The sequence below is a fragment of the Nycticebus coucang genome, chromosome 3 (assembly GCF_027406575.1).
Source record: "Nycticebus coucang isolate mNycCou1 chromosome 3, mNycCou1.pri, whole genome shotgun sequence".
NCBI lineage: Eukaryota > Metazoa > Chordata > Mammalia > Primates > Lorisidae > Nycticebus > Nycticebus coucang.
In genome coordinates, this window is record NC_069782.1 from 33,274,510 (window position 1) to 33,346,598 (window position 72,089).

General features: G+C 37.1%; 1 non-coding gene across 1 annotated transcript; it reads right to left on the bottom strand.

Moving 5' to 3' along the window:
* Nucleotides 1–791: 791 nt before the first annotated feature.
* On the bottom strand, nt 792–926 carry LOC128582907 (small nucleolar RNA SNORA48). The gene has a single exon (XR_008379324.1). It is a non-coding gene; the product is annotated as a small nucleolar RNA SNORA48 (small nucleolar RNA).
* Nucleotides 927–72,089: the final 71,163 nt, after the last annotated feature.

Consider the following 72,089-nt stretch of genomic DNA (forward strand, 5'->3'; position numbering starts at 1 on the left):
AAAGCACACTTTGCTTACTTTTTGAGTGTATAATAGTCACCGTCCAAACCCAGAAAACTGCCTTTTTTTTCTCCTGAATTGCACGTAAAGAGTCATAATCACCTTTGCTTAATAGGGGGGTGAGGGAAGAGTTAAATCTACTTACCATTTCAGATTTAATTTGGTATTTTAGTTATACTCAGCATATTGTTATTTTTATTTGAGCAAACCTATTTAATCTGCAATCATTTCTTATATTTTCTATGTATCTTTTTGAATGTTTAGAATTGGCTTCTCAGTTTAATTTCAGCATTTGAAAATTTCTCATGGTGCTGTTTTTTAAAATAGCCTATGGATCTTTGGCTCTTTATTAATAAAATAACATTCTGTCTAGCTTATTCTCTGGAAGAACTCATCATCCAATCGGGAACTGGGGTGGATGGTAGATACCCATTGCATTTTGTGAAATTTTTGATGACCGAATACCCTCCATGGTTGAGCGCCTCCCTATGTTGATCACCTCCTTAAGTTGACTAATTTTCATAGACCATAAAGTGCGCTATGAGTATTCAATGGAGGTCCCTTAGGTTGACTGCCTCTGGATGTTGACCAGTTTGTTATGGTCTCGTGGGTGGCCAATTAACAGAGGTTGTACTGTAAAAGTAAGTGATTGGAAAAGATGAATTTCTTTCTTCTTGTTAAGTCTAACCAACCACTTAGCACTCATCCTCATATGAAAAGAAAATCCCTGATACCCCAGAACTAACCATCTGCTAAATCAGAGAAGTATCCAGCTCTAATATCACATTTTCCCATGTGTCCACAGCCTGAAGCAGGCCTGGACACAGTCCAGAAGCTAAGCAGGGCTAAACAAAGGGCTGGTTTGTCCTGCACTCACGTGAGATGGGACCCACCAACTAGACGCCACTCGACTCAGGTGAAGGACAGGATTTTAGTCACGATTAAAAAAAAAAAAATCCCAAACATCTGTCTTATGTATTGTGTTTAATTCCTAGGGTATAATGAATGCATGCAAATGGATTATTTTTATCATTCTGAGATTAACTCAAGCCATAAAAAGCATAAAGTAGTATTTCATAAAGCAACGAGATGCACGCTATTTAAAAGAAAACATGGACCCTCTGAGGAAAGTAAAGCAGAAATATTCCCATGTTAACAAAACATTTAGCAAACACAAAAAATAATTTGAAGAACACTTTCAACTAAGGAATTTTGGGCAGCACATTAATAGTACCGCTTGTTGAATCTTTGCCTGACACGCATTGTTTATACAAAGTGTTGCCAGTAGACTCACATCTTAATTCACCCAATACCAAAGGCAGCACAGATTGTTTATGTAACCCAAGATTGAGCTCTGTAAGTGACTGCTTTTCCTGAATTAGCGTTTAAGAAGCAAAGCACTTAACTATTCACAGTAAATAAGTAAACAGACATTTGAAACTTTGCTTTGATATGGAAGCTATTTAACTTAGAGAATCAAATAACCTTCAAATTCACATATAAGTAGATATCACTGACTCTCAGCTGCATTAACACACCAGAATAGGTTTCTGATTAGACCTTACCTACTTTGAATATTTTAGACTGCCCATTCACTTTTATCTGTGAAAATCTCAATTTATTTGTCATGCTACAAGATATTTCACTGGAGATTTAAACTGGATTTTTTTTCCTTGTATCTTTTTGTGACCGGAAAGTCAGATGCTATCCTTAGCAGGGTAAGACACCTTAACTCGTCCCCCTTGTGACTGTGTTGGCCCGTGCATGATCTGTGTATGTATCTGTTCTTGCCCACATACAGGGTGGAGGAAGAAATTATAGGGGTGAGGTGATCAGAATCACCATTCCAGATGTGGGCAAGTTACCCCACAGCTGTGTTCATGAAAAACTGCGTGTAATGACCCCCTTTATGTTTCCAGGGTAGAAATATAGCAGCTACTTCAGACATTGTGGTGAGACACCTCAGAGAAAGAAACAGAATAATGATTTTAGTTTTTAAATGGACACCGAATTAATCGTAACAATCTTGAATCGAGTTGGAATTTTAAGGGATTGGCCTAGAAGAATAATCAGTTAGAAACTCTAGCTGAGGAGTCACAAAGGGCCCCAGGCTGAGATTGGTTTGGGAGAAAAAAGTCCATGCTGTGGTACAGGTCATCAGATCCACAGCACCTCGGCCTTATCTCTGAGATGGTAAAGCAGCTTCAATCCAAGACAGTCCTAGTCCTCTGTCCCTGGGACAGGGAAGACAGAATCCCCACCTTCCAGGCTCCTGTTTGGACCACGGAGAGTTAAACATACAAACTTCCTAATAATCCGGCAGGTGAGGATTGTGGCTGGTTGTAGATATCTTTTATTAACCAAACATAATTTCAGATCAGTAAAGCAGTTCATAGCAGTTTTATTTCAGTGACTTCACCATTTTTCCTTTTTTTTTTTACAACCTATACCAGCCTTGAAGCACTAGGCCCTGGAATTAGAATTAATTGCATTTTTAGAGTGGTCATGAACTGCTTGGTGAGTTCCTCAAGGAGCTTAATCAGAGATTTGGGAAAACAGTGACCAGCCGAGGGAAGGAGCTCATCAGAATATTACGGATCCAGACACCCTGAACAGCAGAGGAGTCAGATGGGAAGACGTGATACCTGCAGCCAAATCGAATGATTCCAAACGGCACATTTCTGTTTTATGTTTGGAAACTACCTAAAAAAAAGGGCATTGAAAGCAATTTTCATATTTTATATTAAAATTTAGAAGAAAAGAACAAAAAATTGAACTTTTTTGTGGAGAAAGAATAGGGACATTCCATGTCAAGTACCACCAGTGTCCCTGCTCCTAGGGCATAAGAGCACCCTCAAGAGCCCAAGATGATTCCTCAGTCATCATCGGTGATGCGGGTACCTTCTGGGGCAAATGCTTGGTGAGGCTGGAGTGGCGACAGAGTAAGCAGTGGACACTGAGGGCATTTTCTTGGACACAAATTTCCATTTCATTTGGAGATGGCTTTGCTCCTTATGTAATTCAGACTCTCAAACTGTTTGTAGAGTGCAAACAGCTGAAGAAAATAGAGATAGCTAACATAGCTTATGTGATGGAGCTGTGGACGTGAATCGAGCACTCTGAGAGACAAGGGCACAACTACTACAGTAGGAAGTTTCAAGGAGCAAACACTGCATTTGGGAGCATAGAACCCTGACAGACTACGCTAGTTAAACTTTTTACTAGAATATACTAAAATTCAAATGCATAGGAACCCCTTTATCTGTCAATACTAGCATTGAAAATTCATCCCCCAAGGGATGAATTTGAAGGGCAAAGAGCAAAGAGGGGCGTGAAGGAGTAAGCAGTACAAACAGAGGGCCAGGAAGTAGACATCCAGGTATTTGGAAGACACGGGAGCATCTGAATTGTCATACGCATGCAATGAGAAGCTTTTAAGCAAGGCAATGATGTGACTTGATTTGTATTTTTATTTATTTGTATTTTTATTTTTCTTTTTGGCTGGGGCTGGGTTTGAACCTGCCACCTCCAGCACATGGGGCCGGTGGCCTACCCCTTTGAGCCACAGGTGCCACCCTTGATTTGTATTTTTAAATGACCACTGGCTGCTGTGTGAACAATAGATAGTCATGATGCAAGAAACAGGGAAAACTATTTGGAATTAATTGCATTTTTAGAGTGGTCATGAACTGTTTGGTGGGCTGCTTTGGGAAAACACCATGGTGGGAAGAATGGAGGCAATATGTTGGCATGGCAATATGGCATGGCATATTGCCTCCATGGCAATATGTTGGAGGACAAATAGACTAGAACTGCTGGGTGAGATGCAGGGGATTAGAGGAAGGAAAGAACCAAGACTCACTCTAGTTTTTGAGTTGGAAAACAAGATAGAAGGTAGGACCATTTACTGAGATGGCGAGTACCCAGAGTGTAACAGGATTCCCCCCACTCCCTTCCTAGGAATTTGTTTCCCTGTGAAGCATTCAGAGCTTGATTAGCCATCAGAGGGAGATGTCAACAAGGTGATTAATATGGGCCCCTATGTTTCAGGGCATCAGAGCGAGTGCTCACCATGTGACTAAACATGAGCCCCCATGTTCCAGGGGAGAATTCAGGGCCAGAGACAGATATCTGAAGGCTCGTCAGCATATGAGTGATGCTTAAAGTCATCTAAAGAGGCTGTTAGACTTCAACTCTAGGCAGCGCCACATTTACAGTTGATTCCAAATTCACCAACAATATTAAAGAAGGAAGGGAGATCAACAAGGTAGGAAAAATCAGGGATGGCCTAGGATGTCTGCAATTTATTTTAAAATCTCTCAGCATAGGCACCCCAATACACCATACATGTCATTAGTTGCCTTGCTCAGAAGTTCACAGACGGTAGTAAGCTTAACATTGAATCCTTCCTCCAGGACATCCTTATCTTATCTTGACATGAAAGGCTTTACTCATTTGGGGGGAGGCTTTCTTCATTTCAGGAGTGTCTCATTGGTAAAATTACACACTTTTAAATTAGCATAAAATATGTCTATAAATGAACTGTTCTTTACTGAAATTAGTTTTACTTAAGATCTATGAGATGCTTCTCATACACAAGTATTTATAGGCTATGCAATTTTGTATCTGGTATAGAGAAGACACTTAATAATTGTTGTCTTCGGGTGGCACCTGTTGCTCAGTGGGTAGGGCGCCGGCCCCATATACCAAGGGTGGGGACTCAAATCTGACCCCAGCCAAACTGCAACAAAAAAATAGCCAGGCATGGCAAGATGGCAGCCGAGTAACAGCTTCCTTGCATCTGGGCACCGTGAGTCGGGGGAGATAGGACCCCAGGCATCTCTGGCTGGTGGGAACTGCCTATCATCACTCCTATGAGGCTACAGGGAGTCAGTGAGAGACTTCTGGACCCCAAGAGGAGGACTAAAACAGTGGAAAACCGGCAAGTGGTCGCGTGTGTTCAATCCGTCTAAACCCGCCTACAACTGTAAGTTCAGTAGCAGCGAGACTGCAAACCAGAAAGGCCTTACCTGTGAACTGTTTTGATGTCCTTGGACTTGGCACTGAGTTGAACTGCCTTGGGGAAGGCCTGAGCGGGAGTGCGGAGAACTTTGGCCGTTGTCTAGGGCCCCAGTCTGAGCCGCTGAGCCAGACAGAGCTAATAGTGTTTGGCGGTGGGTCACACGGATCCATTGTCAGTGATCTGCCCCGGCAAGCTCCGCCCTCAGGGTCCCAGAGCTAGAAACGGGTGGGAGCTGGTAACCCAGCAACCAAGTAGCCTAAGGGTGGGGTCTGAGCCGCCTTGCAGCCCTAACCCTCAGGGGCAGAGTGAGACCGGTTTTGGCACCCTGGGTAAGTGGATAGCCACTTCAGCAGTGATTCCAGCAAGAAAGCTGGGAAAGCTTCTGCTCAGCAAGTTTACAAGTTCAAAGTGCCTTTTAAGTGGGCTGAAGAGAGATTTAGGGTGTCTACCTGCTGGGGTTTGAGAAATCAGCTGCCTCCAGTCGTATCAGAACTGTGACTAACATCTCATACCCCATAAGACCACGTGTTGCCCAGACAATATTCAATAACATATACAAACTGCTTTGTTTTTGGTTGTGTATTTTTTCTTTTTTTTTTTTTGTTTGTTTGTTTATTTTGACGTTGTTGATGTTCTTTTGTTTTTTAATTTCAATCTTTTCCATACAGATCCCTTTTTCTTTCTCAATTTTTCTAGTTTAATTATAATTTCCCATTGCTGCCTTTTTTAATAACTACAACTTCATTTTTGCTAGTGTTTCTACCGCTATCATTTGGTTTTTCACCCCATTGTATCCCCGTAAAGTTTTCTGTTTGCTTGTTTTGGTTTGATTTATAGCATTTTTGTCTTTCCTCTCTACTTGGTGGAGGTGGGGTACTGTGTCTGATCAGGTTAGCAAAGAGCTGCTGACCTCAAGGGAACCATCAAACTGGGGCACCCCCAGAAGGTGGGGTTTTTTAAGGTTGTGTCAAGTACTCTACTGTACACCTATATTGCCCTGTCTCCCTCTTTCTGTGCCTCTCTTCTTTTTGTCAATATTCCTTATCCCCACCCCCTCTCCTTTCTCTATCTTTCTTTTTTTTTTTTTTTTTTTTTTCTTATCACTCGGTCCTCCTTTCTTTCATCCCTTTTTTGCTCTTCAATCTTCTCACCCTTCTGGTCCTGTAACCCTTAGTCCACAGGCACAAGATCTTAAAGAGCAAGAGGAAGTGAAAGGAAAATTAGGGCAAGGAAACAGATAAAAGAAATCACTCATGAGGAAGAATCAGCAGAAAACTCCAGGCAACATGAAGAACCAGTCCAGAACGACCCCACCAAGGGACCATGAGGTAGCTACTGCAGAGGATTCCACCTATACAGAAATGTTAGGAATGACAGAAAGGGAATTTAAAATACACATGTTGAAAACAATGAAAGAAATGATGGAAACAATGAAGGAAACTGCTAATAAAGTGGAAAATAACCAAAAGGAAATCCAAAAACAGAATCAAATCAGAGATGAACGATATGAAGAATATAAAAAGGATATAGCAGAGCTGAAGGAAATGAAACAGTCAATCAGGGAACTTAAAGATGCAATGGAAAGTATCAGCAACAGGTTAGACCATGCAGAAGAAAGAATTTCAGAGGTAGAAGACAAAGTTTTTGAGATAACTCAGATAGTAAAAGAGGCAGAAAAGAAGAGAGAGAAAGCAGAACGTTCACTGTCAGAATTATGGGACTTTATGAAGCGTTCCAACATACGAGTTATAGGAATTCCAGAAGGGGAAGAAGAATGCCCCAGAGGAATGGAAGCCATACTAGAGAATATTATAAAAGAAAATTTCCCAAACATCACCAAAGATTCTGACACACTGCTTTCAGAGGGATATCGGACCCCAGGTCGCCTCAACTCTAACCGAGCTTCTCCAAGACACATTGTGATGAACCTGTCCAAAGTCAAGACAAAAGAAAAGATTCTGCAAGCTGCCAGGAGTAAGCGCCAGTTGACCTACAGGGGCAAATCCATCAGAGTGACCGCAGACTTCTCTAATGAAACTTTCCAAGCAAGAAGACAATGGTCATCTACCTTTAATCTACTTAAACAGAACAATTTTCAGCCCAGAATTCTGTATCCTGCTAAGCTAAGCTTCAAAATTGATGGAGAAATCAAATCATTTATGGATATACAAACATTGAGGAAATTCGCCACAACAAGACCAGCTCTACAGGAAATACTTCAACCTGTTCTGCACACTGACCACCACAATGGATCAACAGCAAAGTAAGAACTCAGAAATCAAAGGACAGAGCCTAACCTCCACACTGATGCAAAAGATAAAACTAAGCAATGGACTCTCACCAAATAAGACGAATAGAATACTACCACACTTATCAATTATCTCCATAAATGTTAATGGCTTGAATTCCCCACTGAAGAGACATAGATTGGCTGACTGGATTAAAAAACACAAGCCATCCATTTGCTGTCTGCAAGAAACACACCTGGCTTCAAAAGACAAATTAAAGCTCCGAGTCAAGGGATGGAAGACAATTTTTCAGGCAAATGGAATTCAGAAGAAAAGAGGAGTTGCAATCTTATTTTCAGATACATGTGGATTTAAAGCAACTAAAGTCAAAAAAGACAAAGATGGTCACTTTATATTGGTCAAGGGAAAACTACAACAAGAAGACATTTCAATTCTAAATATTTATGCACCCAATTTAAATGCTCCCAGATTGTTGAAGCAGACCTTACTCAGTCTGAGCAATATGATATCTGATAATACCATCATAACAGGGGACTTTAACACACCTCTTACAGAGTTGGACAGATCCTCTAAACAGAAATTAAACATAGATATAAGAGATTTAAATGAGACCCTAGAACAACTATGCTTGATAGACGCATATAGAACACTCCATCCCAAAGATAAAGAATATACATTCTTCTCATCACCCCATGGAACATTCTCCAAAATTGATCATATCCTGGGACACAAAACAAATATCAACAGAATCAAAAGAATTGAAATTTTACCTTGTATCTTTTCAGACCATAAGGCACTAAAGGTGGAACTCAACTCTAACAAAAATGCTCGACCCCACCCAAAGGCATGGAAATTAAACAATCTTCTGTTGAATAACAGATGGGTGCAGGAAGAAATAAAACAGGAAATCATTAACTTCCTTGAGCATAACAACAATGAAGACACAAGCTACCAAAACCTGTGGGATACTGCAAAAGCAGTTTTGAGAGGAAAATTCATCGCTTTAGATGCCTACATTCGAAAAACAGAAAGAGAGCACATCAACAGTCTCACAAGAGATCTTATGGAATTGGAAAAAGAAGAACAATCTAAGCCTAAACTCAGTAGAAGAAAAGAAATATCCAAAATCAAATCAGAGATCAATGAAATTGAAAACAAAAGAATCATTCAGAAAATTAATGAAACAAGGAGTTGGTTTTTTGAAAAAATAAATAAAATAGATAAACCATTGGCCAGACTTACTAGAAATAGAAAAGTAAAATCTCTAGTAACCTCAATCAGAAACGATAAAGGGGAAATAACAACTGATCCCACAGAGATACAAGAGATCATCTCTGAATACTACCAGAAACTCTATGCCCAGAAATTTGACAATGTGAAGGAAATGGATCAATATTTGGAATCACACCCTCTCCCTAGACTCAGCCAGGAAGAAATAGAGCTCCTGAACAGACCAATTTCAAGCACTGAGATCAAAGAAACAATAAAAAAGCTTCCAACTAAAAAATGCCCTGGTCCAGATGGCTTCACTCCAGAATTCTATCAAACCTTCAAGGAAGAGCTTATTCCTGTACTGCAGAAATTATTCCAAAAAATTGAGGAAGAAGGAATCTTTCCCAACACTTTCTATGAAGCAAACATCACCCTGATACCAAAACCAGGAAAAGACCCAAACAAAAAGGAGAATTTCAGACCAATCTCACTCATGAATATAGATGGAAAAATTCTCAACAAAATCCTAGCCAATAGATTACAGCTTATCATCAAAAAAGTCATTCATCATGATCAAGTAGGCTTCATCCCAGGGATGCAAGGCTGGTTTAACATACGCAAGTCCATAAACGTTATCCACCATATTAACAGAGGCAAAAATAAAGATCACATGATCCTCTCAATAGATGCAGAAAAAGCATTTGATAAAATCCAGCATCCTTTTCTAATTAGAACACTGAAGAGTATAGGCATAGGTGGCACATTTCTAAAACTGATTGAAGCTACCTATGACAAACCCACAGCCAATATTTTACTGAATGGAGTAAAACTGAAAGCTTTTCCTCTTAGAACTGGAACCAGACAAGGTTGTCCTCTGTCACCTTTACTATTCAACATAGTGCTGGAAGTTCTAGCCAATACAATTAGGCAAGACAAGGAAATAAAGGGAATCCAAATGGGAGCAGAGGAGGTCAAACTCTCCCTCTTTGCTGACGACATGATCTTATACTTAGAGAACCCCAAAGACTCAACTACAAGACTCCTAGAAGTCATCAAAAAATACAGTAATGTTTCAGGATATAAAATCAATGTCCACAAGTCAGTAGCCTTTGTATACACCAATAACAGTCAAGATGAGAAGCTAATTAAGGACACAACTCCCTTCACCATAGTTTCAAAGAAAATGAAATACCTAGGAATATACCTAACGAAGGAGGTGAAGGACCTCTATAAAGAAAACTATGAACTCCTCAGAAAGGAAATAGCAGAGGATATTAACAAATGGAAGAACATACCATGCTCATGGATGGGAAGAATCAACATTGTTAAAATGTCTATACTTCCCAAAGCAATCTACCTATTCAATGCCATTCCTATCAAAGTACCTACATCATACTTTCAAGATTTGGAAAAAATGATTCTGCGTTTTGTATGGAACCGGAAAAAAACCCGTATAGCTAAGGCAGTTCTCTGTAACAAAAATAAAGCTGGGGGCATCAGCATACCAGATTTTAGTCTGTACTACAAAGCCATAGTGCTCAAGACAGCATGGTACTGGCACAAAAACAGAGACATAGACACTTGGAATCGAATTGAACACCAAGAAATGAAACTAACATCTTACAACCACCTAATCTTCGATAAACCAAACAAGAACTTACCTTGGGGGAAAAACTCCCTATTCAATAAATGGTGTTGGGAGAACTGGATGTCTACATGTAAAAGACTGAAACTGGACCCACACCTTTCCCCACTCACAAAAATTGATTCAAGATGGATAAAGGACTTAAATTTAAGGCATGAAACAATGAAAATCCTCAAAGAAAGCATAGGAAAAACACTGGAAGATATTGGCCTGGGGGAAGACTTCATGAAGAGGACTGCCATGGCAATTGCAACAACAACAAAAATAAACAAATGGGACTTCATTAAACTGAAAAACTTCTGTACAGCTAAGGAGACAATAACCAAAGCAAAGAGACAACCCACACAATGGGAAAGGATATTTGCATATTTTCAATCAGACAAAAGCTTGATAACTAGGATCTATAGAGAACTCAAATTAATCCACATGAAAAAAGCCAACAATCCCTTATATCAATGGGCAAGAGACATGAATAGAACTTTCTCTAAAGACGACAGACGAATGGCTAACAAACACATGAAAAAATGTTCATCATCTCTATATATTAGAGAAATGCAAATCAAAACATCCCTGAGATATCATCTAACCCCAGTGAGAATGGCCCATATCACAAAATCTCAAAACTGCAGATGCTGGCGTGGATGTGGAGAGAAGGGAACACTTTTACATTGCTGGTGGGACTGCAAACTAGTACAACCTTTCTGGAAGGAAGTATGGAGAAACCTCAAAGCACTCAACCTAGACCTCCCATTCGATCCTGCAATCCCATTACTGGGCATCTACCCAGAAGGAAAGAAATCCTTTTATCATAAGGACACTTGTACTAGACTGTTTATTGCAGCTCAATTTACAATTGCCAAAATGTGGAAACAGCCTAAATGCCCACCAACCCAGGAATGGATTAACAAGCTGTGGTATATGTATACCATGGATTACTATTCAGCCATTAAAAAAAAATGGAGACTTTACATCCTTCGTATTAACCTGGATGGAAGTGGAAGACATTATTCTTAGTAAAGCATCACAAGAATGGAGAAGCATGAATCCTATGTACTCAATCTTGATATGAGGACAATTAATGACAATTAAGGTCATGCGGGGGAAGCAGAAAGAGGGATGGAGGGAGGGGGGTGGGGCCTTGGTGTGTGTCACACTTTATGGGGGCAAGACATGATTGCAAGAGGGACTTTACCTAACAATTGTAATCAGTGTAATTGGCTTATTGTACCCTCAATGAATCCCCAACAATAAAAAAAAAAAAAAAAAAAAAAAAATAGCCAGGCATTGTGGCGGGCGCCTGTAGTCCCAGCTACTTGGGAGGCTGAGCCAAGAGAATCGCCTAAGGCCAGGAGTTGGAGGTTGCTGTGAGCTGTGATGCCATGGCACTGTACCCAGGGCAAAAAAGTGAGACTCTGTCTCTACCAAAAAAAAAAAAAAAAATTGTCTTCATTTCTTTCTTTTTTTTGGGGGGGGGGGCACCCTACCGACTGAGCCACAGGCGCCGCCCAAAATTGTCTTCATTTCTAATGATCCAAGATTTTACCAAAATTTCTTAATTGCACATAATGTTTAAAACTATTATTTAACTCTTCTTTTGCTGTGGTATTCTGACTATGTTATTTCCTCTTTCTTTAAGGCATTTTAGAAAACTTCTGCTCACATAGCCTGGCACATAGAATACTGAATTAACAATGGATCTCTATTAATAAATCATCAGAATGTACAAAGTGTTTTAAATATTTAGAATGTGTAGAAATAATATTGACTGTCTACTAGAGGAGGAAAAAATAGAGTGAAGTAGATGTGCAAAAAGAAGAGAAAAAAATATGGTATGTGAAGGAAAGAAGAGAAGGCATAACTCACATATGTGAAAAATATCAAATATTTCTGTCAGTGGTCATTTTTGCCCCTGGGCCACAAAAATGGACCAAACAGCTCTGTAGGGATTACGAGCCGGGGTAAGGAAGATGGTTGGTGGTATTTAACCACACTAAAATATTGTCCCAATAGAGCTTTTGTTGAAATTTGTAAGAGATCCAATCACTCTGTGGTTTGTGATTTGTACAAACTGCCTGAGTCTGAGCTCTTAAATGCTCCAAATATTGCAGCCTGATTTGTGATTTGGCCCAAATTGTTAGTGGTAAAAGACAAGCAAGCAAAGCACCCTGAGTACCACAGCATGGGCCCTTCAGATAACACTATTTTACTGGTAGAATATATAAACACAATTTTTGCCCAAATTTCCATTGTGATCAAGGAAAACTTGCTGAGGAAACAGATCTAATCCACAGAGGATTGTGAAACTGATGAGAGATTCATATTACCCGTGATTTGCCTGTGAGCCAAAATAAATGTAATATTTAGAAGTTTTTTCCCATAGGTACCTAAGGGTAAAGGGGAATTTTCACTGTGATACAAATGTTTAATGTAGGAAAAAGATACCATGATTCTGATAAGAGAAAGCAGAAATGTACTAATGAATTGAGTTTTGGTTTTTAAACCTAAAAACAAGTCCTTATCCCAAATCAACTATTTGCCTGCTTTCTTATTAAGTAAAACGCAGTAAAGAGGTAACTTAGCTGAACTCACTGTCAGCTCTTTCTTGTCGGATCTATTATCTGGAATTTCTGTGTAATAGCTTGTTTAAAATATCACGTTAATATTTTAGACCATTCATGTGAAGCAGTCTGCTGCTACTGTTCTGTGGCCATGGTCTAATGGTATATGCATATAAAATCATGACTCAGTCATTAAATAAAAGCAATTTTATTTGTTGACCTTGGACAAACTTTGCACATCCAGATTAGCACTCATTGACAAACTAAAAGCAACTCAAAAGCCCACGCTCTTGTAGAATGTACAGTTACAGGAAGAAGACGTAGCATAAATACTGTAGACTATTTTGTTGTTGTTGTTACTGTTATCACTGTTGTTGAACCAGGCTGGGTTCAAACCCACCAGCCCCGGTGCATGTGGCCGCACCCTAACTACTGAGCTACAGATGCTGAGCCACCTGTAGACTATTTTAAGAAACACAAGCATATATGTTTTATAACATAGTTGCTTTTTAAAAATTATGTTGAGTTCCTATAATATCCCTCCTGGATAGAGTGAAAGAATGTGACCGTCTGTGAAGTCTGTGTGCCATTCTGTGCTCACAGGGAAGCTACTTCAGATGTCTGTCCCTGGTCTCTTAGAGAAGCAGTCTGAGGTGGTGGTCGGGAGCGTGGGCCCCTTCCCAGCCACACCATCTGCCTTCCCAGCCACCTCCTGTTTTCCCATCAGACAGTCTGTTCCTTCCATCAGCTCACTGAGTGACGCTGATCTAGGTACTCCAGCTCTCTGTACTGCCGGGATTCTCACCTACTAAACAGGAGTGACAGTGATGTCAAGCCCAGAGGGCTGTCTGGGGATTAAAAGATATCCTCCCTATAAGAATTTCAATGCCATGGATGGCTTGACTTGTTTCCAACTATGATCTGTGAGCCAGAGACTACACCAAGCATCCCAAGGCAGAATCACTGTGAGAGAAGAAAGGGTCTGGGGTGTTGATCTTTGCTCAACTCTTTGGTCTTGAAAGTTCTGACAGGGTGACATTTTTCTCCTATAGCATCTGACAAAGTTTAGGTATATTTCTTATTTCAACCCTTCATGGCCTGATAGCTACTCAACGTTGGGGAAAATGGCCTCGTATTATGAAATCAAGAACTATGACACTGGAACTGGCTCAACAGTGATGCCAAGTGGTCATAACAAAGGCAATGGTAGCTGAAGAATAATCAGGCTCCGCATTTATCATTTTACTAAAAGTTCTATGCATACTCATTAGTTCAACATTAGTACAATGCCATCAGTTCAAGGTCACGGCCTTTCTGTCCACACAATAACTACTAAATCACAATCTCTGTAGCCTATCCTGTCACAATACCAATATACTCACTGAACAAATTGGAATAAACCAGAAATTCCAGTTTCTTCCAGTTTCTTGTCAATCAAAGTAAACTGAAAACATTAGTATTTGCTAATCTCATTCAATAAACACTAAAACATCTGGATATAGAGGAAAGGGAATAGGAGTTGGATTTAATTCTTTGGACCCAGCTAAGTTGTGGTAGGAAGATAATTAACTTTTCTTTGGAATAATAATATGGAAGAGTTTGAGGCTTTTTTTCATAGCTTGCTGACCCACAGCAGTATATATGTTTAGGTAGCATCCTTTGGCTAAAGTACTTTCCAACTAATTAGTTACAATTTTTTCAAATGTTAATTATCATTGTTATTGTACTTCTTATTTTGAGACTAAGTCTTGCTCTGTTGCTCAGGAGAGTCTCAAACTCCCAGCCTCAAGTGATCACCCGGCCTCAGCCTCTTGAGCAACTGGGATTATAGGTGCAAGCTGCCAGACCAAGCTCTACGTACAAATTTTTAAAAGCACTCATTGATTTTTAAAAGTTGTAGTGTAGCAACAATATTTTTAAAAATACTCTCCTTCAACTGAGTTGAGGAAAATCTGTTTCAAAGTTCATTTGGAAATGTGTATTAGTGAGAACACCCATATAATCTGGAAAAGATTTACCATCTGAATATCTAAATGCATTATAGAAGTATAGTAGTTAATAAAAATGGCATTAGCATAGAAATAGATGATTAATAAAACAAAATAGAGAACCAAGAAATAGAATCATGAATATTTAAGAATTTAACTGTAATAAAAGTTGCATTTCAAATCAACTTAGATATGGAAGTGTTATTAGATAGACGTCAATGGAAAAATTGTATATTCATTAAAATGAATAGTATGTTAGACTCCCTACTTCAGACCTTGCCTAAATACATACAAGATGAATTAAAGAGCTAGCCAATTTTTAATCAATTCCAACAAGATCACGAATTCACTGAAGGTTTGACAAAAGCTTGTGTAGAAATGTAGGAGATAGAGGGAAATAAGGACTCTCCTGCACCCCTTGAGCAGCTATAAATTAATAAACCCCTTTTTCAGGGCAATTAAGTATCTTTCCAAATCAAAATAAATTGACATTCAGTTAGGAATTCTATTTTTAGGAATTTATCTCAAAATATAATACTTATGACATGTACACAAACATATTTTGGAAAAGACACCATTGTTTGCTAAAACACTGTTTTTGGAATATAAAAAAACTTTGAAAACTCCTCTATTAAGATAGGATTGCATTCAGCTATAATTGACAGGAAAAAAAAAGAAAAACCAAAGTAACAGTGACTTAAAAACGTGACAGAAATTCATTTCTTCTTCATGGAAATGCCTGGTATAAAAACTCCATACTTATCAGGGATGTACCATCAGGCCTGCCATTGTCAATATGTGGTGGCGTTTGTGTGTGGTCCAGCGTAACTGCTCCAGTCATCTGCTCCATGTATGAGTTAGGAGGTAGGAAGGAAGGAGAAGAGAAGAGCATCCTACCTCCCTTTGAGAACATTTATTAGATTGTCCCTCACATCACTTAATCGCTGAGAACTTATTCACACTATGTGGCCACTCCAAGGTTCAAGGAAAATGATAGTATTTAGTTATTTTTAGAGTCCATGTATCCAAATAATATTTGAGGGTCTGTTTATAAATAAGTAGAGAAAGCTGATTGGGGCGGGGGAGGAAAACTTGTAGTGTCTCTCATGGTTTAGTTATTTACTCACTCAAATTTTACCCATGTTCTTCTTCTGACACACAGAACCCGAATTACACATTTTCCAAGAGATGTGGTCCCAAAGACTTATACAGTGATAACTGCAGTGATATGTATAGTGTTGTAGTCTGACAACTGCTGAGATAAAAAGCAAGCTATCCAGGGTGGCGCCTGTGGCTTAAGGAGTAGGGCGCTGGCCCCATATACTGGAGGTAGGGGGTTCCAACCCAGCCCCAGCCAAAAACTGCAAAGGAAAAAAAGCAAGCTATCCACCGCCAAACATATCCAGTATATCATGGTACAGCTGAAACAGGACAAGCACCATAGGGGCAAAGTCACTGGCCTTTAGCACGGATAAAGTCCTCTGTGACGGCCAGCTTCTGGCTTTCTGCCATCACTCTGTGACTGTTACCTCTTGCTATAACAAGTTAGGTTCTCATTAATAAATGTTTCAGTGTTGGAGTTAAAATAATTAACTTTCTCAGCTCTTCAAGGAATCACACCAATACATTCTCAATCAACCAAGATTGTAGAACTGGGCAGAAAACATCCCATGAACGGAACTGCATTTTCCTGCAGATTGGCTGGCTTTATCCTGTGTAGGTGAACATTCCTATAAAACTTTGTTCAAAAGTGAAAGGAGCAATCAACACACCTCAGTCTTACTCACTGTCTCTTCCTAATATTACAGCTATGGTCAACACATACTCTTCCTTCCAAGGTACCTCAGGAGACAAATGTATTAATTTTTATCCTCCAAAAACCAAAGTTCGCCATCTTTTCAGAATGCAGCATGTGAGTCCTCCCCATCCTTCATTTAATTGCTAACCCAGTGGTAAAATATGAGGCTTTCCATAATGTGCAGTCCTCAATTTACAGTTCAAAATTCCTTTGCAGTCAGGGTTTAGTTACAGATAACAGAAACTATGCTACCTAGTTTAAGCTGAAAAGGATTTAGGATGGGGAATCAGGCACTTCAAAATCATTGCAAAGGCTGGAAAAGCAATCTTTATGCTGTATATGTAGAAATGAGACTGTTCTGATTGAAGCTAGGCATGAAATGAAGGGTATTCTGAAACTAGACACCATGAATAGGCCTAATAATTGTTGTTTTATAAAAACCACTGCTGCTGCAACCAATCTCAGTGGCAGAAACAGCTAAAGTACCACACTGAATTCCCCGTACAGGAGGATGTCCTCTCATTGAAAGCGGAGCCTGTTTGGAACTTGAGCTGTAGGGGAGTTTCAGAAAAGCAGTCTGCAATTTCTCAGCCTCTGTCATTCAGTACAGCATGCGCCAAGGTACTTGAAATGGACTGAAGTAAGTCAATGTGTAATGTCTGCCATAGCACCTAAACGTCCTTCCTTGGTAAAAATGCTTAATGAATTATAGAACATTCATGCTGAGAAATAGTAAAATGTCATTAAAAAGAATGCATACAATGAAACAGACAAACTTATGGTCATTATATTGAGGTTAAAAATAAAATCAAGGCCAGGCACAGTGGCTCATGCTTATAGTACTAGCACTTTGGGAGCCCGATGTAGGCAGAGGATTGTTTGAGGCCAGGAGTTCCAGGCCAGCCTGAGCAACATAGCAAGATCCTGTCTCTACAAAAATTACAAAATGTGTACAGGTGTGGTAGTGTGTACCTGTAGTTGCAGGTACTTGGGAGGCTGAGGCAGGAGAAATGCTTGAGCCTAGAAGTTTGAGGCTAACAGTGAGCTATGATGATACCACTATACTCTAGCACAGACAGTAGAGTGAGACCCTGTCTCAAATAAACAAACAAAACTTATATCAATTAATTGTTAGGAAAAGCTGAAACAGTTGGAAACTGTGGCACAGTATTTTGTAGAAGCAGCAGTTATTAAGGAAAAGAGCTTCAGAAATTGCCATTGAGTTGCTGAGTATTAGTTTATACATGTGTGGGATAAAACTCAATGAAGTCAGACAAAGAAATGTAAGATAAACAACTTTCAGATCTTTCACAAGGTAAGGAGACATTTGAGCTCTGACTACCCACCACAGAGATTCTTCAGTCATCACTGGGGCTTTCAGTACAGACCCCCGAGGGGTCATATGTTGGTAAAGGGACTGAAATATGCCTGAAATGAAACTACTCTAAACATGCCTTAGATGTGCCTAAAAGAGGAACTAAGTGTATCAAATTAATCTTCAAGAGAGTTACCTGCTTATCAGAACAAAGCAAACCACTCTTTAAAGCAAGGCATCAGATATTCATGGATAGCAGAATACTCACAATGTAACTCACAGTGTCTAGCATACAATACAAAATTACTGCACACACACAAAGGCAAGAAATTATAGCACTTAACCAGAAGAAAAAACAGTCAATAGAGATAGACCCCAAAGTGTCAGAGAGGATAGATTAGCAGACAAGGATATTAAAACAGCTATAATAAATGTCTTCAGTATGTTTAGGGATTTAAAAAGAAAACAGAAAATAAAATGAGAAATGGAAGATACAGAAAAGGGCCAAGTGAAATGTCTAGAGATGAAAGGCAGAGTAAGTTACATGAAAAATTCACAGGATGGGATAAAGAGTAAATTAGACCAGGCAGATGTAACAGTAGAATTAATCCTAATAAAGCACAGAGCGGGGTAAAAGCCTGAATACCAGGGGACAGAGCTTTAGTGACCTGTGAGACAGTATCAAGCAGTCTAATATACTTGTAGTTGGAGCTCTAGGGAAATAAGCAATAAGTAAATTTAGCAAATCGTAAGACATAAAGTTAAAACATAAAGTCAATTGTATTAGCAACAAGCAATTAGATGTTTTATTATTTATGTGGCATCCAAATGTGAAATACTTTAAAATACGTTTAGTAAAACACATGTGAGTCTTGCACATTGAAAATTATAGAACATCACAAAATGGAAACACAGAAATTTGAGAAGCCCTAAACAAATGGAGAGTTGTGTTTGTGCAGTGTTAAGATGTCAGTTCTCCCACAATTAATCTATAGAGTCAACTCCATTTATATTAAACTATGGAAAAGACAAATTTTATTTAAAATGAGAAAAACAGACTAATGGTTACCAGAAGCTGTAGGATGATTAACTGCTGAGGTCACAGGATCTTGTGTTTACATTGGTGGGTGTACCTGTCAAAACTTATAGAATTGAACACTTAAAATAGGTGCATTTGCTTATATGTTAAGTTCGACTTCAATAAGATGATTTAAAATTAAGTCCCTTCTAGAAATAAATGCACTAGAAGCACCTCTCTCTGGGTGTGAATGTGGATGTGTGTTTTCCTCCAGTCAATCAACCTAAGCTTTGTTGTACTTTCCATTAATAGCATTCTGGTTTTTTTTTTTTAAAGTACTCTGTAGTGTAAACAGCTTTTATTTTTGTAATGAATTTATTTTTTCCCTTCAGTTTGCTTTCTTCCTTTTCAAATATTCTTATTGTGTCATCACATTATTCTTTAGAGTTCTTTTTTTGTTCAAGTTATTATGTTACTTTAATGTCTTTGAAATTATGGGGAACAATGTATTTGAACTATACATCTCCATTTCTTTACGTATATCTTCTTATGATACAAAACTTTTGTTTGCTTTTAGCTCATGTACACTTCATGCATTGATTTTCAGTATTTACATTTAGCCTTGGTGCTTTGTTTTCTTTTGGAACATTATTCATTTTTTAAATGAAACTTTTAAAAAACAATTATGGTGGAAGGTAAAGGGAGAGTAATCTGAGGTCATTGTTCTTTTGCTTCTGATGTACTGTTTAGGAACCACTTCATTAACTCTTTGTTTAATGGGACACACTCTGCACGAAGAGCTGAGATCCTTCGGATTTTACTCAGTCAGCATCTGTATTTTCTAATAATATTGGTCTGTAGGCTTATAAAGTTCTTGAGAAGTGTCCTGGGAAGGGTTTTTCCACCCTGAAGGCAATAGAGATTTATGTTCATTTTCAAAGTTCTATAGGTTTTGATTTTTGACCAGGCCTGCTTCCAAAATGCCTTTCACAAGAAAAATTTACATTCTGGAGAATTTCTAAGATATCACAGCATTACATAGATTTGTTTTGTTTTGTTTTGTTTTTATTGTTGAGGATTCATTGAGGGTACAATAAGCCAGGTTACACTGATTGCATTTGTTAGGTAAAGTCCCTCTTGCAATCGTGTCTTGCCCCCAAAAGGTGTGGCACACACCAAGGCCCCACCCCCTCCTTCCTTCCCTCTCTCTGCTCTTCCTTTCCCCACCCCTCCCTCCTTCTCTCTCTGCTCTCCCCTTCCTCCACCCCCACCATGACCTTAATTGTCATTATTGTCCTCATATCAAAACTGAGTACATAGGATTCATGCTTCTCCATTCTTTTTTTTTTTTATTGTTGGGGATTCATTGAGGGTACAATAAGCCAGGTTACACTGATTGCAATTGTTAGGTAAAGTCCCTCTTGCGATCATGTCTTGCCCCCATAAAGTGTGACACACACCAAGGCCCCACCCCCCTCCCTCTGTCCCTCTTTCTGCTTCCCCCCCCCGTAACCTTAATTGTCATTAATTGTCCTCATATCAAAATTGAGTACATAGGATTCATGCTTCTCCATTCTTGTGATGCTTTACTAAGAATAATGTCTTCCACGTCCATCCAGGTTAATACAAAGGATGTAAAGTCTCCATTTTTTTTGAATGGCTGTATAGTATTCCATAGTATACATATACCACAGCTTGTTAATCCATTCCTGGGTTGGTGGGCATTTAGACTGTTTTCACATTTTGAGGATTGTAAATTGAGCTGCATAGTCTAGTACAAGTGTCCTTATAATGAAAGGACTTTTTTTCCTTCTGGATAGATGCCCAGTAATGCGATCGCAGGATCAATGGGAGGTCTAGCTTAAGTGCTTTGAGGTTTCTCCATACTTCCTTCCAGAAAGATTGTGCTAGTTTGCAGTCCCACCAGCAGTGTAAAAGTGTTCCCTTCTCTAGGGCGGCGCCTGTGGCTCAGTCGGTAAGGCGCCGGCCCCATATACCGAGGGTGGTGGGTTCAAACCCGCCCCGGCTGAACTGCAACCAAAAAATAGCTGGGTGTTGTGGCGGGCGCCTGTAGTCCCAGCTACTCGGGAGGCTGAGGCAAGAGAATCGCTTAAGCCCAGGAGTTGGAGGTTGCTGTGAGCTGTGTGATGCCACGGCACTCTACCGAGGGCCATAAAGTGAGACTCTGTCTCTAAAAAAAAAAAAAAAAAAAGATTAAAAAAAAAAAAAAAGTGTTCCCTTCTCTTCGCATCCATGCCAGCATCTGGAGTTTTGAGATTTTTGTGATGTGGGCCATTCTTGCTGGGGTTAGATGATAACCCCAGGGTTGTTTTGATTTGCATTTCTCTAACATATAGAGATGAACATTTTTTCATATGTTTGTTAGCCATTCATCTTTCTTCTTTAGAGAAGGTTATATTCATGTCTCTTGCCCATTGATATATGGGATTGTTGGCTATTTTCATGTGGATTAATTTGAGTTGTCTATGGATCCTAGTTATCAAGCTTTTGTCTGATTCAAAATATGCAAATATCCTTTCCCACTGTGTAGATTGTCTATTTACTCTAGTTGTTGTCTACTTAGCTGTACAGAAGCTTTTCAGTTTAATGAAGTTTGATTTGTTTATTTTTGTTGTTGTTGCAATTGCCATGGCAGTCTTCTTCATGAAGTCTTTCCCCAGGCCAATATCTTCCAGCATTTTTCTTATGCTTTCTTTGAGAATTTTTATTGTTTCATGCCTTAAATTTAAGTCCTTTATCCATCTTGAATCAATTTTTGTGAGTGGGGAAAGATGTGGGTCCAGTTTCAATCTTTTACATGTGGTTATTCAGTTCTCCCAACACCATTTATTGAATAGGGAGTCTTTCCCCCAAGGTGTGTTCTTGTTTCGTTTATCAAAGATTAGGTGGTTGTAAGATGTTATTTTTATTTCCTGGTTTTCTATTCGATTCCAAGTGTCTATGTCTCTATTTTTGTGCCAGTACCATGCTGTCTTGACCACTATGACTTTGTAGTACATCCTAATATCTGGTATGGTGATGCCCCCAGCTTTATTTTTATTACTAAGAACTGCCTTAACTATAAGGGTTTTCTCTGGTTCCATACAAAATGCAGAATCATTTTTTCCAAATCTTGAAAGTACAATGTTGGTATTTTAATAGGCATGGCATTGAATAGGTAGATTGCTTTGGGAAGTATACACATTTAAAAAATGTTGATTCTTCTCATCCATGAGAATGGTATGTTCTTCCGTTTGTTAATATCCTCTGCTATTACCTTTCTGAGGATTTCATAATTTTCTTTATAGAGGTTCTTCACCTCCTTTGTTAGGTATATTCCTAGGTATTACACTTTCTTTGAAACTATGGTGAAGGGAGTTGTGTCCTTAATTAGCTTCTCATCTTGACTGTTATTGGCATATACAAAGGCTACTGACTTGTGGACATTGATTTTATATCCTAAAACATTACTGTATTTTTTGATGACTTCTAAGAGTCTTGTGGTTGAGTCTTTGGGATTCTCTAAGATCATATTGTCAGCAAAGAGGGAGAGTTTGACCTCATCTGCTCCCATTTGTATTCCCTTTATTTCCTTGTCTTGCCTAATTGTATTGGCTAGAACTTCCAGCACTACGTTGAATAGTAAAGGTGACAGAGGACAACCTTGTCTGGTTCCAGTTCTAAGAGGAAAAGCTTTCAGTTTTACTCCATTCAGTAAAATATTAGCTGTGGGTTTGTCATAGATAGCTTCAATCAGTTTTAGATATGTGCCATCTTTACGTATACTCTTCAGTGTTCTAATTAGAAAAGGATGCTGGATTTTATCAAATTCTTTTTCTGCATCTATTGAGAGGATCATGTGATCTTTAATTTTGCCTCTGTTAATACGGTGGATAACATTTATGGACTTGTGCATAGTAAACCAGCCATGCATTCTTGGGATGAAAGCTACTTGATCATGATGTATGACTTTTTTGATGATAAGCTGTAATCTATTGGCTAGTATTTTGTAGAGAATTTCTGCATCTATATTCATGAGTGAAATTGGTCTGAAATTCTCCTTTTTGGTTGTGTCTTTTCCTGGTTTTGGTATCAGGGTGATGTTTGCTTCATAGAACAAGTTGGGGGAGATGCCTTTCTCCTCAATTTTTTGGAATAATTTCTGCAGTACAGGAATAAGCTCTTCCTTGAAAGTTTGATAGAATTCTGGTGTGAAGCCATCTGGACCAGGGCATTTTTTGGTTGGAAGATTTTTTTTTTTTTTTGTAGAGACAGAGTTTCACTTTATCACCCTCGGTAGAGTGCCGTGGCGTCACATAGCTTACAGAAACCTCCAACTCCTGGGCTTAGGCAATTCTCCTGCCTCAGCCTCCCGAGTAGCTGGGACTACAGGTGTCCGCCACAACGCCCGGCTATTTTTTTGTTGCAGTTTTGGCTGGGGCCGGGTTTGAACCCATCACTCTCGGTATATGGGGCCGGCAACCTGCTCACTGAGCCACAGGCGCTGCCAGTTGGAAGATATTTTATTGTTTCTTTAATCTCAGTGCTTGAAATTGGTCTGTCCAGGAGCTCTATTTCTTCCTGGCTAAGTCTAGGGAGAGGGTGTGATTCCAAATATTGATCCATTTCCTTCACATTGTCAAACTTCTGGGCGTAGAGTTTCTGGTAGTATTCAGAGATGATCTCTTGTATCTCTGTGGGATCAGTTGTTATTTTCCCTTTATCATTTCTGATTGAGGTTACTAGAGATTTTACTTTTCTATTTCTAGTTAATCTGGCCAATGGTTTATCTATTTGATTTATTTTTTCAAAAAACAAACTCCTTGTTTCATTAATTTTCTGAATGATTCTTTTGTTTTGAATTTCATTGATCTCTGATACGATTTTTGATATTTCTCTTCTTCTACTGAGTTTAGGCTTAGATTGTTCTTCTTTTTCAAATTCTATAAGATGGTTTGTGAGTTTGTTGATGTGGTCTCTCTCTGTTTTTTGAATGTACACATCTAAAGTGATAAATTTTCCTCTCAAAACTGCTTTTGCAGTATCCCACAGGTTTTGGTAGCCTGTGTCTTCATTGTTGTTATGCTTAAGGAAGCTAATGATTTCCTGTTTTATTTCTTCCTGCACCCATCTGTCATTCAACAGAAGGTTTTTTAATTTCCATGCCTTTGTGTGAGGTCGAACATTTTTGTTAGAGTTGAGTTCCACCCTTAGTGCCTTATGGTCTGAGAAGATACAAAGTAAAATTTCAATTCTTTTGATTGTGTTGATATTTGTTTTGTGTCCCAGGATATGATCAATTTTGGAGAATGTTCCATGGGGTGATGAGAAGAATGTATATTCTTTATCTTTGGAATGGAGTGTTCTATATGAGTCTATCAAGCACAGTTGTTCTAGGGTCTCATTTAAATCTCTTATATCTTTGTTTAATTTCTGTTTAGAGGATCTGTCAAGCTCTGTAAGAGGAGTGTTAAGGTCCCCTGTTATTATGCTATTATCGGATATCATATTGCTCAGACTGAGTAAGGTCTGTTTCAAGAATCTGGGAGCATTTAATTTGGGTGCATAAATATTTAGAATTGAAACATCTTCTTGTTGTATTTTTCCCTTGACCAATATGAAGTGACCATCTTTGTCTTTTTTGACTTTAGTTGCTTTAAATCCACAGGCATCTGAAATAAGATTATGACTCATCTTTTCTTCTGAATTCCATTTGCATGAAAAATTATCTTCCAACACTTGACGTGGAGTTTTAATTTATCTTTTGAAGCCAGGTGTGTTTCCTGCAAACAACAAATTGATGGCTTGTGTTTTTTAATCCAGTCAGCCACTCTATGTCTATTCAGTGGGGAATTCAAGCCATTAACATTTATTGAGATATTTGATAAATGTGGTAGTGTTCTATTCATCTTATTTCGTGAGAGTCTGTTGCTTAGTTTTATCTTTTGGATCAGTGTGGAAGTTAGGTTCTGTCCTTTAATTTCTGAATTTTTACTTTCCTGGTGATCCATTGTGATCGTCAGTGTTGTAGGACAGGTTGAAGTATTTCCTGTAGATCTGGTCTTGTTGTGGCAAATTTCTTCAATGTTTGTATATCCATAAATGATTTGAGTTTAAAGCTTAGCTTAGCATGATATAGAATTCTGGGCTAGTAATTATTCTGTTTAAGTAGATTAAAGATAGATGACCATTGTCTTCTTGCTTGGAAAGTTTCATTAGAGAAGTCCGCAGTCACTCTGATGGATTTGCCCCTGTAGGTCAACTGGTGCTTACTCCTGGCAGCTTGCAGAATCTTTTCTTTTGTCTTGACTTTGGACAGGTTCATCACAATGTGTCTTAGATTAGCTCGGTTAGAGTTGAGGTGACCTGGGGTCCGATATCCCTCTGAAAGCAGTGTGTCAGAATCTTTGGTGATATTTGGGAAATTTTCTTTTATAATATTCTCTAGTATGGCTTCCATTCCTCTGGGGCATTCTTCTTCCCCTTCTGGGATTCCTATAACTCATATGTTGAAACATTTCATAAAGTCCCATAATTCTGACAGTGAACGTTCTGCTTTCTCTCTCTTCTTTTCTGCCCCTTTAACTATCTGAGTTATCTCAAGAACTTTGTCCTCTACCTCCGAAATTTTTTCTTCTGCATGGTCTAACCTGTTGCTGATACTTTCCATTCCATCTTTAAGTTCCCTAATTGACTGCTTCAGTTACTTCAGCTCCGCTATATCTTGTCTATATTCTTCATATTATTCATCTCTTATTTGATTCTGTTTTTTTATTTCCTTTTGGTTATTTTCCACTTTATTGGCAGTTTCCTTCATTGTTTCCATCATTTCCTTCATTGTTTTCATCATGCGTACTCTAAATTCTCTTTCTGTCATTCCTAATATTTCTTTATAGGTGGAATTCTCTGCAGTAGCTATCTCATGGTCCCTTGGAGCGGTTGTTCTGGACTGGTTCTTCATGTTGCCTGAAGTTTCCTGCTGATTCTTCCTCATGAGTGATTTCTTTTATCTGTTTCCTTGCCCTAATTTTCTTTTTTACTTCCTCTTGCTCTTTAAGTTCTTGTGCCTGTGGACTAAGGTTTTGATGAGTCTTTTTGGTACAGGACCAGAATGATGAGAAGGTTGAAGAGCAAGAAGGGATAAAAGAAAGAAAAGGAAAGAAAGAAAGAACAAAAAGAAAATAGATGAAGAAGAGGGGGTGGGTAAAAGAGAATATAGACAAAAGAAGAGAGGCACAAAAAGAGGGAGACAGAGTAATATAGGTGTACAGTAGGGTACTTTGACACAACCTTAAGAAAACCCCAACCTCTGGGAGTTCCTGGTTTGGTGGTTCCCTTGAAGTCAGCAGCTCTTTGCTAACCTGATTGGACATGGTACCCCAACTCCACCAAGTAGAGAGAAAAGACAAAAATGCTATAAATCAAACCAAAACAAGCAAACAGAAAACTTGATGGGATAAAATTGGGTGAAAAACCAAATAATAGGGGTAGAAACACTAGCAAAAATGAAGTTCTAATTTTTGAAAAAGGCAGCAATGGGAAATTGTATTTAAACTAGAAAAATGGAGAAAGAAAATAAAGAAAAAAAGAAAAAATATGTATGGAAAAGGTTGAAATTAAAAAACAAAACAATAACAACAACAAAATAAACAAAAAACAAACAAGCTAAAAGAAAAAACCAACCAAAAACAAAGCAGTATATATATATATCTTGTTGAATATTGTCTGTGTAATAGGTGGTCTGGGCAACTGAGGTATGAGATGTTAATCACAATGCTGACTGGAAGCCTCCACTGATTTCTCAAACCCCACAGGGTGGAGACCCTAAATCTCTCTTCAGCCCTCTTAAAAGGCACTTTAAACTTCTAAACTTGGCTAAGCAGAAGCTTTCCCAGGAACGTGCTTGTTGCTGGGATCACTGCTGAACTGGCTATCCACTTACCCAGTGTGCCAAAACTGGTCTCACCTGGTCCCTGAGAATTAAGGCTGTAAGGCAGCTCACTTCCCACCTTTAGGCTGTTCAGTCACTAGATTATGAGCTTTCACCTGATTCTTGCTCTGGGACCCTGAGGTTGGAGCTTGCCGGGGTAGTTCTCTCACAATGCTCCCTGCGGCCCACAGCCGAGCACTATTAGCTCCATCTGGCTCAGCGGCTCAGTCTGGGGCCCTAGACAATGCCCAAAGTTCTCCGCACTCCTGCTCAAGCTCTCCTCAAGGCAGTTCAACTGAGTGCCAAGTCCAAAAACAACAAAATAGTTCACAGGTAAGGCCTTTCCAGTTTACAGTCTCACTGCTGCTGTACTTACAGCTGCCAGCAGGATTAGACCCATTGAACACATGCAACCACTTGCCAGTTTTCCACTGTTTTTGTCCTCCTCTTGGGGTCCAGAAGTCCCTTGCTGACTCCCTGTATCCTCAAAGGAATGATTATAGGCAGATCCCACCAGCCAGAGATGCCTGGAGTCTTATCTCCCCAGACTCACAGTGCCCAGTTGCAGGGAAGCTGTTACTCGGTCACCATCTTGCTCTCACTAGGGTTTTTTTTTTTTTTTTTTAATGTTTCCTACATTATATTGCTTTCAAAAATTACCTAACTCATTTAAAGTTTCTGTTAATAGTTTTACACAGATTATCATATGTCTAGGGACTCTGATCACCAGAAGCATTTTTTGACTTAGATATAAACTGCTTATTTATTTGTCTTCTCATCAAAAATTTTTACAAACAGATCTCTTTACAATAGGTAAGAACAGTAACCAAACCACCTTATGAAAACAGTTTCATCAGAGACCTAATGATCCTTATTAGCTGGAGTTGAAACCAAGTGGAGACTAATTGATTTCCGTCCTTTTTATTGCATCATAAATTGCAGTTCTTCAGAGTAATGAAGCACTATTGAAGCACTGAAGTTGCACTCATATTGATATTCTCAATCTTTTCCTAAGTTCAATTATAAAACATAAAAGTTACTTTAAAAATTAGGGGAGAAGAACTCTCAAAAGCCAAACAAGAATTTTTGGCTCTTCAAAACAATTTCTCTAGTTTCTTTAGGAAACTTCAAAGTTGTAATACTCGTGATATTTATGTGGAATCTAACAAAGCACTAATGCTTTAAAGGCATGGACATTGTTATAGCAAGGCTTTTGAGGCTGCTCTTTCAAAATTCCTGCACTATTTTTGGAAGAGACAAACAAGAAGAGGTGCGAGTGTTTGAAGATTTCAAGCTTATTGGTTATTAGTTAATAATTAGGATTTAAAAAAACTATTTTGACATTATAGATGTTACAGCTATATAATAGCATTTATATTCCAGAATAAAACTCCTATCAGATTTAATAATTCCTGGACCATGGACATCTGCTATACACCATAGTTAACATTTAGTAAAATTTCAGGTTCTTTTAGTTATTGTTTTACTATTTACATTACATTTTTAAAAATTTAGCCATAACACTATGAAAGAACATCTTTTAAACAATTTTGTCTTAAAAGTAGGAAAAATACAAAATTAAAAATTTGAATGAGATGTCTTCTGAATAAATCTGATTCTGGAATTCTATGACCATCCTAGTTCACACATACGCATCAAACCAACTTTCACTTATTTGGCTGTCTTGAAGATTGTTTTCAGAATAATCATGAACCAAATTTCTTCATCTTAGTACCTCAAAGTCACACCATCCTCTGACATGCCTTTGGAAGTCTTCCCAGTGTTCACAGTGTTTCTAATGAAGAGCATTTACAAGCATCATAGACCCTGCACTTTCATATGTTAGAAAACACCTTACCACTTTGGCACCTTCTTTGAAGACAATGCAAATTTATAAAAGAAAATGCTTGAAGATAGTAATCATAAATATCAAGGTCAAAGTGAAAAGTTTATAAGAAGAAAGTCCATGTTTATTTTATAAATCATTCTATGCACTATCCTATCACATAACAAGCACTCAACAAATATTTATGTATTAGAGAATTCATTTGTCCAACTATAGCATAATAATTAAATAAATTACTGAATAGCTCATCAGCTAACTCTTATAAATCCATTTTATTGGGAAATTGATTATTATACCATGATAATGGCATATAAACTGATTCATTATTTGTGTAAGGCTATTTACTTTTATGTAACAATTTTTTTAAAAATAGGCTTACCTATGGCTATAACAACTTTATTTCTAAGAATTTATTCTAAAAAATTATTATAATATATGTAATAATTTATCTACAAAGAGGTATACTGCAAAATTATTCAAATTAACTAAAATGTATAGACCTGTGATCATTATTTGGTCCTCCATATTTTCTGCCATGTGATTTATTGTTCATGTATCACTTAGAATTCATAAATTATGTCAGAGGAAAAGACACTACCACAGCAATGTAATTTAACTGTGATGTTGGCTTTAAAGCCAAGAAAATGATCAAAAATTATAAAATTTTATGATCATTAAAACAGTAAAACAAAATTTTGACCACTAATAAAGAACATTAGAATAATATTTTAAGGATACCATGGAAGACTTTCAAAGGTCTTCTGGAAAAATTGTCCAACATCTCTTTTATCCTCACTGCTCTGCTACCATATTTATTTTCCTTCACTTCAAGAAATTATTTTTTATCTAGTTTTATATATTTACATTTTTTAGATAGGGCCTTACTCTGTCACCCTAGTTAGTGTGCACTGGTGCAACCATAGCTCACTGTAACCTTGAACTCCTTGGCTCAAGGAATCCTCCTGCCTCAAGTCTCCAGAGTAGGTGGGACTATGGGTGTGCCACCACACCAAGCTATTTTTTTTTTTTTTTCAGTTTTTTTGTAGAGATGGGGTTTCCTTATGTTGCCCAGGCTGATATCAACCTCCTGGCCTCAAGTGATCAATCTTTCTGTCCCAGCCTCCCAAAGTGCTGAAGATGGTAGGCATGAGCCATTGCACCTAACTTTTTATGCAGCTGTCTTTTAAAATCAATTAGGAGAAAAAAGAGTTAGTATTTCTTCATGTGAACATCTCTGCTGACAATACTCTTTTGTTCATGTGGATTTAGGTTATCGTATAGTATCCTTCCTTTTCAACCTAAGTTACTCACCTGGGTATTTCCTGTTAGGAAGATGTACTAACAAAATCTCTCAGTCTTTGCTAATATGGGAATGTTTCAATTTCTTCTTCACTTTTAAAGGATAGATTTAAGTGTTGAATTCTTGTTTAATTTAATTGACATATTCAATTTAGAACTTTGAATATGTCATCCCCTTCCAAGATCCTTGTTTTCTTATGAGAAGTCACCCATTGATCTTCATGAAGAGTCCTTGAGTATACTTCTTGTACAGATTTCAAGATATTGTGTCATTGACAATCAACAGTAATGACTATGATGTATCTGGGTTGAATCTCTTCAAGTTTTTCCTCCTTGAAAATTGTTGCTCGAAATTTTAAATATGTAGATTAATGTTTTTCACCAATTTGAAATATTTGGGGCACTATTTCTTCAAATACCTTTTCTACCCTTTCCTCACACTTCTCTCCTTCTGGTATTGTCGTTATATTATGCATATGTTGGGACATCTGGTGGTGTTCCATAGTTCTCTGTGGCTCTGTTCACTTTTTTCACTTTTTTCTGTTCCTTATTAACTATTAATAATAGTTATTTTCTATAAAGTCACTGCAAATGCTGAATTAGTGATGAATTATTGGTCCGATGATATGTATGTGTATGTATGTATATACAAATTTCACATAAATTATACTAACCCCCCCAAAAAATAATTCATCCTGTCATACTCTATTTTTAAAAATTTTGCAAAAGAGGAAACAAGGTCCAGAAGTGTTAACTTGCTTGAGGCTACCCTAAAGATTATTGTCTTAATCCTCTTGTTATCTCTATATGAGAGCTAAAATGAGACAGCAGAGAGATGGTTACTCTCTGTAATCTCACTTGGGAATATATACATTGGAATACTTAAATTTTTCACTACTCTATGCCCTCACATTCATGTGAATGACTGTGATAGCATTTCAAGTATTGATTTTGGAGTTAAAAATAAATTTTAGCAAGGAGGCAAGTCCAAACACATGCAATCCATGAATAATGAGGATTGACTGTGCACAGTGACAGCTCTGGAATCGGATGACCTCTAGTTTTGTTACTGCTATTTTGTTGTTGTTGCTGCTGCTGCTGTTTGTTTATTTGGTGACTTTCTAGAACTAACTCTGAAGAATATTTATCTATTCCTGGCAGTATATAGCCATCAAAATATTTTGCCTTTTAGGTATTTTTCTATCTATCGATCTTCCTATCACTAAATGAATTGATTTTATTGTTTGTATTTTTAAGTGTGTATTGATTGAATTCACCCAGGTCAGCATACCTTAATGGTCAGTAAATGGTCAGAAGATTTCCTTCAGTCACTACATCTGTCACCCTTTTCTCAGGGATCTGTGTGCATGAAGGCACAGCTTCCAAGTGTAGTCAGTTTACATGTCTGCATTAGCTTTCACTTCCTGCTTGCACAGGTTGCCAAGATCACCAGATGTGAGTAAATAACTAGGACTATAACCAGTCTTTACTGAGCATGTGCACAGGTCTACATGTCCTTGGACCTCTAGATCTTCAGGAATGTATTGGGGCTTTTCAAAACTCTGAAGGATTATGCCATTCTCCAGATCTTCCTTTCAAATGTATGGCCAGCTTCATATTTATCTTCACTGATATGGCAACCGTAGGCAGCTGTAATATTAATTATTTCAGCTAATTGTACTTGCTTTTGACAATGACCTGAAAATAAGGCATTTCCACTGAGCTGAAATTTAAGTCAGCTTAGATAACAACAATACCCTGGAAATGGGACTTTTCCCAAGAACGCTGAGTCTGTTCAAATAGTGACAACTCTCTTGGGATGGGGCTTTTGCAGAGCTCCCAAACAAATCACCTCCATCCAGTGGCAGCCAGGCTGTAATTTGGCACAGACACCTTGCCATCAAGCTGGAGTGGGGATGGTTATATTCCAACCCCCAAATACCACAGACCCTACTTTTCTTATGACAGTCTAATAGTTTTTCTTAAACATGTTATTTTGTTGTGTGCCTTTGTTGTAATTTCTGGAGTTATAAAATGACTGATTTTGAAAATTTTAATTACTGTAGCTAATTGTATTTGTTTCTGACAACAGAGAAGACTTTGTGAGGTCCTCGCTGTTCCATTCTGGAAGTTTCATCTCAAGTAATTATTTAGATCCCTTTGTTTAAAATCTATTGTATGTAATAGCAGCCTGTATCTTTCTTGTCATCTTAAGCTTATCTTGTATACCTTCCCTATCTAAACTGATAACCTAGTCACTTCTAATACAGTCACATCATTTTTTCATTTATTCAACAGTTTTTTTTATTATATTCATTTTATTAAATGTACAAAACTTCCTGTGTATTCAACAGTTTTTTGAACATCTACAATATACATAATGCTTTGTTATTTGTTGGAAGGGATACAAAAGAAAAGTTCAGACTCACCTCACCCTCAAGGATATTACAGTCAAATTGAGGAAGACAGTTATAACACAAGTAAATACAGAAACTTGAATTATGAAGTAAGTCCCATAAAAAGATAGATGTAGAAAACTCAAAGAGTTGTAAGGAGCAAGTGATATCACACTAACATATATGTATTCATGGATCATAATATTATCTATTCAGGAATATAGATTTTTTTACATGCTAACTTGTTTAATATGTTACATGAGGCACTGATACAGGTCAATGGGGAGACATGTTAGAGCAAGTGGGTTTTCAGAATTCCTCAAATTTTGCAGTATCAAAGACATCCTATTCAAACTGTGCCTTGGCATCATCATTATTATTATTATCACTCATCACTTATTTAAAAAGATAACAAAATCATTCAATTTTTTTGCCTATGCCTATTATTATCACCATTTGAAAATTATTATGAGAAATATGTTTTTATTGAAGGGCAAGCATAATATTCCGCATAGTTGAAGGAAACTAGAGGCAAAAGTTCATAGATTAACAGATCAGCATTGCAGCTATTTCTAGGATAAGAAAGTGTTAACATTTATTTAATCTGTGAGCAAGCTGGTCATGTCCATATTTGGTGCACTAGAAGATGTTGAATGAACAAATGGGGCATCCGTGGAAGCCCCAAGAGGACTCACATCTTCCAAATAAATGTCTGGGCAAAAATAAACAATCAAGAAACAGATCTGTTCAACTCCACTGTTGTTTCTAAAAATAGTTATGCTATTTGAAAATAGAGTCAAGTGTTATACAAAGTGCCTTGGCAATAAGAAGGGCTATTTCAGTGAGGTGTATGTCCTAGGAATTCAAAGAGTTGGGTGAAGGAACTAAATGGCTAAGTTATAAACACAGTTGCTAAAGGGAGACACATTAGTAATAATGACATGTGTGGTGGGAACCCCTGCTCACAGCACCATAAATCTGACTAACTAATGTCAGAAAGACACAAAACAGCAGCCAAAACAAAGGATCTGAAAAGCTTGCTGAAGAAAGGTCAGTGGGGGAACTGTGAATAACTTAGCAGGAACAGTAATGGACAATACCAGCCAGTCTTGCTACATGACCAGAGCATCACAATTTGAAAGTACTCAAATAAAGACAAAATACTAGATGCTAAAATGCATTTTGTGTGTTTACCAGAGGTGGTTGAAGTTAATCCTTTTAAATCTCTGTTCAGTATTAAGCTTAGAGAACCCTTCATATGGCAGCAAGGAGTCATTTTTCAAAGGGGGGAGTAATGGAAGGATAATCCTAATATTCGTTGCTTGATTTTTAGTCCTCATTCAGCTTATGTGAAATTGGGTTGATTATGAAACATTATAAATCTCACAATTTAGACAAAACATGCACAAGAGTGAATTCCAAATTATCTATCATCTAAAGTTGGGGGACCAAGATGATGCAGATAAGTTCAGCTCCAAAAATGATGCTGCCATTTTCTATAAATGGGCTACTTTCTGTATGTCTTTAGCTGTCAAGAAGTTTTCCTAATAACATAATTATTAAACAGAATATATCTAGATACTACAACAAAGTCTAACCCCTTGTAACTTTGACTTCTGCAATACTCCCTTAGGGACATTTATACAGTGTAAAATAGCATGGAAGCCTTTGTTGACAGAATGTGGCACTTGCCTTTAAAGCAGGTCTATGGTAATTCTAAGCATGGCAGATGTGGTGCCTAATCTACGATCTGCAATTCTCCTAAGCATGGCAGGTGTGGGGCCTAATTTTATGTGTGATTCAATTAGCCCATGATATTCAGTTTTTGGTTAAGTACCATCTAGATGGCTCTATGAAGGTACTTATTTGGTTGTTATTAACATTTAAATCTGTAAACATTGAGTAAAGCAGAGTACCTTCCACAATCTGGGAGGTCTCATCCAAACAGTTGGAGGCCTAAGAGAAAACTCTGAGGTCACCTAAGGAAGAGGCAGTCCTACCTAATCCTACCTAATCCTACCTATACTGCCTTCAGACTCATGACTGTAATATCAACTCTTTCCTGGGTCTTCAGCCTTCAGCCTTCAGCCTGCCCTGCATCCTTTGTACTTCTAAACCTCCATAATCATTTGAGTCAATTTATTAAAATAAATTACTTTCTCTCTCTCTCACACACACATATATAAACAATATACATGTACATACAAAACATATTCTCCTCTTTATGCATACTTTATATATATGTGTGTGTATATATATAGATATACATACGTACACACACACAAACACACAAGGTTAAACAATGAAGTTCATAAATTCATCCTAGAAAAACTGCTACCTACATGAATATCATGTATAGTCACCTATGAATTACCCCTCTTGGGAAACTATGCACCCTTCAAAGCAATTTTGGAACTCAGAGCTATCATTGTATGGCACAAAAAAATGCAGCAACAATAATAATGAATGCCATTCAGCAAGACACTGAAACACATCAACACCAACACAATGGTGAGAAGACACTGCTATCCCAAGTTTATCAAACCTTACTGAGTTATTTCTACAGCTCTGGCAACATAAGCCCATGGTGGCAAGTTTGTGAACTTAATTGTCAGACCTCATATGGCGACAGCAATTTCAACAACCTGGAATTATGAAATGGGGAGCACTAAGAAAAAAATATCATGGTGGTGCACATGCCACTTCTATTGCCCATGACCTAGCTTCTCTGCCAGGGGATATAACCCAAAATATAACAATGAAGAAGGACTGAAGCATTTTTAAAAAGACTGTTAGGACCATATACTACAGTCAATGATCTAAGAGGACCTTTGCTCCCAGAGTGAAGGAACATTTGATCAGGGTGGTGTTTGAAATAAAACACCTTGTTTAACAGAAGGTCCCACCACCAATCAAGGCTCAGTAATAGTCTGAAATACATTATCATGGAATGTATGCTTGAAAAACCAAAAAATAGGGAGAAAAAAAAATAGACTGAAAGCAGGAAAGAAAAGGAGCAAAAGGCAGCTGAAAAACACAAAAATAGTTAAATCATGCAATTTTACATAATATTAAATTATAGAGAGTGATTTATCTTAAAAGGAAAAAATGAAGTTGTAAAGATTCCTAGATGTGTACAAAGAACTGATTACAAGACCATGAAAAAGAATAAAAAGCATTCTAAAAAAAGCATTCTTATAAAACTGAAGAAATTAAAAGAAGACACATAAAAACATCATAGTGAAGAAAAACATTCTAGAAACAATCTTTAAAAATGCAATAAATATAACTGAAAAAGTCAGAAATTTGGAGAACAGGCTAGAGAAAATATCACCAAATGAATACATGTGTGGGATTTCAGAGAAGATAATTGAGATTTAACACATGTGAGGTAACTATATCTGAAGAGAACAGACGAAATGGCCTTTAGGGTTTACGTATGTTACAATTCTCCACTCATTCTGGGAACCATGGCATGATTGTGGTTTTTAATTCCTGGGCTAGGCATGGTCATGTGACTAGACTGGGCCAATAAAATGTGAACAGTGAATACTCCCCTTTTGACCCTCTTTGGTCAAGTGTAGAAGCACACATCAAGAAGGAGCTTCCATCAGCCTGGGTTGCTGAGTGACTACAGTCAGCAGAGGCCTTGACCTACTTTGTACTTGTAGTATGAACAAAACATGAGCTTTTATTATGTGAAGCCATAAAAGTGGTATGGAGAAATATTCCAAGATACACAGCCTATCCCAAAAGGCTTAGTACAATTTTAGGCTTTTCTAAGTTGACAAATATAAATGTTAACAATTTATAGAAAATATTATTTGAAAATTTAATTACCTACATTTTTTCTATATTTGTTTTTGTTAATTTTAGTAATGTGTTTTAAATTTTATTTATTTTTTGTTTTTTCATTGTTTGCCATCTTAAATCAGTGGGACCAAAAAACTTATAATTAAAGATATATTGTTTGAAATTTACAAAACTAAGTAAAAAAGCATAGAAAATAAATTTCAAATGATGAAGTTGGTAAGGTATTTGTTTTACTCACTATTTTGTGAGATACTTGAAGAAAGTTATTTTTAAATCAAATATAGTGCATGGAATTTACATAAATGTTAAACTTTGGGGGGACAGAGTTGAATTATTAATGCTTTCACTGTTGCCATGTAGATAATTCAGGCTGATTCTTTTGACCAAGAATTATGATTGGAACCATTTGTTTTCCATGTACGTGTGGACAATTTCTGGAACTTCTTTACTTTTGATAGCATGATTTTTATTTAGATCAATTTAGATGCATAGGCTGCGTGATTTTATTTCAAGTTGAGATCGAACAATTGTAAAAGTGATGATTGATAGAAGCCACCATATGATTAGGTGAAAGTAATAAACTGGTTTAAAAATGACACAATAGCATTTTATAGTTAAAATGAAGTTCAAATTAAGACATCTGAAAATGAAACCTGATAGGATTTTACTTTTCCTCTCTTTGAAAATAAAAGTGATCAGTCATGTTCTGGGAACTAAATTCCATCCATGAGCGTGAGCACAAAAATATCTCAGTTTAAATCTGCTTTTAAAATAGCATAACTTTAGTTCTACACTACATACTCAACTCTATCCAAATAATGTTTGTGGTCCTTAAAATCCTCCAAGGATCTTCACCTTTATCTTTTTTTTTTTTTCCCGATGCAACCTTTTTATCTTTAATATAGAATTGGGGAAAGGAATTCCTTTCAGGTAAGTCATGTAAGTACCTGTGAATTGAATCCTCTTTGGCTTGCATTTTAGCTCCTATCATTGACTAAATATGTTATCACACTGTCCTGTATCTCCTTGGATTCTTTTATCACTATCAATCTTTTCTTTTCTGGCTCTTCTTCTCTTGCGCTTTGATGGTAGATAGTAATGGGAGTCAATGCTTAGCTCTATTATTTTGCTTCTCTTGATGACCCCTTCAACTCCCATGCCTTCAAATATCCCTATACTGAAGTCTTCCAATTTTATGTCACCCCCACTCCTCAACCAATTCCCTAAGCCCTGTATCTTCATTTTCAGTTTCCTGCCAGACAAGCCAACTGGAATTCTCTGCCACCTGGGCAATCTAGGAACTGATCTTCCTCTCCTACCTGGGCATATCTTGTCTGATTTTATGTCAATAGTTCTCCACTCAAGTTTTGAAGAGGGAAATTGAAGTTGTTAGAAAAGTGAGTGAATCAGAATCACACATGGATGTTTTCAAACCAACTTCTTGCCATATAATCTGTGCCAGAATTCTCTCAGGCAGTGAATTAGAGAAGTGTAGTTAAAGTGAAAAAATCAGTGCACTGAAGACAAAGCTGAGGGATTTCATATTTACACCAAAAAGAGAATAGGAATAGAGAAAGAGCTGGAAAATTCTGCAGAATGGTCCCAATTCTGAGATACCTCTAACATCTGTTTCATGCTCTTTACTCCCATTTTCCCTACAACTGCTTTAGTTCAGGGTTAACAGGATTACCTTGACTTCTGCAATGACCTAATAGATGATTTCTTTGCCTTTAGCCATTTTTCCAGTCCCATCCTCCCTATACCCTATGACCAGAAGAATAAATATGAATATGTTGGGTTGTGTGTTAACTGAAGTATAATTTAAATGTAATGCAATTCATCAATATTTACTATATGATTTGATGAATTTTGCAATGGTATATAGTCATGAAATCACCATAACCACCATATCTAAAATAGAGTAAAAAGCATGAAACAGATACTAGAGATACCTCAGAATTTCCATTCCCTGAAAAAGTTTTGAGTTCACTATTCTGTTCCATTGATCTATATTTCTATCCAGCATTCAACTCACATTGTGTTCAAGCAGTTCTGATTATGGTAGCTATATAATAATATAATGTAACAAATATAGTATATTTCAGATATTTCATAATCTTGAAATTGGAGTGAGTGAATTCTCTCATTTCATTCTTGTTTTACAAAATTGATATCACTATTGTAGCTTCTTCCATTTACATATTAATTGTAGAATAATGTTATCTGTACCTACAAAGAAATCTTGCTGGGATTTTGATAGAAATCATATTAAATTATAATTGGAGAAAATTGACATCTTTGTTAAATGAGTCTCTCAATCCATGAACATGGTGTCTCTCTTTTACTTAGGTTCCCCTTATTTCTACTGTCAACATTTTGTATTTTTTCATCTTAAAATTCCTATATGTGTATGTGCCACCTTAGAGTTACAGACAAGTATTCAACTTTTTTAGCAACTTTAAATGGTATTGCATTTTTAATTTTAGTTGTCATATATTCATTGCTGTACATAAAAACATAATAGATTCTGTTGTATATTATTCTTGCATCATGCCACCTCACTGAATTCACTTATTAGTTTTTTGGAGTTTTTTAAATGTAGATAATCATGTCATCTTAGATAAAGACAGTTTTATTTTTTCCAATCCAATATGTATACCTATTATTTCCTTTAATAGACTTACATCATCGAATAGAATTTTCAGTACTATGTAGAGTAGCAGTGGTGAGAGCAAACATCCTTGCCTTTTGCCAGTCCTAGAGAGAAAGCATTCAGTCTTTCATGATTAAATACAAGGTCATATAGAGGGTGTTTTTAATAAATTTTTCAATAAGTTGAAGAAGTTCCCTTCTGTTATGGGTTACATTGTATTCTCCAAAAATTCATATGTTTAAATCTTAATCCCCAGTATTCCAGAATGTGACTTTATCTGGAAATAGGGTGTTTGGGATAGAATTAGCTAAGATAATAATAGGTCATACTAGATTAGGATGACCACCAGTATGAGTAGTGTCCTTAATAGTAGGGGAAATTTGGAGAGAATACAGAGAAAGAACACCATGTGAAGATGAAGGAAGAGATCAAAAAGATGCTTCTATATGTCCAAAAATTGCCAACAAACCACCTATAGATAGACAAGAGACATATCATAGTGTCTACTTCATAGCCCTCCAAAAAAACTAACCCTGCCAACAATTTGATCCAGAATTTTTAGCTTTCAGAACTGTGAAACTATAAATCTGAGTTGTATAAGCCACTCATTCATTTTGTTGTACTTTGTTATTATAGTTCTATCAACTAATACACCCTCTATTCTTGGTTTTCTAAGAGTTTACCCATGAGTGAGTGTTAACTTTTAAGTATTTTTTCTGCATCAATAGATACGGTTATGTTATTTTTTTTTCTTGAGCCTATTGACATAGTGGATTATAGTAATTTATCTGAAAACAAATTTTATTGGTCATGGAGTACAATTTTTTACATATGTTATTGGATCAAGTTTGCCAGTTTCCTAAACTGCTATTTAGTTTGTTGAGGATTTGTTTTTAATCCATAGCATAAGAAATATTGATCTCTTCTTTTCTTTCCTTCCTTCCTTCTTTCTTTCTTTCTTTCGTTGTTGTTGTTATTGTCGTCGTTTTCGGATTTACCAGAGTAATACTGGCTTCATAAAATAAATTATAAGTATTCCCTTTTCATTTTTTTTGAAAATATTGTGTAGGGTTGGTGACATTTCTTTAAATATTTGGTAGAATTCTCTAGCAAAACAGAGATTACTTTGGGGGGAATTTTAGGGCTACAATTGCAGTTTTCTTAAGAAATGTGATTTACCTAGAATTAAGTAAATGTATTAGTATAAGTCTAAGGGAAATACTCTTGTAAAGAATCAAGTTACAAAATTCTTATTGTACATTCTGGATTGACCACAAACTTCTATATTTTCTCTAGAATTACACTAAAATGACATCAAAAGGATTTCAGAAATGGGATATTCAAATGATGTCATTTACATTGGGTGACTTGTGGTAGTGTGTGCTTTTGAGGAACATGTTTTCACATATACATGGGTAAAGTTATCTGTAGGATTCCCTGATTATCTTTTTGATGTCAGCAGGGTCTGTAATGATTTTTCAGTCTTGCTAGAATTTTATCAATTTTATTAGTCTTTCCAATGAAATAGCATTTTGTTGCATTGATTTTCTCTATTGTTTATGTTTTTAATTTCATTGATATCTGTTGTAATTTTTTCCATGTTCTTTGTTTCCTGAAGTGGGAGCTATTCTTTTCCAGTGCAAGAATCTAGTGCTATAAATTTCCCTCTTGGCATTATTTTAACACTATCCCACAAATTATGACATGTCCTTTCATTTTCACTCTGCTCAATGTATTTTTTAAAATGTTCTTTGACCTATGCATTATTTAGATGTGTGTTTAGTGCTGAGTGTTTTAGTTGTAATGTTGGGAATCATGTTCTGACTTGGATAATCAATGAAGTTGCTGCAAATATCATAGCTTTCAAGAAAATACTAAAAATAATTATAAAATTATCCTATGCTGCCTTTTTGGAATAAAAATATCTTAAGTGTAACTTGATTTACCTCAAATTAAGTACATTTATTAGTGTAAGTCTTTACTCTCTTACAAAGAATGGTGCTGGGGAAACTGAACAGCCATGTGCAAAAGACTGAAAAAAGGTCCGCACCTCTCATCACTCAACAAAAATTAATTCACAATGGGTAAAAGACTTAAACCCAAGGCATGAAACTATAAGAATTCTAGAAAAAAGTTAGAAAAACTCTTATAGATGTGGGCCTAGGGAAAGAATTTATGAAGAAAGCCCCAAAGCAATTATAGCAACATCAAAAATAAATGAATGGGACTTGGCAGCTAAGGACAAAATAAAGAGAGTAAATAGACAACCTACAGAATGGGAGAAAAATATTTGCACACTGTACATACAATAAAGGGTTGTTGATAACCAGAATCAGCAAAAAATGTGAGCATATCAGCAAGAAAAAATGAAACAATTGCATAAAAAATAAGCAAAAGATATAAACAGAAACTTTACAAATCAGGATAGTCTAGTGACCAAAAAAAATACCTGGAAAAATGTTTAACGACTCTAATAACATGGGAAATGCAAATAAAAACCACAATGAGATATCACCCAAGTCCAGTGAGAATGGCTCTTGAAAAACCTTCCTGAACAAGGAAAGAAAGGACCAATTTCATAGATGCTAAAAGAAAGGACCACTTAATACACTGTTAGTAGCACTGCAAGCTAGTACAACCTCTGCGGGAGGTGATATGGAGAAACCTCAGACAACTAAAAGCTGACTTGCACGTTTGACCCAGTGATCCCATCACTAGGTATTGACCCAAGGAAAAAAGATATTTTATAAAAAAGACAGTTGCACTCAAATGTTTATAGCAATTCACAGTTGCAAAAATGTGGAGGCAAACCAAGTGTGCCCACAAATATATGAGTGGATTAATAAAATGTAGTATATGTACACCATGGAATACAGCTATAAAAATGGTGATCTATTATCTTTTGTAACAACCTGGATGGAACTGGAGACCATTCTTCTAAGTGAAGTATAGCAAGAATGGAAAAACAAACAGCACATATACTCCATACTAAATTAAAATTAGTTGACCAAAACTTACATGCACAAATGGAATTAAAACTCAATGGAAATTAAGTAAGTGAGGGTGGAGGGGCTGGGTAAACTCACATCTAACTGGTACCACTAACAGCCCCTGGGTGAAGGGCACACTTAACAATGTTGACTTAAAATAGTACAAAATTTTGGATACAATGTGTGTATCCCTGTAGCATTCTGAAACTTAAAAAATAGAATAGGAAAGATGAAATTTCAAAGACTCCATTGTAAAATATCACCCTTGTTTAGTCTGATGTAATTGTATTATGATGATAAAAGTCATACATATATCTAATTCAAAATAAAATAATCAAATTACAAAATTCTGATTAAATATTCTGACTACAAACTTCTGTATTTTCTGTAGAATCATACTAAAGTCACCTTAAAAACACTTAAAAAATGGCTAAACTCCCTGTCAGTTTTTCAGCCTCTTCTAAAGATGGATGGGCAGTCAATAATCTCCAAACAAGGGAGGAAGTTCTCTAATATAAAAAGAATAATCAAAATGAACAATAAAGATTATAAACAGAGACACTGAAAGGAACAGAAAAAAACTCTTTTTTGTGAAAAGTACAATGAAGACAAATGTAAAAAATTGCATTGCATAAAAATATGAAACAAAAAGATTCAGAGAACAAATGTTAGCATGTGGAAATTAAAAAAAAAAGTATAAATTAAAAATCTAAGATGTGGTTAAAGGAAAAATCCTAGAAAAAATAAGTAACAAGTCTGCAAGGGAAAACAGAGAAATTCAATTTTCTATATAAATTTTGTTTCCTTTTTAAACTATGTAAACAGTTTTTAAAAATTACAATAAGAGGATCAGGTTAGAAACTGGGAATTAACTCAGCTAGATTTATAACTCCTTAAGAAACTGGACATCTTCCTGGAAGGGACCAGGGTATGGAGCAGGCATGAGATAGCTGACTAAGGGCTGGTATCTTGACTCATCTGCTGAGACAAGATCCTCTCTAAATGGCTCTGGTGAAGCTGGTTTCAAATTGATATACCACACTTTATTAATCCATTCATAGGTCGATGGGCACTTGGGCTTCTTCCATGACTTGGCAATTATGAATTGGACTGCAATAAACATTCTAGTGTAAATATCTTTGTTATAAAGTGATGTTTTGGTCTTCCGGATATATACCTAGTAGAGGAATTGCAGGATCAAACATCAGGTCTATTTTTAGATCCCTAAATGATCTCCAAACTTCTTCCCAAAAGGAATGTATGAGGGTTAGGGTTCCTTTGTCTGAGGATACACTCTGCCAGACACCAGAGATGTTGCACACAATGATGGAACAGAAATATACAGGAAGATTTTTTAAATATACAAGATGTTTAATAATTGTATTAAAAAATTTGATGATTTTATTTTTAATTAGTTTGCACAGAATGATGGAACAGAAATATACAGGAAAATGCCAATATAATAGAAGAGAACTGATTTACCCTGAGATGATTTAAGTAACCACAATTATAGAAGGTTTTCAGTATCCACATTTAGTGAGTATACATGGTCTTAAATAGTACATGCATGCATTTTGGTAGCTGAGGGATGTTTAGTAACAAGGGAGAAAACTTGTTTTAAAAACACCCATGTATGTGTGTAAAATGTGATGGTTTTAGTGAAGATTTAAGACAAGATTCATATGGAGCACAGTTCAAAAAATTAGACCTGTTTACTCTCACAGCAATTAATTTATTTTTAAAAAATCACTAAACGGCCTCAGTTGATATGCAAATTTATGCTTGTCTAATCCCCTTTCTCTGATTACATACTTATTCACTCAACAAACATCTATTAACCCTCAGGAGTCATTAACACACTGTGCTAGTTAACAGAGCTATATGGAAATGACAACACATAGCCTTTATCTTCATGAAATTTATAATCTAACAGTGAATTGGTAAGGGTAATACATGCAAAGTTTTCAAGCTTTTTTCAAGGGAGCAGCAAAGGTGAGAGTGACATAAACCATTCTGATAACTCAGAAGAGACTTCTCTGAGAAGGTGACATTGAACTGAGATCTAATGGGTAGATAAGATTTAAGTAGGCAAGGGATGCAAGGCTGGTTTAACATACTCAAGTCTATAAACGTTGTCCACCATATTAACAGAGGCAAAAATAAAGATCACATGATCCTCTCAATAGATGCAGAAAAAGCATTTGATAAAATCCAGCATCCTTTTCTAATTAGAACACTGAAGAGTATAGGCATAGGTGGCACATTTCTAAAACTGATTGAAGCTATCTATGACAAACCCACAGCCAATATTTTACTGAATGGAGTAAAACTCAAAGCTTTTCCTCTTAGAACTGGAACCAGACAAGGTTGTCCTCTGTCACCTTTACTATTCAACATAGTGCTGGAAGTTCTAGCCAATACAATTAGGCAAGACAAGGAAATAAAGGGAATCCAAATGGGAGCAGAGGAGGTCAAACTCTCCCTCTTTGCTGACGACATGATCTTATACTTAGAGAACCCCAAAGACTCAACCACAAGACTCCTAGAAGTCATCAAAAAATACAGTAATGTTTCAGGATATAAAATCAATGTCCACAAGTCAGTAGCCTTTGTATACACCAATAACAGTCAAGATAAGAAGCTAGTTAAGGACACAACTCCCTTCACCATAGTTTCAAAGAAAATGAAATACCTAGGAATATACCTAACGAAGGAGGTGAAGGACCTCTATAAAGAAAACTATGAAATCCTCAGAAAGGAAATAGCAGAGGATATTAACAAATGGAAGAACATACCATGCTCATGGATGGGAAGAATCAACATCGTTAAAATGTCTATACTTCCCAAAGCAATCTATCTATTCAATGCCATTCCTATCAAAATACCAACATCGTACTTTCAAGATTTGGAGAAAATGATTCTGCGTTTTGTATGGAACCGGAAAAAAACCCGTATAGCTAAGGCAGTTCTCTGTAACAAAAATAAAGCTGGGGGCATCAGCATACCAGATTTTAGTCTGTACTACAAAGCCATAGTGCTCAAGACAGCATGGTACTGGCACAAAAACAGAGACATAGACACTTGGAATCGAATTGAAAACCAAGAAATGAAACTAACATTTTATAACCACCTAAACTTTGATAAACCAAACAAGAACATACCTTGGGGGAAAGACTCCCTATTCAATAAATGGTGTTGGGAGAACTGGATGTTTACATGTAAAAGACTGAAACTGGACCCACACCTTTCCCCACTCACAAAAATTGATTTAAGATGGATAAAGGACTTAAACTTAAGGCATGAAACAATAAAAATCCTCCAAGAAAGCATAGGAAAAACACTGGAAGATATTGGCCTGGGGAAAGACTTCATGAAGAAGACTGCCATGGCAATTGCAACAACAACAAAAATAAACAAATGGGACTTCATTAAACTGAAAAGCTTCTGTACAGCTAAGGAGACAATAACCAAAGCAAAGAGACAACCTACACAATGGGAAAGGATATTTGCATATTTTCAATCAGACAAAAGCTTGATAACCAGAATCTATAGAGAACTCAAATTAATCCACATGAAAAAAGCCAACAATCCCTTATATCAATGGGCAAGAGACATGAATAGAACTTTCTCTAAAGACGACAGACGAATGGCTTACAAATACATGAAAAAATGTTCATCATCTCTATATATTAGAGAAATGCAAATCAAACCAACCCTGAGATATCATCTAACCCCAGTGAGAATGGCCCACATCACAAAATCTCAAAACTGCAGATGCTGGCGTGGATGTGGAGAGAAGGGAACACTTTTACACTGCTGGTGGGACTGCAAACTAGTACAACCTTTCTGGAAGGAAGTATGGAGAAACCTCAAAGCACTCAAGCTAGACCTCCCATTTGATCCTGCAATCCCATTACTGGCCATCTACCCAGAAGGAAAAAAATCCTTTTATCATAAGGACACTTGTACTAGACTGTTTATTGCAGCTCAATTTACAATCGCCAAAATGTGGAAACAGCCTAAATGCCCACCAACCCAGGAATGGATTAACAAGCTGTGGTATATGTATACCATGGAATACTATTCAGCCATTAAAAAAAATGGAGACTTTACATCCTTCGTATTAACCTGGATGGACGTGGAAGACATTATTCTTAGTAAAGCATCACAAGAATGGAGAAGCATGAATCCTATGTGCTCAATTTTGATATGAGGACAATTAATGACAATTATGGTTATGGGGGGGAAACAGAAAGAGGGAAGGAGGGAGGTGGGTGGGGCCTTGGTGTGTGTCACACTTTATGGGGGCAAGACATGATTGCAAGAGGGACTTTACCTAACAATTGCAATCAGTGTAACCTGGCTTATTGTACCCTCAATGAATCCCCAACAATAAAAAAAATAAATAAAAAAATAAAAAAAAAAAGATTTAAGTAGGCAAATATAAGAGCGGTTGTCAAAGTTTTTTAGGCAGAAGGTGCATCATATACAGAAGCCTTAAGGCAGGAAAGAGCATGGTATCTTTAAAAAAAAAAAGAGAGAGAGAGAGAGAAATGTTCCCATAGTGTCCAGAATGTGTAGAGAAACCAGGGAAGAGACACCTGATAAATACAGAACTGTGGACAGAAAGTGGGTTGTGTAGGACTAATGGGCGTGTTGTCAATTAGGGGCTTTATCCCAAATGTAATGGGAAGATGTTGAAAAATCTAAAGTTGAATCTAATCAGATCTGAACTCTTGAAATATCCCTCTGCCTTTCTTATGAAAAGTAGATTGGATTGGAAGGGAGAGAGTGAGGAGGCATTTGCAGTTTGCTAATTTGTTTTTTTACTCTTTCCATTCCTATGTTTGGTGTTAATTTTGTCAAGAAATGCAATCACTAAAATCATACTTGATAACTATGAAGTGTACATTAAGAACAAGCATGTGTATATGTGAGTGTGTGTGTGTGCACATGGGTGCACGGTCTTTCACATATGTGTGCATGCATGCTGGTGGAGTAAGAAATCAGGGAAGGCAGTGAGATCAACTTATTCTGGTGTGAAAACTGGTTTCTCTCCAGTGTTCTTTACTTCTCTTCTTGCCATGTTCCCTTTTCCCCCTACCCCTACTCCTCGAAGGGATCTCTTGCCTGAGGCTCTACAGCTTGTCAGGGCAGCCTTTCCTCCTGTAATGTTCTGTTTAAGCACCTAGGCAGTTACCATAGCACAGCATAATTTCCTTCTTGAACTATCAACCTATCTCTTGTGTGATTTTATTATTTTAAGCTTGAAAATGAATACGTCAACTAAGGTCAAAAGGTCTGTGTTTTGATAATAAAATAGATTTGGAAATCCAAGGGCATGCCCTCATTTTTCCTGATATAAACCGTCTTCTAATTTTAAATGTAATATTCATCAAATGAGTTTTGGAAGTGGAAAAAGTTTCAAGAAAAGACTGAAAAAAGTCTATTTTTAATTCTTTTTGTTTTACCTTTGTTCCTGCCTGAGCTGCTCAGAATATCAGAAAGAGGCTTACATCGTTATATAAGCAGAAAACTCTAACTATGCCAATTTCATGGCGTGACTGATTGTGAGATCACTGTTCATTCACTCACTGACACAACTAGTTAGGAGCAGCACTATTCTAGGTACTGAGACCCTTGCTGTCAAGTGATTTACATTCAGTTGAATGTCTGTGTGATATAAATGGCAATTTATATGCAAGTAGACAACTAATGTTGCAATGAGTATATATGGTTCAGGGGCTAAAGAAACACACAGAGAGCACTCAACTCAGTCACAGAAGTGTTCCTGGAAGAGTGGAAACCTTCCAGGAGAAATTTTTCTATGGAAGTGGAAAATTCTACCAGTTGTAGCAGTGGAGAAGAACATTCTAAAGGAGGAAAAATATCACAGGTAGTCATAGAGGACAGAGAAAGCTTGGCCCATTTAGGGAATTGAAATAGTTTGGTATGTGTGAGAAGATTATGAGGATGGAGAAAATAATTTGTAGAAATTGAGGCTGGAGAGTTAAGGAAAGGATAAATGATAAATAGCCTGTGAGCCACATTAAGGCATTTGAGTTCATAGTTCTCCACGGACGAAGCAGAGCCATATAGAGTCTTAAATATAATACTATAGTGAGATTTGCACTTTGGACAATTTTCTAGGGCTGCAATGCAAAGGATAGATTAGAGGTGGGTAAACTGTGAAAATAATCCAGCTGAGAAATAGTGGAATGGTGATAGTGGGATAGATTAATAGAACTGGATGGCTGATTTGGATGTAGTGGGTGGACTAAGAAGAAGAAAGAATTTGGGCAGGAAGCAAGATGGCCAACTAGGGGCTCCAGTCTCCCAATCATCCCAAATAGAGGAGAAAATTTCAGAGGAAAATAATTCAGAGGAGAAAGCAGGGCCCAGGTAAAAATACTGAGGGAGAGGTACCAGAATATAACCTTCCCACAGATCCAATGGGAAGTAGTGGCAGAGGAGAAAAAGAAGTAGCAAAATGTTGGTGTAGACCAACCCTGAAGGGATTTGGAGCCCAATAGAAAGGGGTTCCCCTCATCCCTGTGGCAGTCTGCCAGCTCCCAATCTGTCAAAGAGCCCTTTGGTCCCAAAAAACTCAAGTGCTGCTGCCATTGGCAAATTGAGAGCTGCTTATGAACAGAGCACTGGGGTGCAGGCTCACCAGGGTTGCTTCTCTTCACCACAGACCCAAGCTGAGATGGCAGGCATCATATAGCCTGCATGCAAGCCAGACACATCTATCCACAAAAGGAAATCACACCTACTCTGTCTCTCTGTCACTGGTCCCCACACAAACATTCCTCAGTACACACTTGGATTGAGACAACAACAAAGGAATGAGGAGACACAAGTTGAATCTCAGGGTTCCTGGAGTTCTGATCCATGGGGTAGCCTGACTCAAGGGATTGGGAAGGGCAATCAATGCTTTGTAGGACAGAGTAAAGCAGAACACATACATGAGCTCTTGGATCATGATCTGACATTGTCTGCATGCCTCCCTATGAATATCCTCCTGATGACTTGGGGCCTTCTGCTCCTTCTCCCTCCCCTGCTCAACTATTGTGAGTTAGTCATGGATGAAAGGCTATTTCTACTCAGGACTGGTGAGTGTTCCACAGGAAACAATTAATCCAGGGCACTTGGGAGCAGCTGCCCTGTGTCTGACAGACTGCCTACCACACCCAGGCTGGCTATTTCTGCTCAGGACTAAGAGGGTTCCACAGAAGACAGTTATGCCAGGGCATTTGAGAACAGCTGCCTTGCCTCTGACAGAGCACCTATCACACCTGGGCTTGCATGCAGCTTGGGGTTGACTCCCTTCCCTCTAAAAAGAAACCATGAGTACTCTCATATGTTCCAAGGACAAAAGCTACCATAGCCTCTGGAAAAGGGTGGGGCTAGCAGTCCTCTCCCAGAGCTTTGAGCTTCCTAACTCTTCTGCAAGTAGCCTATCTTCTCTGGAGGCAGGTTCCTGACACAACCACACCTCCCTAACTTGAGCATTTCAGCCACAGTCCACAGCCAGCGTGGTAGCCCAGCACATAGTGAACAAAGCTGCCTCTACTACCTTTGCTGCAGCTGGGCCAGGGTAGGAGCTGGAAGTATGGGTTCTTTTCTGTTCCTGAAGGACAAAGACCACTATCATTGTTATGATAGGGAGATGTTGGCAATGAAATTCAAAATATAAATGCCAAATAAACTCAATGGGATTGATGAGAAAATTGTAAACCAATACAAAGAAATGTGGAAAAAGAATTAAGAGAAATAAACAAAGTATGTAAGAAATACAAAATTATGTGAAATGCTAAAACACATGGGTATCTTTGAGAGAAGCTACAGTAAAAAGCCTAGAAAATCTATTTGCAGGATTAGTGGAGGAAAACTTCTTTGGTCATTCTAGAGACTTAGACACCCAGATATGAGAATGTCATTGAACTTCTAGAATATTTACTCCAAATAGGATGTCATTAAGGCACACAGTCATCAATGTCACAAGTCAAAGTGAAGGAGAAAATCCTACAAGCTGGGAGACACAAGCAACATGTAGTTTACAAAGGAAAACCCATCAGACTATGTCTCAGCACAAACCTTACAACCAGAAGCAACTGGGGTATCATCTTTAGTAATTTTAAACATGATACCAGTCAGCCAAGAATTTTGTATCCTACAAAACTCAGTTTTATACATGAAGGAGAATAAAATCTTTCCTAAACAAGCAAATACTAAGGGAATTTATCACCACTAAAACTGCCCTATAAGAAGTGATCAAAAATGTGTAAAAACAAAAAAGAATGATTGACATTCACCAGTGTTAAATACTCAAACTTAAAAATTTATACTTTTTGTAACACAAGGGAGAATACAAAGCAACTGGATAACAATCAATATGACTAGAACAGTATCTCACCTACCAATATTATCATTGAATGTCAATGATCCAAATGCCTCACTTAAAAGATAAAGACTAACAGCACAGATATTAAAGATTTAAAAAAGAGAGAGAGAAAAAGAAACAACACAAATATCTGCTATCTCCAAGAAACCCTTTGAACTCGGAGACTCAAGGTAAAAGGGTGGGAAAAAATATTCCACACAAATGGAAAACAAAAGAAAGCAGGAGTAGCTATCCTTATATCAGTTAAAACAGAATTTACATCGATAAAAGTAAAAAAAGAAAAAAAAGATAGTCATAATATAATGATAAAGGGATTAATTCAAAAAGAAGATATAATAATGCTTAAGCTATATAAATCCAACACTATGATTCCCATATTCATAAAACAAATACTATTAGACCACCTGAGAAATGAAATAAATAGCAGCAACATAGTAAGACTAAGGGACTTTTAATACTCTCCTGCCAGAACTAGGTAGATCATCATAAATAAACAAGGAAATACTGGACTTAAACAGAAGGACTCTAGAAAAAAATGAATGTAACATACATTTGTAGAACATTCTACCCATAAACTGCAGAACACACATTCTTCTCATCAGCATATGGAACATTTTGTAAGATAGACCATATGTTAGGCTACAAAATAAGTGTCAGTAAATTTTAAAAAATTAAATCAGACCATGTATCTTTTCAGACTACAGTGAAATAAAACTATAACTCAATTCTGAGAGTAACTCTCAAAATCACACAATTATGTGGAGATTAAACCATCTGTTTCTGAATGAGCTTTCAGTCAATGATGAAAGCAAGATAGAAATTTAAAATTTTTTTGAATTGAATGGCAGTGGTGACACAAGGCCTAAGCAAAGCAATTAGTTAAGAGAAAGAAAGAAAAGGACAACCAAATTGGCAAAAAGGAGGTCAAACTATCCTTATTTGCCAAAGATGTGATCTTATGTCTAGAAAATCCTGAGGATCCCTCCAAAAGACTGCTATAATTAATGACTACATTTAGTAAATTCTCAGTTTACAGATTCAATGTACACAAATCAGTATCATTTATATATACTAGTAACAACCAAGCAGAGAATCAAATCAAGAATCCAATTTGATTTATAATAGCTGCAAAAAAATTAAGTATTTGGGAAGATGTACCAAAAAGGTGAAACATCTGTACAAGGAATACTACAAAAAGCTAATGAAAGAAATCATTAATGACACAAACAAATGAGAAAGCTTCCCATGCTTATGGATCAGAAGAATGCATACTGTTAAAATGTCCACATTTCTCTAAATGGTATACAGATTCAACACAATTCTCATCCACATTGCAACATAATTTTTATCTAATTAGAAAAAAAGTCCTAAATTTCATATGGAATCAGAAAAGAGCTCAAATAGCCAAAACAATCCCAAGGAGAAAAAACAAATCTGAAGGCATCATATCATCTAAGTTTAAATTATACTAGAAGGCTATTGTAACCATAACAGCATGATACTGATATATACAGACACATAGATCAATGGAACAAAATAGAGAACTCGGAAATAAAAACCATTCAGCTATAACCAACTGATCTTCAATAAGCAAAGAAAATATACATGGAGGAAAGGATGCCCTAGTTGACAAGTGGTGCTGGGAAAATTGTAGAGCCAGGTGCAGAAGAATGAAATCAGATCGGCTGTCTCTCACCATAAAGAAAAATTAAGTCAAAATGGATTAAAGACTTAAATGTAAGACTTAACGCCATACAAATTCTAGAAGAATTTGGAAAAATTTTGGTGGACATAATTTATGACATATACCCTAAAAGGAAATACGAAAAAAATAATAATAATGAATGGGATTTAATTAAACTAAAAAGTTTCTTCACAGCAAAAGAAATAACAGACTATATTGACACCTATAAGAAGAGAGAATATTTGCAAAATATACATCTTATAGAAACTACTGCCATCCAGAATCAACAAGGAACTCAAACAAACTGGCAAGAAAAAAACCCCAAATGACCCCCATTTAAAAATGAGCAACATACATGGACATTTTTCAAATGAAGAGAAACAAACGGCCAACTAACATGAAAAATGCTCAAAATCCCCAATTATCAGAGAAATGCAAATTAAAACTAAAATGAAATACCACCTTACCATTGTCAAAATGGCCATTATTAAAAAGTCAAAAAGCAGCTAGGCGCAGTGGCTGATGCCTGTAATCCTAGCCCTCTGGGAAGCCAAGGTGGGTAGATTCCCTGAGCTCAGGAGTTTGAAACCACTGTGAGCAAAGTGAGACCCAATCTCTACTAAAAACAGGAGAACTAGCAGATGTCATGGTGGGCACCTGTAGTACCAGCTAGTTGGGAGGCTAAAGCAAGAGGATGACTTGAGTCCAAGACTTTGAGGTTGCTGTGAGCTATGATGTCATGGCACTCAACCCCAGTGTGATTGAGTGAGAGTCTGTCTCAAACACAAATAAATAATAGACAAACAAATAAATAAAAAGTCAAAAAATAATGGATGTTGGCATGGAATGCTGTGATGAAAAGGAAATGCTTACTCACTGTTAGCTTGAGTGTAAATTAGTACAACCTCTATGTAAAACAGCACAGAGGTTGCTCAAAGAACTAAAACTAGACCTACACTTTGATCTGGCAAGCCCACTGTGAGGATCTACCCAAAGGAGAAGAAGTCCTTATATCAAAAAGATACATAAACTCATATATTTAGTGCAGCACCATTCACCATTTCAAATATATGGAATCAAACTATGTGCTCAACAACCAATAAATGGATAAAGAAAATGTAATATTTAGATACATGTACACGCACGCGCGCACACACACATATCTACACACAAACATACACACACACGATGGAATACTACTCAGCCATAACAAAGACTGCAATGATGTCTTTTTTTTATTAATATTAAATCATAGCTGTGTACATTAATGTGATTATGGGGCACCATACACTGGTTTTATAAACAGTTTGACACATTTTCATCACACTGGTTAACATAGCCTTCCTAGCATTTTCTTAGTTATTGCGTTAAGACGTTGATATTCTACATTTACTAAGTTTCACATGTACCTTTGTAAGATGCGCTGCAGGTGTAATCCCACCAATCACCCTTCCTCTGCTCATCCTCCCTCCTCTCTCCCCTCCCTCTCTTCCTTCCCCATATTCTTAGGTTATAACTTTCATATGAAAGCCATAAATTAGTTTCATAGTAGGGCTGAGTACATTGGATACTTTTTCTTCCATTCTTAAGATACTTTACTAAGAAGAATATGTTCCAGCTCCATCCATGTAAACACGAAAGAGGTAAAGTCTCCATCTTTCTTTAAGGCTGCATAGTATTCCATGGTGTACATATACCACAATTTATTAATCCAAGAATGGATCGATGGGCACTTGGGCTTTTTCCATGACTTAGCAATTATGAATTGGGCTGCAATAAACATTCTGGTACAAATATCTTTGTTATCATGTGATTTTTGGTCTTCTGGGTATATACCTAGTAGAGGGATTATAGGATTGAATGGCAGATCTATTTTTAGATCTCTAAGTGTTCTCCAAACATCTTTCCAGAAGGAATGTATTAATTTGCATTCCCACCAGCATTGTGGAAGTGATGTCTTTTGAAGCTGCTCAGATGGAACTGGAAGTCATAATCCTAAATGAATTATCCCAGGAACAAAAAAACAAACAACGCATGTACTCACAAATTAGAGCTGAACAGTGGATATACATGGTCCTATAGAGTGTGACTTTGGAGACTCAGAAGTCGGCAGTGTGGGAGGAAAGTGAGGGATTACAAAAATTACTTATTGGATACAATATACACTATTTAGGTGATGAGAATACTAAAATCCCTGACTTTACCACTATACAACTCATCCTTGTAACAAAAAAAAAACCTACTTGTACCCCTTAAATCTATTGGGGAGAAAAAAGAAGAGGAAAGAGTCAGTGCTCAAGTGTGTTGTTGAGAAATTGAGTAAATGTAAGTGGGTGGGTATGTTGAATGACTGGTTTCAGAGGGACATACAAAATAAAATCTCTAAAAGAAAATATTTATGCAGTCTAGAGTTCAGACAAATGGTGAAAAGTGTGGAGATATGTATATTATCCTGCATGTGGAATAGGTGGGTAGGTGTGAAGTGGGTATATTATTATCAAAGACTCTTTCATCTGCAAATGACATAAAACTATTCTCAAACAATCAAGGAAATGTATTGGTTTATATTATGGATATGTCCAGTGGCTTAAATGAATTATTCAGGATTTAGTTTCTGCCTGCCTTTACTGGGAAGGACCCATTTTTCTGAACCTCAACATTCTTGTGCTAACATCATTCTCACTACCAGCAATCCAAGCAGAAAGAACATAATTCTTCCTTATTGGTTTCACTATAAATCCTGGAATAGGGTTTCATTGACTCTATTTGACCTGGTTTGAGTCATAAGGACAGTTGTAATTCAACCTCTGTGGTGAGATCAAAGGGATGAAAATGTGCAATGCAGGGATGTAACCCATACATTTATAAGCTGAATGTGGGAAGACTGAGAAAAATGGCCAAGAGCGTCACAGGAAATTATGGTAATTAAAAAACAACAGGAATGTATGTTCAAAAAGGAGAAAGGGTCATTGTGGCTAATAATGGTCCTGGATCAACTGAAAAAAAAAAAAAGAAGAATGTAAAGTACTCATTTCCTTTAGCAACAAAACGACGATTGGCTATAAGTTACAGTATCGCAGTGGCTTAGAAGACAGAATGAAGGGCCACGAATGAAACACTGTTGAGGTGGTAGAGGCTGACGAGACATCACCACTTTTGACTGTGAAGAAGAGTGAACATCTGGATGATGTTCAGGTTCACAACTGCACCTGCATTTGTCTTGCAACAAGTAAACTTTATCACAGATAGGGTCAGAATACTGTCCTCTTGCAGTGTGAGCCAAGTCTCATCATGAAGCAGCCGAGACCACCTCTCACCACACCTTGTAATAACAACAAAAGATTAAGTAAAGACTAAAACAACGATCACCATAATTTCTTAGGCAGCAGAGTATAGGAATCTGAGACACTGTTTAAGAATGAAAGAATGAAAAAATTGTGTGATTTAAAGTAATGAGTTGAGAGTGAGTGGATGCAGAAAGAAGTCTTCCTAAAGTTTTCTTTATGTAACTAAAAGCAGAAACTTCAGAGAAATGAACCGACCAGGGCAGTTTTGTGGCTGTGAAGAAGTCTGGGCTAAGATGGACCCACACAAAAAACTTCTCCATTAGTTTCCTCCATGTATTTGCATTCCCAAAATTTGCATTCCTAGAAACTCAGTCTTTTTCCATTGTCTTGTCACTTCTTTGCAAATTTATTGCTCTGTTTTAAGATGCTGTAAAAGTACGAGTTCCAACTACTTTTTGAGTTCCTCATGATGAGATTCCTTCCATGGATATGTGCTGCAGACATTAATAAAGTTTTTGTTTTTCTCTCGTTAAAAAAAAATAAAGTAATGAGTTGCAAAGATTTCTAATGAGGCAGATTTATATCCAATTTGATTAGGATCACCATTAAATCTATATAAGCCATATTTGATTCTGTTTCTAATTTCCTTGTCTGTGTCAAGATGGTGTGGTAGTTAATTGGGATTAGAGAGAGTTAATAATTGGCTCACATATCCTAATTGTGGTTCTAGGAAACATTATCAAATTTCTTTGTACCTTAACTTTCCCGTAAAGGGTAGCTAATAATAATAAAACCCAATACACAAAACATACTCTGAAGACTAAGTTACAGAATGTAAGGAAGAAACTTATCATATTGCCCATCACATACAAAATACTTAGTGTGTACTAATGATGCTGCTGTTATTACATCATTTTTTTTATTTAACTCCTTTTGACTGTACATCAGCTAATATATCTAAATGGTAAATTTTGCTCTAAATGACAAATCATGATGATGAATATGCTTAAACATAAATTCATGAACATGTTTTCTCAATTTTGCAACATGCAAATTAAAGTTTTATGCTTAATATTACAATATATTATTTGAACATCATTAACTAACAAAATGCAAAAGAGAATAAAGAAAGAAAAGAAAAAAGAAAGGAGAGTAAGAGGATGCTCACATACTTCTTCCAATTAGATAATATTTACTTTATTAACTTAAAGCTTAATTTTTACAAATAGTCATACCTTTTATTGAACATTGCCCTTTTTCATCACTATCACTAAATAGAAGTCCAACAGAAGTTCACTGATTCAGATACCAATGAATTTGCACTGGGCCTGGTCTTGACTTACTAATTGTCTTCAACATATTAGTTTGGCTATGAAATGGGGTAACCAAAAACTTTGCCAGCACCTTAATGATAACAACCAGGCTCTTTTTCTCACTCATGCTGTAAGTGTTTCTTGTTGTCCATCACAAAAGTGTAGATTACACTAATCTAAATTATGGTTTGTATCACTAGTTGATGGAATTACAGCATTGTAGCATCTCACATGGGAATGTTTTAAAAGCAGTACTTAAAATAAAAACAGAATAAACAATGCCCTTGAAAAAATGACCTTCAAGTACAGCATGATACTGTCTTTTTACTAAAATCTAATACAATTTTTCCTCCCACCTTAGAACAGAGGACCGTTTCTTTGGTTAAGCAACAGGTGACAGCTGGCTTGCATGGAAGGCACTTAGAGACCATGTCGCAAGACAAATATTTACTAGATATTTATAAATAAAGATCATATTCACCATTGCAAGATGGTCTCACTCAAGCAGTAGAAAATTTAGGTAACTGGAGAAACAGTAGATTTACACCTTCCATTTCACCTTCACTCAGAGCTATTCCTGTGGACAGTTGACAAAGTCAACTGATGTCTGTTTTCTCTCTGTTCCCTGTACATGTATAATTGAATTTAAGTTACATAAGCATCCTGTGCTACTCCATTGTAATACAGATTTACCAGATGACATTGGTACACTACATGCTTTAACTTCTATCAGCAATCTTTTCACAAACCCATTGGGGAGTTGGACTTAATAAGAGGTTTTTTCATCCGTTAATTGAATAAACAAACAAAAAACCCCCCAAGCAATTTGGCAGATGTATTGTCCAAATTATGTTAGGGAGACTAACAGTGATAACAAAAGATAATAGGGCCAATATGTCCAAACTAGTTATTTGCTGGACCCTCTCAGTATAGCTGTGGTACTCAACAGGAATCTGGAAACATCTGCTTTTCTCTGACATAGGAATGGAAGATCATGGGAAGGGATGTTACAAAGCAGTAACTATACTTAGTGCCTGACCATACTTAATGCACTAATTGGTGCTACATATGCTGAAATACAATTTTCTTGGTAATTGAGATACGAGTGTTTTCTGAGTAGACACAAAAGGAAAATTCCCCTACCAATGCAGCTGAAGGTCGTATCCAACATCTGTTTTACACAGTTTAACGAGTAAAATATTTTCTGCTGGGAGCAACTTAATCTATACAGATGTATTGCAGATGAATCAATGTTGTGTTTGGCTCTATAGGTAAATAATTAAAATTGAAAAATGAGATTTTTTTTCTTTCTGAGAATAGACTCACTATATGGCAATATATGAATAGACTCACTAATTTCTCTGTAAGTAAAAGTCAAAAAATGGAGTATATATTCGAGGCAAAATAGAGAACTATATCCCACTTTCCCCTGATTTTTGTTATCTTTAAAGGCCCATTATTTTTTCTATAATTTTAAATATTGAACATACTCTTGCCAAAATATATTTGAGAAAGGTGTATAAACTAAGATTCAAAACTAAGAAGAGAAGAATAAAGCAAGAAAGGAAGGAAGGAAGGGAGGAAAGAAGGGGGTTCAAAATGCAATTAAAGAATGCTAATGACCTTGTGAAAGTTGTAATAAAAGTTGTAATTACTGGTAGTAATTAAAGTCAGGTTTTTTTTTTTTTTTACAAAATTTAAAATCACAAAAAATTAAGTATAAACTAATGGTAAATACTCAGTTTTGTCTATGTGTGTACTTGGCAATTATGCCACTTATTAAATACTATAATTATCTGAGAACCACAGACTAGAGTTTGTTTTACTTTGTTAAAATAGATGCGTTCCTTGCAGTGATATCTGGGGTGCAATAAATCAATGTTGGATTATAAAAAGCCTTCAAGTCAGAGTGCTATTAGTAATTTAGTGAAGTCCTAAATTGCAAGTACATAGATTAGTCCATTTCTAAATCTGTTGTTAAGGCTGAATTATGATGAATCAGACTTTAATTGGGGATTTTGTAAATAAAGCAGTAAAGTCTCTTCATGTAGATGGCACAAAGAATCTACTCCCAAGGGAGTTTTAAAAATTACATCTATCACTTAATACAGAAGAGCAGAAGGAGTTTGGTATTTTGTATTAAGACAACCTCCTCCTCCAAAGAAAGAAAGAAAAAAGGGAAAGGGAAGAGATGTAGAGATATTTAAGAAACACTCACCCCTCGAAACTGCATTGAAAATTATGAGAAACTTGAAAAAGTGCATTCTGTGCTGTAGACGGCAGTGTTATAACCCTTTTGTACCATCAAATAAAGTTGTAATCGATAAGAAATAATGGGTTGTTTATTTAAATAATCATTTATTTGAATAGTGCTTGTGCATGTTTCTCCAATTGGATTTGTTTGATTTTGAAATAATCATCTTCCACCCCAATTATATAGATGAAGATACTGTTTCAGAAAAGTTAGACAACACACCAAAGGCTATCCTTGCAAAGGGCAGATCTTTGATTACAAAGCTCTTTATATTCTTTACCACATTGAATTCCTCCTCCTCCTTCTTATTGTTATTATTTTGAGACAAATTCTCACTCTGTCACCCTGGGTGCCATGATGTCATAGCTCACAGCAACTTCAAACTCTTGTGCTTGAGAAGTACTCTTGACTACACTCAACTACTGGGCTAAATTTTCCTATTTTTAATAGAGACGTGGGTTCTCACTCTTGCTCATATTGGTGTCAAACTCTTGGCCTTGAGTTTTCCTTTCGTCTCAGTCTCTCAAGTAGCTGGGACTACAGGCAATTGATGCAACACGTAGATAGTTTTAACACATGGATAGTTTTTTATTGTTTTTTCTTTTTGTTTTGGTAGAGATGGGGTCTTGCTCTTGCTCAGGCTAGTCTTGAACTCCTGAGCTCAAGTGATCCACTTGCCTTGGTCTCCCAGAGTGCTAGAATTAAAGGCAAAAGCCACTGCACCCTGCCTTCCTCATTATTTTTAAAAGTGAATCATTTGTAGGATTGGTTTTGGAGAAGACCCTATAAGTCTAGATTTCAGACTAATAGGTCACTTTTTCAATTCGGACAGAGTTAAAAGGTGGGTTGAAGGTGGTAAGGGGAGGAGAGAGGATTTTGGTTCTTAGGAGAGCTTCCATTGTATTCTTCTGCCTCTAAATAGTGGCAGCCATGACAGAGATAAACAATGAGAGTGATAAAGAAGAGAACACTTATTACTTATTTCTGGGCCCTGATTTTTAAGTTTCACCTAGCTTGTAGAGAGAAAGTGTTTTCTCGCTTTTCCTAAATTCCTTCTTTCATCCTTTCTCTCCTTATCGACTAGCCCTTTCTCAGGGGAGGAGACAGAAAGGAGGAGGAAGAGAAGGGAAGAGACACCCATTGGTGAGAGCAGGCAATTAGCCCAGGGCTTGTTTGGCCCAGACTCCATTCTCCCCAGGCTTCCCTCATCTTGCTCTGCTGCTTTCTCTGAAGAGGCAGCTGGGTATCTCCACTGTGGTCAGAAGGGCTGCTGTAAAGTCTAGAGGAGGCTTCTAGGTCTGCATTTGGAGAAGGAAGCAGCAGAGGCTCCTCCTGACTTACCCACGGGCACCGCGCTTGTCAGGGTTGACACTGCAGGGCTGCTCATTTACTCTGACTCCTGGTTCAGAACCCAGAAGAGAGTTTCTAGACATTTCCAGGATCTCAGCATATTCCTTTTCTTGTCATTATTGCTATTAAGAGAGCAGAACATTTGGTTCCCTTAAGAAAATATATTAATAAAGTCCAGTTCACTTGAAAGACTCTAATAAAATTTAAGAAGATAAAAATATGATCTACGCTTTTAATTTTCTCCCACTATGATAATAACTAAAATGGTAAAATTTCCAAATCTTGCTTTTGGAGACATATAAATCAAAGACGGTAATAAAAAACTCAACAATTTTTGCAAATTTTGTAGCCTGACCGCATCACTTTACAAACTGCAAATCTTTGACATATCATGGCTTAAGAATGCGCTTTCACAATGTTTAATTGCTAGCTGATAGAAAGACAAGAATTTGCTTTGAACCCAAAGCTTCCATCTGTTAGCTAACTATTTCAAAGTGTTTACTACTAATAAATTTTATTTATAAAATAGACATTGGCAAATAAATTGTGAATTTGTACTTTTCTTTTTGTCTGAAGGTTGTATTGTATTAATATCTGCAAATCATCCAATCCCAGATTCCTCCTTCTCGAGATCATTTCCCTTGGTCAGATTCTCTCACCCCATCCTCTACTTTTCCCTGCTAGCTGTTATTGCAGTTAAGTTGTTGGCATAATTATGGTTGATGTTCTGAGTATCTCAGTAGAGCACAGACACCATAAACAGGGAATCCATTTGTTCATCATCATATTTCTGCTGTTTAGAATAGAACCTGATACATAGCAAATCAGTTTAACCAAAATAAGATAACACATTTTTAATGCAGACACAGACATTATAACCAGCTATATTTAAGGCAGATCTTAAAGACATTGGCAAGAATGTAAACTATTGCCATTCTTCTCAATAATGTTTTATTTTGTTTTGGAAAAATTTTTTATAGTAGTAGCTTAATTATGCTAACTAGAGAAAACCCAGGTAGAACTTGTAGCACAGAGCCTGGAACATAGTGCTCAATAAATGTTGCTTTTCAGCATCATGATAAGATCGTTATTGTATGCCCACTGTATTCTTGACATAGATGGGGAAACTTGCTATCAAAAGTAATTTTAAAAGCTACCTTTTTTTTTAATATTATCTACAGTTCTTGTGTCTCAGGCTATACCCCAGCCACAGAAAATTATTTGAGATTTCCCCAGAACACCAGACCCATATGGACCCACGTTGCTTTTGCCTATGACGTGTGCTCTGCCTAGAAGTCTCTTCTTCCTAGTCTGCTTGGGACGCTCGCTTCCTACTCCAACATTTCCATGTCAAAGTTACTCTGTGTCTCCTAGCACCTTGAACATACTACTTTTTATCTCGTATTTTTGTTTCACTGACATGTACCCTTCCAAGCTTCCAGAGCAGTGTTAGGCATAGAACGGTCAAGAAATGCTTACTGTGAGAAGGTGGGAACCAGTCAAGAAAATCAGGTTTGCTTTTCACATAATGTGGATCTTCATGCTTTGCATTGCAACTGCTTCAGTTTTCGTTTTCGGGGTGGCAGGGATTTATTTACTGAGACTGGTTACTGACATTGCTAAATATTCCCATCCTATCTCTTGCCACACCTCACCAAGTGTGGATGTGCCGGTAAGTCTCTGTTTTTCCAACTTTTTCCAACCAACATATGCTGTGAGGACTAGAAAGACAGTCTTAGAAAGCAGGCCTAATCTGGCAGTGCCTGTGGAACATAAAAACTTAATTGAAGATGCTGTGCCTTAGGCTGTGCGGAGGTATGAATGCCACTTTCTACGTCCCTTGGAATAAAGCTCTTGTTGACTCTTCATGAAGGTCACAGCCTGTAGGATTGGGCTTGTCTGCCCAGATGAGTGGGGGCTGGCTTTCATGGAGTATTATAGAGAGGGAAAACATCAGGAAGAACTAAATGGTACATACTTTGTACTTCTTTCCCAGTGGAAATGAATTCCTTAATCTCAATCCCGTTTGGCTGAGTCCTTCCTCAGTGCAAAAGCGGAGGATACTAAACGTCGCTAGAAAAAGTTGCTAAGTGTTAGAACAGGAGCACTGGGGTGGAGTATATTTGCTAGGCTTCTTATCATGGGGGCCTTAATTCTCTGCTTAGTAATGTCCAGTTAGAAATGATATTGAAGTAAGACCAGGGGGTCCCGATTAATTAAGTTTTTGTGTTCCACAGGCACTGACCAGATAGACGCTGCTTTCTAAGATCGCCTTTCCAGTCCTGGCAGCATATATTGGTTGGAAAACACACAGACTTACCGGCACGTCCACAAATGGTGAGGTTTGGCCGGAGATAAGATGGGTATGCTTAGCAATGTCAGTTCGTAGCCCACACTTCTATTAACAATCGTCCCGGTTTGTCCAGAACTGAAAGATGCCTGAGACTGAATCAGAGTGAATCAGGATAAGTCTGTGTCTTTAGCTGATCCATTTATGGCATATTTGATGAGTTTAAGCAGCCAGGAATACACTCTGATATTCATCCCAACACCATCTGGGTTCTACCATTGAAAGAATAAATGAGAAACTGTTATGAGCTGATGTTTGATGTACGGTATTGTACTGTATTTATTTACACTTTGCTTCTGAGGACATGGGTGAGCATAATGCTTTTAGTAGCCTTGATCCAGAGGCCAAAGAGTCTGGGTCCAAATCCCAGCACTACCATTTATTTGCTGAGAACACTTGGGAATTTGATTTGGCTTCTTTATGCCTCAGTTTTCTTTCCTTTCTTCCTTTTTTTTTTTGCAGTTTTGACGGGGGCTGGGTTTGAACCGGCCACCTCTGGCGTATGGGGCCGGCACCCTACTCCTTTGAGCCACAGGTGCCACTATGCCTCAGTTTTCTCATGTGTAATTCGAGAACCTCTTTTATTGGGTTATTACTGAGGATTAAGTAGTTAAAAATGGAAAACCCTTAAAACAATGTTTACCATTGGCATGGTGGTTGTTGTCACTGTAACTACTGTTACTACTATTAATTTGCTTTTCAAATCCTTCGGTTTCTATAGTATGGAGATAATATCTCATGGGGTTAATAGGAGGATTAAAGGAGATTTAAAGGATTAAAAGATGAGGTAGTAAGTGTGAAACACTTAGCACAGTGACTGGCAAAGAGTAAGTACCCAAGTTTTACTCAGTGTTATTATTATTATTACTGAAAGTATTTTATTTTTATTATTAATTTATTCTTTATTGCCTTATTCTAGTCCAAGGCAGCAAATTGCAGTCATGGTTATAAATTTTATGAGTTAATATTTCTTCTGGTTTCCTTTCATGGTATAGCTCTGACACCAAATAAACCATCTCAGATAGCCACCCTTCTCAGATGTGATGCAACTGGGACAAGTTCTTTGCCTTTTTCTGGGATGACTTGGCCCTCAGCAGAGAAGAGGCACGTGGACCAACAGCAGTGGCAATGAACTGATGCTACACTTCTGCTGTGATTGTGAAGGTCCCTTTTAAAGAAGTTTCATGTAAGTGACTGGGGCAGGTGACTTCACTGTTTCTTCCTTTTTTTTTCTCTTTTTCTTGTTTCTTGCCACCTTCTCCAAAATCCTAAGTTTCTACTCTATAATTCAGGAACTGCTTAGCCTTATTTTCTGCACAAATCTCAAAAGATATATTAGAATAGAGCTGCACATATATAAAATGTTTGTTAGAAAAGAAAATGAAAAACTGGAAGCTACTTTTGAAAGCAAACATTTCTGATTATTAAGCAAGGCAAGTGTTAAGGCTTGAGTTGAGGAAGGAAGAAAGGGAGGGAAAAGGAGAGAGTAGAAACTGCAAACCAATGAGTAGAACTTAGCTAAACCTTTGAGCCTCCCAGGAAAATAACACTGTGGAGCCTACAGTGTGATGTGACTATAGATGCTTTATGTCTTGAGGTGGCATGATAGGTCCTGAGCATTGAGATGGTTTAAGGCTTTAAGTTATAACACCAGGGCTTATGTAAATACAAATCTTCTTAGAACAACATTTGATACTGTCGGTCCTGTGAACAAGGTAAGCATATCCTGCCTTTAAAGTCTCTGAAAAGGTGTGGCATTAAGTAAGGAATGTCTGTCCTCATATGAACTCACTGTATAGTGGAAGGACTTAAAAGTAGCTCTGTTGGTAAGAAAACATGAAAGCTCGCCAAAGACAGATATCAGCTACATTCAGGTGGCCTAAGCCCTGACTCTTACAAGTGTGTCTGGAGGCTCAATTCATTGGTATCGTATAGTTGGGTTTGCAGCACTCTGCACATATCTGAAGGAGAACAGTCAGTGCATGAAATAAGATCTGCTTCATTCCACCTCTGTGGAATTCAGCCCTGTCCAGAGTAACAAAAAGAGCTCTGGAAGGGTCAGGCTTCCAGTTAGGGATTTTAAGCTCAGCTGTCCTAGAGCTTGTGATGTGATAATGAGGAGTTGCAGACAGCACAGGCAGTGTGCCAAGTGAGAGCCAACATGCTCAAGGGGAGGGATGCTAGGCAAACAGTCACGTGCAAGGGCACTATTATACAGGGACAACATCAGTCTTTCTGAACGCCATAAACAACCAAATAAGATTTTCAAGATTTGACGAGGTAGTTAGACCCACTATCTGAATAAGTGTTCGTGCTTTAGGAATTCCTTGAAGTCTTTTTACAAAAGTAATTTTATGAATAAAACGAGATGTGTGGAGTTCATCATGAGTTCAAAGAGTCACTATTTTTCAGGGTATGTTCAGGAAATCAGTAGTAAAATGAGTACACTCACTAAAAACTCAAATAAAAAACATGAGTTTCTCCTGAAGAGCTGGGATATTTTTTTAACGGAAATACTACTGTTCAGCCCCTCTGCTTTACATGAAATTCATGTGAGGACATGAACAAGGCTGCCTCAATGCCGCCTCCATATGTCACTTTCCAACCCGCATGGAACTTACTTTTATCTTGGTTTCTCTCAAGCCTCATTAGGCTGATCCATCACAAAACTTGCGGTAATTTACAATGACCCAATTAGATCCACATAACAAGAACATTTCTCAAGAACTTCCTTTTGCTGTTATCCACGAGGTTTAGCTATTTACAGTGTTCTTCTAAGATCTTCAGACTAGCTTTTCTTTTAATAGTATGCCTGAATGTGTTTAATATCACAGTGTATCACTATTCCACTCTCCAACCAGGGAAATGAGATCAGATGTAAAAATCTGACCAACAGCAAAACCACCAAGTAATAGTTATTAATCATTTCATATGGTTTGGAAATGTTTCAATATCTACTGTTCAAGCAATGGATTAACATTTACTATATTCTTACTATAATTTCAGATATGGCTAGTATGTGATTGCATGTCTCTTTTCTAAATTACTAGTCAATTTATTACCTATAATATTTATAATATTCATTTGACAAAAAGTCATGAATATTATATAATATCTTTTTTTTTTTTTCATTAAGACAGGGTCTCACTCTGTCATCCAGGCTAGGGTTCATTTGCAGCTCACTGCAATCTCAAACTCCTGGGCTCAAGCAATCCTCCCAACTCAGCCTCTGGAGTAGTTAGGACTATTAGGCCCATACCACCATGTCCAGCTAATTTTTCTATTTTTTGTAGAGATAGGGTCTCAATTTTGCTTAGACTGGTCTCAAACTCCTGGCATCAAGTAATCCTCCTGACTCAGCCTCTGAATTGCTAATTGCTATTGCTAATATTACAGGCATGAACACTCATTTTATAAATGAGACACTGAGACTAAAGACACTAGTTAACATACTTAAATTCACAGATCTGGTAAGTAAGAGAGTTTCCAAACTGAGACTCATCTCGTTTTACTAGACCACATGTTTAGCGGTGGTCTGCCAGTCCTTATTGAAAAGTCTTCACAATCATAGAAACATAGCTTGAAATTTCACTGGCTAGTATGGTGTTACCATGATTTATTTGTTCAATATATTTTTATTAAAGAAATACATTGGGTGATAGATCAGCATGGAGTTATGGGCTGGACAAAGAAAGGAACTAGGAAATAGCCAGAAGGAAGAGGATGAGAAAGGGGTGAAATACATGTGTAAGGGAACTGGAATACCTGTAGAGAGGTAATCATTGCGATTCCAGAATTTGAAAATTGCTCTTAGTTGAGAAAAATTCTCCGAGGAGAAATCAAGCATTTACACAGTGAACTGGATTCCTTCTGCTGCTGTTCTTCTTTCCCTCCTTTCCTCCCTTCTTCTTTCTCTCTTTTCATTCTTTCCACATTAATTTTTGAAATACAAGGTTTTATGTTAGATGCTAGGAATGCTATAATGAATCCAATAAGACACATATGTAAGGACACAATTATAAAATGTAATCAATTCTTTGCCAAGTTCTAAGGGAGAAAGAAGTTGAAAATTGCCAAGGTAGAAAATTAAGTGAATTGTATATATTATATATGTATTATATATGTATATATGTTATATATAGTGTATATAGTATGTATGCTGTATATACGTGCACGTATATACACATATCTGTACACACATGTGTATACATAATGTAAAATACACAAAATTTTAATTATGCATGTTGTATATGTGCATATATATACATACACAGTATTTGCCTTAGGAAAGAAATTTTTTTGAGAACATGGACCATGAGCATTTGTTGTTTTAAAAAACCATCCACTGAATCTAGCTTATCCCTGTGCACCTAGCTAATAAACCTCAGGAAATACCTAAATTACTTTCTTTGCTGAGAGTCCATACTGACAATTTCTTATTTTATTCTCCCTAGCTTTATTTTTTTAATTTATGGGGTTTGTTTGTTTGTTTGTTTGCAGGGTTGGCCGGGGCCGGGCTTGAACCTGCCACCCCGGTACATGGGGCCGGAGCCCTACTTCTTGAGCCACAGGTGCTGCCCTTAAATTTATGTTTTAAATTTTTTATTTGCATTGAAATTCTCCTCAAGAACTCTTTAAATAACAACTACAATATTTGTAGACTACTGTGTCACAATTTTCAAAGCATTATAACATAACAGAGTGTTTTCCTTTGAAATACTCTTGGTTTTTGTTTTTCAAGTAGGTAGACAAGAACTGAAGAAGGCTCTGTGATTTCCCCATGGTCACTCACCTGGGAAAGAGGGATCCAGATCCTGAGCTTCTGAGCCCAGAGCCCATCACCTTACTATGATTCTCTGACAAAGAATTTATCATGAAAACCTCATATCTCATAAGCCTATATTAAGAAACATTTCCTTCTACTACAACTACACCCTAATAGAGTGTAGGTTTTGAAGAGACTCAGATCTAGAGTAATTGTGTATCTTTAGTGAAGTTAAAAATTAAACTTTCTGAGTTTTAGAGTCTTACTATTTAAAAGAATAAATAATTACCTGGGAAGGGCTGTTACATGGATGATGATATAAAATCAAGAAGAGGCTGACTCACACTTCTCCAATGGAAAGAAAGAATTCCATGTACCTACAGGAACAACACTCGAAGGGCAAGTGAAGGAAGGGAAAGCGGTATATGGTTAATCCACTCAAGGAGGCATCAAAGAAGAGATGGAAATTAGATTGGTCTTTATGGAAAGATAAGTTTTAAGTTGTCCAAACAGAGCACCCCAGTCAGAGGGACAGAACAAGCAAAGACAGGAAAGAGAATGGTGAAAACTGGAGGAGAATACGATGACCAGTTGAATCAGGGAAGAGTTACACTGTGAAACCATCAGATATAAGGAAAAATAGTGAAATAAAAATAATTGAAGGGAGTTTTGATTTCAAACTGAGAAAATGTGACTTTTAATTTACCTTCTATCCATTTTTGAAGCAAGGGGAAGCATATAATGGAAGTTGTGTTTTTGGAAGGGAACCCTACATGTGAGCATATGTTGGATGGGAAGAGTTTTAAATAGGAGCCAGGATTAACAGGGCACAGGTCATTTTAATCACTTGTACAAATCCAGAATGCTCATCTTAGCCCAGTGGAAAGCAGACAAAATGTTGACTAATATGTCTTCTCAGACGTCCCAGAGGCACCTCAAATCAGTATTTCCACAGTTGCCTCAAATATGACTTCCGTCCTATATTCTCTCTGTGTGTTCCACCAACTGTTTTGTCACTCAAATCTAAGAATTATCCTTAGCCTTATCTATCCCTTATTTAACCATCAAAGTCAATTTTTCTTGGCAAATATCCTCTCTTTCAACCCTATGCCACTGCAAATATTCACTGAGCATCTCCACATCTATTCTGAAGTACTGTTCTAGACAATGGGACATAGGGATAGGCAAGAAGTTCACTGTCTAGCACAGAGGCAGATGCTAAGCACTTCTTTGAGCATAGCTAGAGAGAAATACAAGTCCTATTTTTGCATTTCCAAAGGCTGTGAATTCTGATTTCAGGGGTTTATGAAGGCTTTCCTGGAGAAGTTACATTCAAACTGAAACCTAAAAGATTTTGAAAAGGTGTTAAGCAAGGTAAGAGAAGAAAAGAAATTCCAGAAAGAAGGAAAATAATCTGTAGTGGTCCTGAGTTAAGAACTGACATGGCATGTGGAGAAAACACAAAATTCTACGGAACTAAGAGGTGAGTGTTTTCTTTCCTTCTCTCTTATACTACTCTCATCGGTTTTTCATACTGGTGCTAAGAGAGACTTTCCAAAAAGCAACCTCATCATGTTGTGAATTCCCTGAGTTCCCTGCTGCTTACACAGTAAAAATCAGATTCCCAGTGTAGTATGCAACACCCTCCTGTTTTCTTCCCCAACTAGCCAATGATACTGATTATGGCTCTTCAAAAAGGTTGTGGGCGATTGCATACTCATGTCTTTGCCAGATGCTATTTCCTTCACCCAGAATGATCTGCCTGGGAAACTCCCACTCATATTCTGTATTCACTAAATCAGAGATCATCAAACTACCCTCTATAAGCTAAATCAACTTTCTTCCTGTTGACGTGTGACCCATGAGCTAAAACTGATTTTCACTTTTGTTAGAGGTTGAAACAAAATCAAGGGAAAAATAACACTTTGTGACATGTAAAAATTAAATGAAACCCAAATTTCCATGACCATAATGCAATTTTTAAAGACACAGGCATGATCCTTTGTTTACACATCGCCTATGCCTGCTTTGGCACTACGAAGGCAGATCTAAGTTCCAACAGAGACCCTTAACACTAAACTATTGAAGATCTGGTCTTTTATAGAGAAGGTTGCTGATCTCTATAATCTAACCTCCCCATTGTGCACTGGGTAGTCCCCTCCCTTAAAAACATATTATTTCTGGAGAAAATTACTTACTTGAATGCTACCAACAGCATGTAGCAGAAAAATTATTTTTAAAATTTAAGCATGTAAGTTCACTTCTCTTCATCTTAATTTTTCATTTGTAATGGAGGCAGTAAAGGGACCTATCTCATAGGTTTTCCATGAGGATTAAAGTAGTTCAAGTGTTTAGAACAGTGCCTGGCGCGTAAAAAGTGCTCATCAAGTCAACCGTTACTACGAACAATTTTTTCTCAACTATATCATGTTTTCTCAAAAATATCTATTGTTACACTTCAATGAATTTCAGTTATTTTCTCCTTGTGCATTAACAATGACTTCTCTTTCGACTTCCAGGAGGTGAATAAATAGGTGAATGAATATGAACATAGTCGTCGCCATGGAAAGTGGGAATGAATGTGGCTTCTGTTGAGCACTGTAAAGACATTTAATATTCACATCACCAATCTTGTGCAAACTCTCTTTGTGACTTTTAGCTGAATTTTAAACATGCAATAAAACCTGGAACATTTTCATTTAAATATAAAAAAATGTAAAGGATTTTTGACCACACTGGAGGGGGACTAATTTTAAATGAAGATAATAATTGTACTTATAAGTTATAGTCAGAATTCAGTGAGTTGCAGTTCACCAAATGAGATTAAGATCTCACAGGTTTCAGAATAGTCACTCTAAACTTTTACCACTTTTAAGACTGTTTCCTGACTTTTATAGGAACCACTCTAGGTAGTACATTCACACTTTCCCGTCTCTTCGTATGCTCTGGTGCCAACTTCTCTTTTCCCATTGTCTTACTACCTACTTGTTTGCCTCCAGTACATGATGTTGCATTTAACTTGGCCCAAAAGCAAGAATAGATATTATAACAAAGAAATTGTAAAGTATCCCAGCCTACACACACACACACACACACACACAAGCCACAGAATGTGTACGGAAGATTATTTTACTTTCTCGTATATTAATACACTTAAGATCCCACTTTAACCCAGAATTCATCAATTGCTGAGATGTAGACCAGGTTGATCATTTTCATTGAAATGCTGGCATGGGTTCTTCAGAAATCTATGTGCATAAAGGATTTGAAAAGCCATTGGGATTTAATTCATCTTTTTAAAATTTATTTATTTATTTTTTTATTGTTAAATCATAGCTGTGTACATTAGTGCAATCAAGGGGTACAATGCGCTGGTTTCATATACAATCTGAAATATTCTCATCAAACTGTTCAACATAGCCTTCATAGCATTTTCTTAGTTATTGTATGTAGACATTTCTATTCTGCCTTTAGTAAGTTTTGCCTGTACCCAATCTAAGATGCACCTTAGGTGTGGCCCCACACATTATACTCCCTCCACCCTAAACTCTCCCCTTCCTTCCCCTTCCTTGGCCCTTTCCTCATAGTCTTGTGCTATAGTTGGGTTATAGGCTTCATGTGATGTGAAAGCTATAATTTAGCTTCATAGTAGGGCTGAGTACATTGGATACTTTTTCTTCCATTCCTGAAATACTTTGCTAAGAAGAATATGTTCCAGCTCCATCCATGTAAACATGAAAGAGGTAAAGTCTCCATCTTTCTTTAAGTCTGCATAATATTCCATGGTATACAAGTACCACAGTTTGCTAGTCCATTCGTGGATCAATGGGCACTTGGGCTTCTTCCATGACTTAGCAATTATGAATTGGGCTGCAATAAACATTCTGGTACAGATGTCTTTGTTATATTGTGATTTTTGGTCTTCTGGGTATAAACCTAGTAAAGGAATTATAGGATCGAATGTCAGGTGTATTTTTAGGTCTCTAAGTATTCTCCAAACGTCCTTCCAGAAGGAATGTATTAGTGTGCATTCCCACCAGCAGTGTAGAAGTGTGCCCTTTTCTCCACATCCATGCCAACATCTCTGGTTTTGAAATTTTATTATGTTGGCTACTCTTACTGGGGTTAGGTGATATCTCAAAGTAGTTTTGATTTGCATTTCTCTGATGATTAAGGATGATGAGCTTTTTTTATGTGTTTGTACATTGTGCATCTGTCTTCTTTAGAGAAGTTTCTCTTAAAGTCCCTTGCCCAGCCTGAGATGGGATTACGTGTTCTTTTCTTGCTAATACGTTTGAGTTCTCTGTGGATTTTGGTTATTAAACCTTTATCGGAGGTATAATCTGCAAATACTTTCTCCCATTCTGAGGGCTGTCTGCTTGCTTTACTTACTATGTTCTTCGCTGTGCAGAAGCTTTTTAGTTTGATCAGGTCCCAGTAATGTATTTTTCATACTGCTTCAATTGCCTGGAGAGTCGCCCTCATAAAATATTCACCCAGGCCGATTCCTTCAAGAGTTTTTCCTGCACTTTCTTCAAGTATTTTTATAGTTTCATGTCTTAAGTTTAAATCTCTTATCCAGTGGGAGTCTATCTTAGTTAATGGTGAAAGGTGTGGATCCAGTTTCAGTCTTCTACAGGTTGCCAGCCAGTTCAACCAGCACCATTTGTTAAATAGGGAATCTTTTCCCCACTGGATGTTTTTAATTGGCTTGTCAAAGATCAAATAAGTGTAAGTAGCTGGATTCATCTCTTGGTTCTCTATTCTGTTCCATACATCTACTTCTCTGTTTTTGTGCCAATATTATGCTGTTTTGATCACTATAGATTTATAGTACAGTCTCAGGTCTTGTAGCATGATTCCTCCTGCTGTGTTTTTATTGCTGAGTAATGTTTTGGCTATTCGAGGTTTTTCCTGATTCCATATAAAACTATTATTTTTTCAAG